Source organism: Equus caballus, chromosome 24, assembly GCF_041296265.1.
Source record: "Equus caballus isolate H_3958 breed thoroughbred chromosome 24, TB-T2T, whole genome shotgun sequence".
Taxonomy (NCBI): Eukaryota; Metazoa; Chordata; class Mammalia; order Perissodactyla; family Equidae; genus Equus; species Equus caballus.
Window position 1 is genome coordinate 58,769,376 of NC_091707.1, and position 69,829 is coordinate 58,839,204.

General features: G+C 57.0%; 2 protein-coding genes across 7 annotated transcripts; one reads left to right on the top strand and one right to left on the bottom strand.

Annotated features, from left to right (window-relative positions):
- Positions 1–17,078: 17,078 nt before the first annotated feature.
- On the top strand, positions 17,079–28,773 carry C24H14orf180 (chromosome 24 C14orf180 homolog). Of its 6 annotated transcripts, none has more exons than XM_005605493.4 (5): positions 17,079–17,392; positions 23,584–23,710; positions 25,183–25,318; positions 27,032–27,067; positions 27,482–28,773. In XM_005605493.4, the coding sequence occupies exons 2-5, from the start codon at positions 23,600–23,602 to the stop codon at positions 27,685–27,687; spliced, it is 489 nt and encodes a 162-aa protein (XP_005605550.1). In that variant the 5' UTR covers positions 17,079–17,392; positions 23,584–23,599; the 3' UTR covers positions 27,688–28,773. The 6 variants fall into 6 exon arrangements, with proteins under 6 accessions (XP_005605550.1, XP_005605552.1, XP_005605551.1 ...); XM_005605495.4 differs by having other exon boundaries at positions 17,196–17,392; positions 23,584–23,701; XM_005605494.4 differs by lacking the exon at positions 17,079–17,392 and adding an exon at positions 17,945–19,117.
- Positions 28,774–29,584: 811 nt separating this feature from the next.
- TMEM179 (transmembrane protein 179) lies at positions 29,585–43,152 on the bottom strand. Its single transcript, XM_005605497.4, has 4 exons — positions 42,663–43,152; positions 35,368–35,505; positions 33,792–33,870; positions 29,585–32,335 (listed from the first exon to the last, which is right to left on the bottom strand). Exons 1-4 carry the CDS (start codon positions 42,965–42,967, stop codon positions 32,156–32,158), a joined length of 702 nt encoding a protein of 233 aa, XP_005605554.1. The 5' UTR covers positions 42,968–43,152; the 3' UTR covers positions 29,585–32,155.
- Positions 43,153–69,829: the final 26,677 nt, after the last annotated feature.

The following is a 69,829-nucleotide window of genomic DNA, read 5'->3' on the forward strand; positions in this document are numbered from 1 at the left end:
TAAGGCTGAGTCAGAAGTGCCTGGCAGGGGCTCAGGGAGGTGGCCTGACTTGCTCATGGTCACACAGCTGGTGGCAGAAATGCTGGTGGAGCCTCGTCTATGTGACTTATATCCTGTTGCTCTTCCCTTAGCTGGTGGGCAGTGGACCCTGTCCAGCTGCCCGGCTACCTGAGCACAGGTCCTCCCATCCCTTTCAGCTCTTCCTAAGACTTTGCAGACCACAAGAAAGGCAGAAGCCAGCACTCCCCTTATAGCCCATGTCCAGCCGTGGGTCTTGATGAGCTCCCTGGATGCTGGCCAATCAAAGGGATGGCCAGAGTTCACTGGGCCCTGGACAGCACTCCGTGTGTGACCACATGGAGGGATTCTGGTAGACAGTGAGGCTGCGGCCCCTGCCAGAGGGAGACCCTCACTCCTCCAGGAAGGGCTGCTCCCCACGGCCCAGAGGGAGAAGGTCTCCTGCCTGGGCCAGGCTGCCCCAGGAGTAGGGGAGCAGGAGGGGGAGATCCAGGGGCTTCCTGCCCCCAGCCTCGCATGAGTCTATTCCCAGAGCAGCCCAGGAGCCCTCATTCACCTTCCTGTTCTTGCAGGAGCCCCCATGCCAGCAGGGAAACAGTCGGAGGGGTGTCCGAGGTTCCCGGCCGCTGCCACAGTCCTCAGCAGGGCCAGGCTCTAGCTTGGGCTCCAGGCAGCTCCATGGGCATCCCGGGATGCTAACGACCTCACGCAGGTCTCAACATGGCCCGTGACCCCGTGACCCAGCACCCTCCGTGAGGGGCGCGCCCAGGCCCATTCCTATCCTGGGACACAGCCTGGCCCCTGGCACAGAGAAGAAAGGTGGGTGTGGCTTGACCCCCGAAGCCCGTCCTCAGGGGACAAATGCTGTGTGTGGTCCTCCCTGGGGGCCAATGGCCAGGCCTCTGCAGACTAAGAGACCCCTCCCCTTGCCTGTGGGGCCTTCTGTGGGGCCCCTGCCTGTACCCCATTCCCTCCAGGCCCAACCCAGTGAGGCAGGAGGGCCTTGGCCCCCACAGAGCAGGGCCAGCCGAGGAGTGGTCCTGAGGAGGGCGTGCCCCCCAAACAGGGGGGAATCTCCCAGGCGTCCCGAGGTCCCAGACATACTGTGGGGGCCTGTGCATGTGGGGTGGCCTCCCCTGTCGGATCCTGCACACTTGGCGGGTCCTGCCTTTGGGAAGACACTGCTCTCATTGGCTCCCTGCGGATATGGGGCCCCGTCATGCCAATGCCCCGCATCCCTCCCCACTCCCCTGGCCCAGCTAAGATGTGCCTGGCCTCCTGGCCTGTCCTCCACCGCCACCTGGTGGTCTGTCACCCCCACACCACAGCCGACTGCCAACCTGGGCCGCCCCTCACCTCTGGCTTCTCCTTGGCTGAGACTGGACGACCATCCTGGGCCTTACCTGCCGGAGTCCCTGGGGAGAGCCCAGTGTCCAGGGGTCCCCGGCCCCTGGTCCTGGCCAGGGAGGGGCCCCGGTCTGGACAGATGCTGGAGTGGCTTCCTCGGTCTTGAAAAGGAGTTTTGATCATCAGAAGGAGCTCTGTCCCCGGAGGGTGAAGGCAATAAAAAAGAACATAAATGCAGGAAATTAGAGCGGGCCGGGCGGAGAGGGGCCCTTCCTGATTGCTAATCAAACCCCAGATCCTGGAGATCTTTAAAACCCTTCCCGTGCCATGTTATTGTCTCCAAGGGGCTGTTATCATTCATATAAAAAACCTTATAAAAAATTCTAATCAACATGGGTCTTAAACCACGTCTTCTCGCACCCACGGAAGCACCCGGGGAGGGACGTTTACGAGCCGTTTCACGCCCCGCACTGTCCCCTCAGCCTCGTGTGGTCTTTGTTGCCCATCAAAGTGATAAAGACGGTGTTTTGTGACTCAAAAATTATTTACTAACACCCAGCATCTTCCACACGTGTCTCTCAGGCAGTGAGGGCAGGCCACCCTGCCAGATTGGGGGGCCCAGTCATCAGCGTGTGCCGCGGTTCCCAGCCCATCCAGGCCGGAGCAGCCCTTGCGTCGTTGTCACTTTCCACTTCACCTGGCTAACTTGAACACGTGACGGCCCCTACCTGGCCGGCACAGTGGCAAACCGAGGCAGACCCGTCAGCTGGACAGGGCGGCTGAGGCCCCGAGCAGCTGGTTGCCAGGTCCTCCTGCGGGCCCTGCCTGGAGAGCTCACGTGGCCGTCCTCCAGCCAGGGCCACATCTGAGCAGGCACAGAGCTCAAGACCTGGACCTGGCTGGCAGGCGCACTGCAGGTCCAGGGAGCAGTGTCCTCCCTGGACGGAAAGCCCCTCCCCGTGACGCCCCACCCTCTGCGGGACTGTCCTCCACAAGTGTCTGCTTCCCAGCACAGGTCCGCCCTGGCCACGCAGGCTCACAGGGCCACAGAGCCGGGCGGATGGAGCTGTGGGCTGTCCTCGTCCCCTCGCCGAGTGGGGAGAGTGGCCCTGGGGGTCGCAGACTGGTCCTCCCTCCACACAGAGGCAAGTGTGAGGCCCTGGAGGGAGAGACGGGGATGCACTTACCACGGGATGTTTCTTGGGGCAATCCCTGTGCTCCTCAAAGTGCAGTTGGATTAAGGTGATTACGTGCCAGAGTGAAGCTCTTTCCAGGCAGGGCCCAGTGTGTACTGGAAGGAAGGCCTGGTGGGGGTCTCTGCAGGGTCTGGCTGTTCATCATCTCGGCCTCTGCAGGGCCAGGAGCCCATTTCTGACCATGGACCCCACCTCCCTCCCCGGGCCCTGCCAGGGACATTCCCAAAGCCGTGAATGTCCCCCAGGAGGGGCTGTGTGTGCTAGCGGGTGTGCGAGGCTGCACAGTCAAGGGACAGGCCCCGCAGGTGAGCACTGCCGGGAGGCCCAGGGGCTGCAGAGGACACCCGCATCTCTCCTCCTGAGTCCCCTGTGAGTAAACAGTGGGAACACCCAGACCACGCAGAAAGGAGCTCTGTTCAAACCGGCTGCCTCCGGGCCTTGCCCGTCGACCTGGGGCTCCGAGAGGCTGGTTGCTATTCAAGGTCCCCCCAAAAGGGGCTGGGGGACCAGAGGTCCAGGCCGATTTGCAAGTCAGAGGGGCAGAGGATGACCCGGGGTGACCCCAAGCCCACCTTCCTTGTTGAGGGGCCTGCTGTAACTTCTCCTGTGCCTGTTGGAGAGTTGCGTCCAGGACGGGTGGGAGCCACTGAGAAGCTGGGCCAGGACTGTGGGAGTCCGGTGACTGTCCACAGGGAGAAACAATGAATTCATCGTTCCGCGCGGCCCCCTCCGCATTGTCTCTTCTGCTCCGCTGCAGGCAGATGGGCTCCCACACAAAGGCGTTCGTTCACGCAACCTTCAGCCGCCCGCAGACACCCAGACCCTCCTTGGAGCCAGGACTGCTGAGCCGGGGGTACAGACAGGCAGAGGGGCCTCGCCACATGGAATCCCCCAAACAAGACTCACCAGGAAGGAAGCTGGGAAGAGGAGCCTGCAAGAACAGGCGGGACATGGCCCAAGGGCTCCCCCGCGGCACCTGTGCACAGGTGCTGGGGGGCTGAGCCGGAGGAGGCGGTGGGCTGGAAGTGGGAGTCAGCGGAGGGCAGCAGGGGCCACCCAGGCCTGGGGACGAGGGGCCGGCACCCTGAAGTCCAGGGGAGCAGCACAGCTCTCCCTCCCTCCACCGCCCAGGGTTCCGTTTCCAGCTTTCTCCCTGAGTTGCCTGGAATCCAAATATTCCGGCTTTTAAAAGCCCCCTTGCGATGGCGGGGTGGCGGGGTGGCGGGGTGGCGGGGTTCAGGAGCCCGAGCAGCACCCGCTTTGATGAGGCAAGCGGCTTGCAGATAAGACCCGAGAAATCCATCACGCTGGTTCCTGTGCCCTCACGCCCCCCGGACGCTGCCAAGATGAAAATACACGGTCCTTTGATACAGGGCCGGCAAAGCGGGCTCTCCCTGGGCTGCAGGCATGGAACCATAACTCAGCCGGCCGAGTGAGACACCCCCCAGATAAACGGCAAGAAGCACCGAGCACTCACGGCCCTCGGGGGGCCTCCCAGCTCCTGGCCCTGGGGCAGCAGGGGACGAGGGTTCTGGAGGCCCCCACAGCCCCTAAATTGGACCCCTACCCCTAACACGCCCTTGGTCCGGTGTGGGTGGGAGGCCCCTGACCAGCACTGCTCGAGCCTGGGGGTCACAGGACAGTGGCCAGATGCGCCACGGTGTCCCAGGGGCCTTTGCCAAACTGGCCATGCTCTCCTCGTCTATAGAAGGATGGGGTCAGCCAAGGTCAGGGCTCACTCATCTGCACCACACCCAGGTATGGACAGGACCTGATGACCCAGCACCCTGGGGTCATGGCCAGGGCCGCCTGTGGTCAGCAGGTCTTCAGGAGAGGGCGCTGAGGTCGCCCGGGCCTTGCCGGCAGCCCTAGAGGTCATCACCTCTGCCAACTGACCTCCACCAGGGAGCTCCCACCTGCTCCATGGTCCAGCAGCACCTGTAGCGCCACAAATGTTCTAGAAATGCAGACGCTGGGCCGGCCCAGGCCTGCAGAATCAGAGTCCTGTTTCCTGAGACCCCGGCCACGTGGCCCAGGCTGCAGGGGCCGTGGCACGTCCTCTGCCTTCAGGTTGGCCTCCCGCTGGGGAAATGGGCCCCAGCGTTTCCTGGGAGCCACAAGGCAGGCTCTAGTGGACGCAGGCATGGCGGCCATCGTCCACGCAGGAGGTCCCGGCCCGTACTCTGCAGTGGGAGCTGAGGGGTCTGTCCCGCAGCCTCCCTCGCTTTCTCCCTTCCACCCCCAGGTTTCTCCGCTCCAGCCCTTCCCAGCTGTTCCTGCCCTCGGCTCCTCCACCACAGGCCTTTGCACAGCTGCCCCCTGTCCCGAGGGCTTGTCCAACCTTATACCCTATGATAGCACCGGCCACCCCCACTCCTGTCCTCAGGAGCCTCCTGGGACCCCCTGATCAGGCCACTGCCCCTGCTCTGTCCTCCCACTATCCCCTGGGCTCCAGTTGCCGTCTGTCCCTGGCCTGCAGAGTGCCGGCCACGGGGTCAGCACCCGACGTGCCCCGAGGTCCCCTGGGTACAAATGTGCTAAGTGGACACACGATAGGCCCGTGCTGCAAAGGGGAGCCCACGTATCCCACCAACACCCCCCGTGGACCCTCCAGCCCCCAGCCTCCAGCAGGAAGGTGCCTGCTTCCTCCCACCACCCACGCCAGCCCATCCTGCCCCGTGGGGCCAGAGGGACAGGAGCCCTGACGCCCGGGGACACTGACACCGCAGCTTCCTCAACAGTCACACCCGCCAGGCTCCTAACAGCTCCAAACGAGCCCTAAAGAGGAAAATAGGACTGTTCCACCAAAGAATCAGTTCACCTCTGACTTGAACACACTGAGAGGGGTTTTATCTTAGCGACTCCATTATCTCATCGTAGGCCAGCAATAACTCCGCCCCTGCCTCTGCCGGCCCTGTGGGGCCAGAGCGCTTGGCCTCGCTCAGTGCTGATCTGTAGAATATTCCAGCGCTCCATTCAGTATAAAGTCATGCACTTAATTAGCCCCCGTCAGCGCCGGGCTGCCACGTGCACCTGCAGACAGCCTACGCGACGAGCCGAGGGAAAGCCGAGCTCAGGACTCAGGAGGCCCCTGCCTGCCGCCTGCCACGTCCTTCCCGCCAGGGGACCGAGTGCCTCCCTCGCAGAGGCCTTTTCTCCATCGGCACCTGAGCACTTGCCTGTGTGCCTGTGTGTGTGCGCATGTGCGTGTGCGAGCGTGATCTGCGAGGGCGAGCCAGCAGCCAAGAAAATGACCACCAGGTGGGAGCCAAGGAGAAGCGGGGTCAGCCCAGCCAACCAGGGAGATTTCAGCCCCCGTTTTCAAGACCGCGAGGTGTGAGAAGAGGCACGAGATGAGGCACGAGAGTACAAGGGGCCACTGTGAGCCTCTCAAGGTGCAGGGCAGGGGAGGCAGACGTACCAACTGTAGGGCCCAGCACAGAGGGGGGGCGGTGCCGCTGGGGCACAGAGAGGATGCCCCGGGGCCGCAGAGGCGAGTCTTAAAGGGAGAGGCCCAGAGGCCACCACACGCATCCGTCCCCCGTAGACACACGGCGCAGGTCTGTGGCCCTGGCTCCAGATCCCTCCCTGAGGAAGCTGCAGCAGCGCCCCCGGGCCCGTGCTGGGTCCCCTCAGACCACGCGTGGATGGAGGGAAGCCGAGGGCAGGGATGCGGGAGCAGCAGACAGGCAGCCATGTGAGGGCCAGTGGGCCACAAGAGGGAGAGGGGAAGAGAGTGCAGGGTGGGGTGAGGCTGAAGGGATGTGGGTGAGCCAGGCTGACCACGATCCCTCTGTGAGCGCCCACAGGTGTGCTTTGACCTCCCGAATCCCTCTTGCATCCTCTGTACCCAGGGGGATGGGCAGGCCCAACACTGGCCCCCACAGCGCCTCTTCCACCTCCTCCAATAAATCTAGGTTGGTTCCTTATTGTACACACAACCTGAGCAACTGCACATGGCCGCCATCCAGGGTCCCAGAAACAAAGTTCTCTGTAAATTGCAGACCAGAGCCCATCTGCCCTCTGTGGGCCTAGGCGAGGCCGCTGCAGCTCAGACACACCCCTTGTGCTCCACCTGGCTGTACACATACACCTGCACCCGCCCCGGTTCACCATCCCACCGTACACCAGCATGCACTCACACACACCCCTCCTTCCCCGGCGAGGTGACCTTGCCCTTTAAGGTAGGGCTGGGGCTGGGCAGGAGTCGGCTGAAGGAGCAACGCTGGGAGGAGGGCAGGACAGGGAGACTCAGGGGACACCCTAAGTGCTGTGGGCGTGAACATTAGTGTGCCGGGAGCGCACACATGTGTGCAGGAGACGAGCACAGCCATGGAGGGAGCATGCAGGGCTCACCTCTGAGGCTGAAACTTCCCAGCACCCTCGGCTGCGTGGTCAGCACTGCACCTGAGCAGCTGGCGGCAGCCGCGGGCAGTTCTGGCCCAAACAGGCCTTTGTGGCCACCCATGGGCTGTTCCTGCTGACACAGAGGCTGGCACGTTGTGCTGCAGTGTGAGCACTCACCGTCGGCCCGGCTGGTTTGTGTGCTGGGCCTTCCGGACGCGATGCCCATGTGGCTGTGGGTGTGCTGTCACTCGGGGAGGGCATGGGGTGGCCCTCAGAAGCCCAGAGGTTGTGACCCCGAACCTCTTCATCTCAAGTCTACTTGCCCAACACGCAGGAAGCCAAACACTGAGGCATCGGTGCGTTGAGATGGAGAGAGATGTGTGTGAATCGGCCGAAACGAGTAGGCAGGAGCCTGGGTTCGCTCACGTCCACCTCCCCAGGAACAGAAAGCCGGAGGTTTATGGGGCTGAGGGGCTCGGCAGGAGGAGCTTCGGGGAAACAAGGGGTCAGTCCTGACGGGCCCCTGGGCAGTGACTTCTGGGCTTCAAGGCTGCTGAGCCCCGGCTGTGGATCTGGTGATCACCGCCTCCCTGCAGGCATTCTCTTCCTTCTGCTGAACAAGCTCACAGCCCTGAGAGCCGAGCACCCTCAAGAGAGACAGGAAAACAGCGAATTGGTGGAGCATCTGCGGTACCTCAGGGATGGGCTTCTGATACAGGGCTGGGGCGCCGCGTCCAGCATCCGACGCCCAGAGGTGGGACCAGGGTGGTCCTCGCTGCAGAGTGAGGAAGCTCTGCGGCCGTGGGGGGCCTGGGAGATGGGAGATCCAGCCAGTGGGCCACGGCGTGGGTGTCCGACCCCGTCTGATGTGGATTAAGGCTGCCCCAGCTAGACAAGCCCAAGGTGACCTGGCCTACATGCCAAACTATATGACCCGGTGGATTTTTATGGTATGAATTAGGGCTGCCCCAGGGAGAGAAGCCCAAGGGATCCTCACCTACATGCCGATCTATATGACCAGATTCGTATCTAAAGTTATATGACTGCACAATAACCAGACCCCACCTGCACTGAAATCATTTAATGACTTTTTACATCATCTTTTCTTTTTCCAGTAAAAATAAGTCACGTACCCATGCCTTATAAAATTAGCCCTAACCCTCAACTCAGGGCAGCAGCAGGAGCTCTGACTCCCCATGTGTCCTGTCCCCATGCTATTCCACACTATTCTCTAAATAAAAAGAGCGCTACTGCCAGATCTTGAGAGTCCAAGAAATCTTTCTTTCGACTCCTCAGCTCACCGACCCCGCGTCACCGTCCACCAAGGAAGCCTGGATGCCCGCTGTCCACATGAGGCCATGTCCCCGTCCCAGCCCTCTGAGGAATCTACTGCCATCAGTGGCCGCTGGCACAGCGGGGTTTTTGGAGGGTCTCCTGGCTGCAGGCTTCCTGGGGACCCATCAGGGGTGAGACTTCCGTTCAGGGCATGTCTGCAGCACAGAATCACCTTCCTGCTGAGACTGTCCGGATGCCACCACATCCCCTGGTGCTAATCTCACAGAGATGTCACTCTCCACCCAGGCCTTCCAGCTGGACCGGAGTTGGTGCCCGTGTCCTGGGGTTAAGTCCTCCATCTGCTCCTGGATCTGCCTGAGTGTCCCCCAGCCACCTGTTCCTCTAACATCCACCGTGAATCCCCCAGTACTCGCTTGGGGAAGGTATGTGGCCCTGCTCCAGACCCCTTCCCTCAGAAGCTGCAGCAGCACCCCCAGCCAGCAGCAGAAAGGCCTGACCAGTTGTGTTGGTGCCTGCCGTCCACAGCCCTCACCCCCGACCATGTGCAAGCCCCCACGCCACTCCCATGGGCCCGTCCCTAATGTCCCCCTAGCGCCCACGGGGCCCACCCAGCTCCTGACGGTGATTTTTCACAGACTACTTTTTTAATTACTTTTTTGTTGAAACTTTGCAGGCTGGTGTCATCATGTAAATGCAGAAAATCCTGAGAAGCCCCAGGAAGTTGTCATTGAAATGCAAATGATGGAGCCTCTGGCACATTCAATCAATTTTGTTGTTAATAAGAAATGGAAATAAGACTCTGCAGAAAAGCAGGATTGGCAGAAGGGGCTGCTCTACCCCAGCTCTGGAAGGCGTCAGCATCTGTGCCCTGGGCCTCTCTCCTCCAAGCCTGTGATCCCAGGCCACAGTCAACAGATCCCTGGCCCTGTCCTGGCAGGGGAGCCACCTCAGGGACCCTGCCCCGAGTGCTCAGCCTGTGCCTGCCCACCCAATTGGCCCCTGCAAGCTCTGAGTGATGGCTGGGCCCGGCACTGGGGCGGGTTCAGGACCCAAGAAGCAGGGGTGTGGGGCAGCTCCCCTGAGCCCCTGAGCCCAGTGCCCCCATGGCCCAGAGCCAAGAGGTTCCCCCAGCCCCGCCATTCAGTGCCGTCAGGGGTGAGCCCCGGGCAGGGAGGTGGCGGGGCACCCGGCACAACCAGGAAGGAGACCTCCTGTCTCCTTTCTTCCGTGACCCACATCAGCCCCCCAGGGAGCCCCAGTCTCCTTGATGCTCTCCTGTAGGAGGGTGCCCGTCCCCTGGATCCATCCCCCACCTTCTCCCAACCTGTACCCTCAGACTCCCCACCTGCCCCTCCTAGGCCCTGATCGACCATCCAGGCCATTTCTACTCTCCAGGAGCCCCCAGCTCCTCTCTCCACACAGAGGGTTCACCAGGGCAGTGCTCACAGTTCTGCCCACTGCAAGTGCCCCATCCCTGTCCTTTGGGGCCACCCCTGAGGGGCCACACCTGAGTGGCACGTCCGCCGTTAGTTTCCCCGAGCACTGACTCTGCAGTCATCTCTAGGGCACCAGGGTTGCAGCTTTCCTCCATCATCAGCTAATCTCAGAGAACCCCCAACCACAGGCCCTACGTGTGCATCAAGGGCGTGGTGTCGGGGTGACAGAGGCTCACGAGTCTGGGCCACCTGTTCCTGTGACCCGCTGATGCCCTCTGGCCTGTGAGGTGCATCAGACAGCTCCTAGCCCACCATGGGCAGACCCAAGTCTGCTGGGTGGTGTCTCCTGGTGCAGGCGAGCACCAGACAGTGAGACCTGTCGGCCGGGAAGGCACGGCACGCCCAGGTCCTCTAGGGCCCGTGCCCGAGTCTCCGCAGGGCCTGCCAGAGACCCCACTCAGAGCTGCAGCTGCCTCGGGGACCTCTGGCACCACCGGCTCAGCCAAGCCATGTGGCTTAAGCACAGGACAGCTGGCACCACAGCTGTCCTTTCACAGAACCCACGGGAGACGTCACGGGAGACGTCACGGGAGACCTCAAAGTCGCCGATCACCAGGCCCGAGCAGCAGTCCCATATGTGTTCTGTTTCCAAAACACAGAGGCTATCCGGGCACCGCTTCCTGACCCAGGGGGAGGAGGGCAGAGGACATCGACGTGCTCCTTATCTTCAAGGAGATCGCCCAGCGGCCGCAGCCCACGGTGGGTTAGGCCCATAAAGCTTGGTTGAATCCACCTTTCCACCCCCTGGAATCCAGGGCACTTGATACTCCTTGCCCTCAAGGTCTGATCAGCACAATGCATTGAAGACAGTGGGTGGGCATAATTTTCTGCGGACCAGGAATGTCCAGTGGACCAAAGGGTTCGGCCTAGCCCACAAGCAAGACTGGGCATGTCCTGCTGTCCTTCTCAGGTAAGGGCCAGCTGGTCTGGCCCCTCTTCATGGATGGGGATGAAGGACAAGTCACCTCACCCAGCAGCACATCCTGCCAGAGGAGGCGGTGACCCACTCCAGTCTGGGGACCAGCTCCAGAGCAGTTTCCATGTGGGCTGACGCTTGGTCGGGTTCGGGGTAAGCCACCATTTTCCACGATGCTCTATTTGGGTTTTGCAGGGGCCACCAGGTGAACCAAGTGGGGACACGGTCCAGACCACAAACCCTGCATCCTTTGAGTCTTCGGGGATGGGTCTAATTTCTGTAAATGACTCCGGACGTGTGGAATTCCTCTCCTGGCAGGGGGCGCGGTTTCAGAAGCTTCCACCTTTTTCTTTGGTTCCCTGGTTGGGTTTGGTTTTTTTTTTTTTATCATAATGGCTCTTACCCCACAGGTCAGGGAATCCATGAGGACTCTGCCAGCTGCTGAGGACATGCAGCCCAAGTGTGACCAGGGTTGGGTCACTCACATCAGGTTGGTCTGCAGATCACCCGACCCACTGCGAGGTGGGCGTCAGCCTGGACGCCAATTGTCCCCAGGATCCGTAAGCCTGTGGCCGTGTCTGGGTGCCCTGATGTCAGCGCCAGCTCAGGCCCATTATCCAATAGCTCCCTGAAGATCTGGGTATTTCTCCCCAGCACATGTTTTCTCTAGTGTCCTTGACACTGATCCTTCCTGCCTCTCCAGGCCAGCTGCCTCGAAGGCTCCTCCCTCTGTGGTAAGAGGGTTGGGGGGACCCTTCCTCCCCACCATGGCCTGAGAGTCCAGGGGCACCCAGGGAGGGCTGCACCCAGTGACAGGCACACCCGGGCCAAGTGAACCTGGGGGCATCTGCATCCTGGGCTGCTCAGCCACTGCCGAGTCAGCACTGATGTGGACCGGCACCCCACATGCCTCCCCACCAGCCCCACCTGTTTTCAGACTGTGACACCCACATCCCTCTGGACCTGCAACAGCCCCACAAGGGGGTATTCCCACAGGCGAGGGGCCAGCGGCTCTCTGATGGGGAATGACTGCCCCCAGGGTCCTGCAGTCAGGAAACGGGAGCTGGGGAACCCCGGCCATCGGCCTCCAGCGCCAAGCTCTTTCTGACATCTGTGCTGTCCGTCCAGGCAGCCATGTGGCGCGGGGTGCAAGGGCGGCACCAGGGACTCTAGTTCAAGCCCCAGCTCTGCCAGCTGCCCCCTCAGGGCCTCGTGCAGGCTCTTCCCTCCCAAAGCTGCTGTCGTCCGTGGCCGATGGGGACAGGGCCCCACCTCCTGGGCTCTCTGAGGGGTCTGAGAGGAGCTAAGCGTGCAGGGGTTAGCAGACGTCCTGGCCCAGCGAGCATGTTCAGCGAACACACAACACTTGTGAACGGAGCATGGGCCCACACGTGTGTGCCTTGCGTGTGCAGATGCACAATCCTGGTGTGAGAACACAGGGGCATGTGTGGTGGATACAGATCCTCAGCCCTAGGGCCGGCCAGAGCTAGGTCCCTGTAGTGGGTCCCCAGGGCCCTGAGACCAAGGACGTGAGGAGCCTGCATGAAACGGGGGCCTAGTGGACCAGGATGGCTCTGAGCCGGAGCCCGTGCCCCTGGGTCATATGATCGCCCCTCAACAGCCCAGACAGACCACCTCAGCAGGTCGGGTGGGCAGGCGGAGCCCCCGACCCTGGCCTCCTCCACTCCAGCCAGCCCGAGACCTCACTGGAAAACCAGCTGTGACAGGCAGCTTTACTCGGCCGCGGTCTCAGTTATGGTTTATGTACGGCCCCCCAGGCAGCAGGCTCGCGGGAGGACCGGCTTTATAAATAAAATTTATCATTGTAATTATGGCTCCTGGAGAGAGCTGAGGACTTTTACGGCCTCTTGGAGGTCATGAATAATTTAGGAGAAGGGAAAAGGCGCCGCTTCCGTCAGTGCACAATGGGGCCCAGAGGTTCCCATTATCACCGCTGTAGGGGACGACGGGCCCCATGACCTGTGGTTCTGACGCAGCTGCGCTGTGATCCAGGGCCCCACCTGGCTCTGGGATGGGAGGACACTGGCAGGCACCCCATCTTCTGAATAAGGGCTCTGGCTGGGTGGAGTGGTCAGACATGGCCCTAACTGCCGGAGGTCCCACGCTTCCTTCTGAGAAGGACAAGATGTGGCTCCATAGTCACAGGCCTTGACCCTGCAGGTCCAGACCGCGACCTTGAGCAGGACCTTCACCCTGCATCCACAAACCAGAGAGAAGCTCTGCTCCCTGCAGTCACCCGTCAAGAGCACCTTGGCGGGCACAGCGGCCAGGCACCAACACGCTCAACATTGCGAGCACTCCCACCATCTGCACTCCCTCTGCCCCTCACATTGTCCCAGAGTTGAATGGAGCCCAGAGAGTCCCGGAAGGCAGGCATCATCCTTTGCTTGCCTCCAGTGATGGAGGAGTCACCACGTCTCTGTCAGCTGTTCCTCCCTTGGACGGCTCCGCCCGGTAGAAACTCCCCAGCACCCCACTCACTCCCATGATCAGCAGCCTGTGCCTGGGTCCCCAGCTCGGGCTCCCGTCTGGGTCCTACCAGATCGTGCATCAGCCCCTCCAACCCAGAGCCTGTATCCTCCCTCCCCTTCCCTTTCCGCCTTCTCTCCTGAACCTCCCACCCTGTGTTTTCACTCTAACCAACCCACTGCAGGGCCCTGGCCAAGCCCACCGGTGGCCTCCACCTGGCCAAACCCAGTGGTGACTCTCCACTCCTCGCCCTCTTGGCAGTGGCACTGGGAGCCCTCTCCCTTCTCCACGCCCACCTACCCCGGGCCCCAGGACCCCACAGGCCCCAGGACCCCACAGGCCCCAGGACCCCACAGGCCCCTCTCCCTTCTCCACACCCGCCCACCCTGGGCCCCAGGACTCCACAGGCCCCAGGACCCCACAGGCCCCTCTCCCTTCTCCACGCCCACCTACCCCAGGCCCCAGGACCCACAGGCCCCTCTCCCTTCTCCACACCCAGGGCCCCAGGACTCCACAGGCCCCGGCTCCTCCCTGCCAGCCCTACCTCCTCACACCAGAAGGTCCAGGGCTGTCCTCGGAGCCCAGTCTGTGCCTCCGTCCCCGGGCCCCTGGGTGGCTCCTCCAGCCCCACAGCTTCGATGTCATCTCCAAGGTCGCTCCATTTGTTGGAGCTGCCGTAACGAGTGCCACAAACCGGATCACTTAAGCAACAGAAAACGACAGACATTTCTCCTCTCGCTGTTCTGAAGAGTCTGAAACCAAGGCATCAGCAGGATTTTGCTCCCACCAGGGGCTCCAGGCGAGGCTCCAGAAGCTAGAAAAGCCAAGAAAACCTTCTCCCCTGGAGCCTCGGGAGGGAGCCAGCCAGACCCACACCCCGACCTTGGCCCACGAGACGGCTCTCACGTCTGCCCTCCAGCACCATCAGAGTGCACATCTGTGTTGTGCGAGGTCATTGAGTTTGTAAGGATTTGTGACGGCAGCCGAAAGGGACTCCTGCACCGTCTTCACCAGCCCAGCGACCTGCTCAGCACCGTGGCCTCACTCGCCCACACCCAACCCCTTAGTACTCCTGTCACTCTGCCCCGCAGGAACCCAGCCTCCACGTCCCCGCCCTGCCCACCCCCTGCATTGCCACGGTGGCCCCTGACTCATTCCTCCGCCCCCACCTCTCCCACCCCTCAGTCCTTCCACGTGACGGCCAAGGGCCGTACTAAACCCCCTCGGGTCACGTCCCTCGTCTGCTCAAAGCACTCGTCTGCCTCATCTCGCTGACGCCGATGTCCTTGCAGCGGCCTACGGGGCCCTGCAGGAGCCTCCTCACCCCCCTTCCCACCTGTCTGGGGCCCGAGACCAAGCCCTGCTAGAAGGCATGAAGCCGCTGGTGGCTTATCACAGACAGGATCACGTGGACTTGACGCTCCCGCTGCGGCCAGAGTGGTCTGGGGGTTTCGGCCTGCCCGGCTGGCTGGCAGCAGATGCAGCCCTGAGGCGAGGACGGGTCTGGGCCACACACACAGGCGGGCAGGGAGTGCTTCTTTGGACCAGTTTCTGCCACCAGCCCTGTCCCACCAGCCTGCACACACTGGGGTCCCTCCCTGAAGTTGGGGGGAGGGACCACATCCAGGCCGCGGGCCCCACTCACCACCCAGCCAAACCGCCAAGACTCACTCCTGGGGATTTTCGGCTCCCGCCAGGCTGTGGCCGCCCCCAGGGCAGCATGGGGAGGCATCAGTTCCAGGCCCCTTTCCCTGGCCTGGTCTCCCTTCACCAGCCCTCCCTCCAGCACGCACGCCCTGTGGGCCACACTGAGGCCCCGGCTCTTTCCACCTGTCCCCTGCAGGGCTTTCATCATTCACGCAAGACCCCAGCCAAGGAGGACCTGGTAGTCGGGGGGCCAGCACTGCAGATGGGTCGGGGGAGCCCTGGAAATGCATCGACAACGTGGAGGTCCCAAGGGAGCTGTGTGTTGGGGTAGCCACATCGCTGAGCCCCCACGGGCCCCCCGACTCCAGATGGAAATCCGCCTACAGTGGTTCATCTGTGTGTCAGCTCGACTGGGACGTCATCTGCCTCCCGTGGAAGGACAGTGGAGAGGGGCACGGCTGCCCCCCAGGGCCGAGCACAGGGCGGGTGTGGGGTAAGGATCTTTGGAAGGAAGGAGGGTGGGCTGGGGGCCCTCCTCCTTTCCGACCCACAGGAGAGTCGAGGGTCGTTGCCCCGGGCACAGGGATGAGGACCCTCTGAGGACTCCCCTGCAGAGGGTGGGGATCGAGACTCAGTGGATGGGGACTGGGGACGTGCGCAGAGGGCACAATGGCTTTGATGGGACATCTCCCAGAGCCGGGCTGGAGCTCCTGAGCTGACCTAGGGCTGCGGGCCTCAGGGCGAGCTAATAAACCTCCCAGGAAACTGCTGCCCGCGCAGCCACAGCACCGCACGGAGGGCCGTCCCCCGCCCTGGTCACAAGAGGGGACGAAAGCAGCTGTGCAGGAGCCCCGGCCTGGAGTGCAGCCCAGTGTCCTGCAGGTGTGAACAGGCCGCAGCCCTGCAGGACAGGAGCCAGGTGGAGGTTGTCACCCGGCCAGCGCACAGCCAGGATGGGGTCTCACCTGGCTCCAGGACCCCACAAAGCCAAGCTGCTGGCAGGACCCCCCTGTCCCACCATCCTCCGTGGTGTCCCCAGAACCGGGCTCAGCAAACTGCATCCCTCGTCCAACCTGCCGGCCCCGAGGTTTTGTAAGTAAAGGCGAGCAGAGCTTTGCTGAAACACAGCCGAGCCCCTTCCTGGCTGCGGAGCCGAGCCGGAGCATCTGCCACCTGAAGGCATTTACAAGGAGCGTTTACACCTACCGAGCATGAGAGGCGAGGCAGCCCCAGAGCTCCCACACGGATGTGTCCCAGTGGTGGGTTCGAGGCCACAGCGGCCACGTGTGGCCCTCAGGGACCCTGGGGCCCTGCGAGGCAGCTTCCCCTGCGCTCACACTGCGCCTCCCAGCCCCGGCACACCCTGGGCGCCCTGGGAGTCCTGCAGCTGTACCCGAGTGGGGTGCCCCCTCTCCACCCCTAACAGAGAGACATGGGGCGGGGGTCTTCCTTGCTCCTCGGGCAGCCCCCTCACCTGGCTGGAACCACACAGGCCCATCAGAGATCTGCCCACACTTGACCCCCATGCCCTCAGCCACCTGCATCCACCTCTCAGACCCGGTTCCTTCAGGGCTGCCACATGCGCCAGCAGATCAGATCAGGCGCCAGTCAGGGGCTGGCTGGGGTGGAGCACGAACACTGGGCCAGGTCCACCACCTCCTGGCTGTGTGACTTTGGGCAAGTTGCCTCCCCTCTCTGAGCTGCACGTTCCTCGTCTACAAATGCAAGGTAGCTCCGCACCTGCTGGGCAGGGCGGCTGCCGCTCAGACACAACAGGGAGCTGAACGTTCCCCACCCCCAGCCAGGGACAGACGCTGAGAAACGCTGGACCCTCCACCCCTGCTGCCCCCTTGACCCAGATGCTACCCCCACTTGCTGGGGCAATATGGGGGCTCAGCCACTGTGCCCCAAATCAGCAGCACAAGGTCTGAGCTTTGCCTTCTCCTCCTGGGAACCCAGGGTGCAGGGGTGGGAAGCGGGAGGGGTCCCTTCGCAGTCCGGGCTCCCTCTGGGGTAGGGTCAACCAGGGGCTGGACTCTGTGGTTGCCCCCCCGACAGCCTCCGCCCTGTCCAGGTCCAGCCCCCCCATCGCCCACCCTCCTGCTCCCCCGACACACTTTGCCTCTGACTGCAATCTGGGGGTTTTCTGAGGGCTGCGCAGCTCTGGAGCTGGCCTGGAGTATGCACGTCGGCCAGGGGACAGGGAGGGGGCACCAACCCTCGTCTCACCCGCAGGCCTGGAGTACGCTGGGGCCTGGGAAGCGGCCACATCCTCTCCCACGCCGAGGCCAGTGGCCTGTCCACGGGGTTGCTGCTATTTCTGCCAAAGGGGAGAGGTAATTATAGCTCTGTCCTCACCAGCTGGCCGAGCTCTGCAACCTGGCAGAGGGGCCTGGGGCGGGGACGTGGGCCGGCCACAGATTGGCCTGCAGGCAGGTGGGCAGCACCTCCAGACCAGAGCACTGGGAGGTTGGGCGGACTCGGCCCCGTCCTCCTGTGTGTCCCAGGGCCGGCCTCTCCAGGGGACAGGAGGGGCGCTGCTGGCTGAGACCAGGCCAGGATCGTGCTGGACTGTGCCCAGTGGGGGACGCCACAGAGCCCAGCTGTCACTGTCCCTCACGGACCCTGGAGTGAGCCAGGTGAGATCCCAGCTCAGGGGAACAGGTGGACACTCAGGTCCCATTTGGGGATGAATCTGTCAGAGGGGGGAGATTCCCAATGTTGGAGAACCTGCCACGGGCGGACAGGCAGGTGGGCCAGCAGTGGACTAAGGCCGGGCAGAGCACACTGTGGCCCTGGACAGGGGCTGGAGAGCCACCCATTCCGTTACCTGGGATGTGGTCTTTCAGTGCAAAAATGGGCAGGGTCCCAGGAAAACCAGGGCCGATGGTGACCCCAGAAGACCTAGCTCCCCAAACCTCATGCCTCGTCTGAACAGTGGGATGGCGGGTGAACTCAGTGATGTCTGGGCCCCTGGCACTCTGAGCCTTTGCCCAGCAGCCAGGCCTGACCCAACGGGCCAGCCCTTCCACCCCACTCCTGCCTCATGCCTGGCTGGCTGCGGGCAAAGTGGGAAACCTGGCCAATTTAGCCAGAAGCTGGAGCGCCGGTCTCTCCAAGCTTGGCCCAGAGATGAGCCAAGCGCAGTCCCATCGGAAGTCCCCAGAGCCAGGGTTCTCGGTGTTTTGCAGAGGCCGCGGCCTGGGCAGCAGTGTCAGCGTGGACTCCAGCAAGCCCTGCCCAAAGCCCCTGTCGCAGCCGAGCCCAGCAGGGGATGGCCTTGGGACTGGGGACCCTGGAGACCAGGCCACAATGTTGGGGAATCCCCAGGGAACGAGCCTTGTGCTGAGCTGACTTAATCAGAAGGACTCCCCACCCTGGCCCGCTGTGCGCGTGGGGCGCCCCTCTGGCTCAGGACGCACCGTGTGTTCATGTGGTGCCTGCTGCGTGCAGCTGCCTCCAGGAGGGTTAGCACATCGTCTCCACCTGCACAGCCCTCGGGATGGTCGCAAAGGACCCCTGTTCTACGCAGGGGACTGGAACAAGGGCTGAGTGACCCGCCCGGGTCTCACTGTGGCCAGGGTCTGGGAGGGGTCCACCTGCCCCCATCTGCCGGGGGCTCTGGAGGCTGAGGTCTGCTGTCGCCCATTCTAGGGTGTCCCTCTGCACCCAGCAGACACGCAGGTGTCACTTGGCCCCGCAATTGCCCCCGTCCTAAATGCACCCAAAGACGTGTGGGCTGCGAATCCCAGCACGGGAAGGGGTCTCGGGGGCCACCAGGCCAGCTCCTGCTCCTGCACCCCCTCCCGGCCCGGCAGCAGCCCACTGAGCCAGCGGTCAGCCCGGCAGGGCCTCCCCAGGAGTTCTCCTCTTGCTTAATCAGAAATACGTGTTATCTGGGGAGCTGCCAGCCCGTTCCCGGCTGGGAGTGCTGGGCTGGGAGCGGCCAGCCCTTCTCTGGAGCCCGCCGGCCTCACTCTGCTCCCCGCCCTCCCAAGGGGAGGCCAGTGTGGGGGTGTCCACAGCCTCCCGTCTCCTTTTCTGGAGAAGGCGCAGCCTGCAGGTCTTCTCCCCATTAATCCAGCCAAGCTGCTCCAGGGAGGGGGAGGTCAAACACCCCCCGGGGCCACCAAGCCCCGCGGTGACAGCCTCCTCTGAGGCCGGACTGTCCAGAGGGCAACAGGGCAGCGGGCCCTCAGGGCTGCTGAGGCCACTGCCCCGTAGCTGTAATGGAAACTTCTCAGCTGGCCTGTGAGCCTTGACAGCTCCAGTTCCCACTCTGCTCCAGGCTCTGATGGCCAGCGGATTGCTGGCCGGCGGTGGTGAGCTCACCCGAGCGAGGCGCGTCACCTGCAGGAGCCCAGGTGGGCCGGGGCAGCGCAAGTGTGTGTGAGTGAGTGTGTGTGTGTGAGTGCACATATGTGATGATGCACACGTATGTGATGCATGTGTACAAGTGGGATATGTATGGTGCGTGTGTACATGTGGGGGGGTGTGTATGGGGACGAGGGGGCTTCTGAGCTCCAGCCTCTCCCCGGCGAGGTCCCAGCGTGGCCCTCCCGCCTTCCCCTGGCTGGGGACCTCTGGAGGAGGCGTCCCGGGCAGCAGGACAGCAGCAGCAGGAGCCAGCTGGGCTCTGCTCAGGCTCCGGGACCTGCCAGGCCGGGGTGAGGCTGTCTGCCTCCTGAGGGCTGTGAGATTCGGCAGCTCCTCAGTCCCCTGAGCCCTGGGGGCCCTGAAGGTGAAGGGGCACAGCACAGGGTGTGAGGAGTGGCAGGGAGCAGGCGTGGGCACTAACCCAGCTGCCAGCCCCACGGTCAGAGCTGAGGAAGGGCCCCTCCCCGGCACGGCAGGCACTGCTCTGGGGGTCTCAGAGCGACCCTGGGGAGGACGGAGGCACACCAGCTGTCAGAGCGTGTGGGCAGGCATGGGGCAGGCAGGGCACATGAGAGTGGACAGGGCACACAGGTGATGACAGCCTGGCCCAGGAGGAGGTGGGGAGCCCAGTGAGTGGCGTCACCGAGAGATGGGGCTGGGGTAGGTGGCAGAACAGGTGGCCGGACCCCAGGGCTTGCATTATCCGAGGCATTGACCTGGCGAGAGCCGACCCAGGCTGCCTCACACGGCCCTGGAGGCCAGTGGGAGCCGCCGGCCGGGCAGAGAGCTGGGCTGGAGCACCCAGCCTTGGTGGGGCCGCTGGGCTTCTCGGTGCCGTCACCATGGCCCAAAGGCTTCAAGCCAAGATGCAGGCGGAGGGAGGGAGAGAGGGAGGATGAGGGAGAGGGCGTTCCGCCAAACCCCACAGATGGGGGTGAGGGGGGGCGGTCTTGTGGATGCAGGCCCTAAACCAGACCTCTGCTCCTGGAAAGGGGGCAGGAGCCCGAGGCCCCCCACCCAGTGTCCCTTGGGGCCGGCCTGGCCTGGAGCCCGAGGGAAGGCCTGTGGCAGAGCCTGGGCCTGGGGCCCTCTTGGCGCACCCCTGAGCAGCAGGCCCGTCCAGACAGGACCATACCCAGAGACGACGCTGGGCAGCCCTGGGCTCTGAGCTCAGGCTCCAGAGTCCAGCAGACCCAGTCCCTACCCAGGTGCTGAGCCCTGGCGGGCCTGGGGTCCCGTTCTGTCCCACCCCCCCAGGAAGCGCCGTGCCCCTCTCTCTAGAGAGGTTAGAGGGGTCTGAGAAGGCCTGCCCCGGAGGGCACGCCCTCCCCGGAGCGGGGACGTGCTGACACTCTGCAGGCCCCAGGCCTGGAGCTATTTTCCACCCTTTATCACCTATCGGTCACAGCCGCCTGGAGGGAAGGGCACTCTTGTTACACACTGTCCCTGCCAGAGCCCGAGGCCTCCCGCCCCTACGCGGGTCCTGTGCTCGGCCTTCGGCCGTCCAGTCCTGGGGCTGGGGGTGGGGGGTGGCCAGAGGCAGTGCCACCCAGAGTAGAATTCACCTGCTGAGTGTGCCAGAGCCACACCCTCCTCCCGTGTTTCTGGTGGGGAAACTGAGGCCCAAGGCGGTCACCCCTCTTGACTGAGGTCACTGAGCCAAAGGACAGAGCCCAAGGCTCAAGCCAGTCCTGGGATAAGCAAAGGCCCTGCTTCCATTCGGAGGAAGTGACCCTTAAGGGGAAGCTGGAGCCTGAGCAAGGCTGCTGAGGGGGCGGGGCTGGGGGGGCCACCTGGGAGCAGAGAACGGCCCAGATGAAGGACACAGCCTGAGAAGGCCCAGCAGGGGAAAGGGGACATCCCACAGGAAGTGCTCACTGTCCACACATGGGACAGACCGTCCTAGGCTCTGTGCAAAGTCACACCCTGTCCCAGAATAATAACAACGGTGGCCAAGGTCACCGAGCACAGGCACCGTCCAGGCTTGCTTCTAAGCCCTGACGTGCTGCCTCGCTCACCCTGGGGAGATCCCGCGAAGGAAGCTGCTGTGAGTATTCCCATCTTACAGCCTAGTAGACTGAGGCACAGAGAGGTCAAGAGATTGCCCAAGACCACACAGGGCCACACAAGGCACAGGATGCAGCTGGTTGTACCCAGCAGGCTGCCGGCACTGGAATCACCAAGCTACCCTGCTGGGTGACTGCCAGGGACACACACAAACACACCATACATTCACACCGTCACACACAAGGTATACACGCATGCACCCAGTCACACACATGCACACACATATGCCTACAGGCACATTCACACTCACACATGCAGACACACAGTTGCACACATGTGCATACAAGCACAAGGGCACGCACACTAGTGTGCAAATGTACACACACACACATATGCATATGCAGTCACACCCTCCCCACACATACACACTCACACAGGCTCCACATACACATGCACACTCACACACACATGCACACAATCACACACAGAAGTATACTCACTGCCACACAAATACACGCAAATGTGTGTGCACACTCCATACATACTCACATACACCTCACACATGCACATAAGCGTGCACGCACACACTGACATGCATGTGCAGTCACACATGCACACTCGCTCCCACAAACACGTGCTCACATATGTGTGCACACTCACACGCACACACATACTTGCACATCGTCCCATAGCCCCTGGGGTAGACCCAGGCCCAGGGTGCCCAGCAGGGGCTCAACAGCTGGGCGCTGCTGACAGTGACGCCGAGGTGCTGGCCTGAGGTCCCTGCTTGGTGGCTCAGCCAGTCCTCAGCCCCTCAGGCGTTTCCTCAGCTGGAAGGCAGGTCCGGGCCTGCTGCCCTCCTGAAAACCAGTCCTGCAGACGGGCCAGCCTCCCGCCTCCTGCCTAGCTCCTTCCACAACCCCATTTACAATAAAAACCCCAATGCTGCGATAGGAGGAAATTGCTCCTTCTGAAATCATTGAGCTGGTCCAGGCTCACACAGACGTGGTTAATGGGGTGCTCTGCTCATCCGCGTTATTTATGCCCCCCGAGGGATCGAGGGGTGCAGCCAGCCTCTTCCTTCCCAGGCGGAAGAGTGTGTGGCCGCCCCGGGGCCACCACCACCCTCACCCAAACCCGGCCCCTCCCTGCAGCCCTCCCCCTGCTCACCCCGTGAGGCAGTCTCGCTCCATTTGGGGTGGCCCCGAAGGAGTTGCATTGGGGACGGTGCAGGACCCTCACTCGCAGCCCCCTTCCCAGCCCTCAGGGGCACAGTGTCCTTGAAGGATGGATGGAAGGCAGGGACGTGCCTCATAATATGCAAACGTGCCCTATACAGAGCAGGGAATGTCCACCAAGGGCCCAGACCAGGGACCCCTGCACGAGCCTGGGGCTGGGGATGAGGAGGCGCCTGTACCGCCCCCTCGTTATCTGGGGGGAGGGGGGCACGGAGGACCTGGCCGTGCTCCCCAGCATTGGCCTCGCCACATGGCCATCTCTGATCTCGATTTCCCCACGTGTACAATGAGGGGGTTGGGCCTGTCACCCCCCAGGGCCCTCAGAGGACTGACGCTCCATGCCTGGATTCCCCTCACAGGTGCCCGGCGGGGTCACCCGAAGTGGGATGGAGGAGGTCTCAAAAGACAAGGACCCTTCAAAGGGTGAAAGAGAATCCACACCAGAGGGGCTGCAGTTAGTGACGGGCGGTAGGGATGCACAGCCCCTCAGCGATTACAGGCTCAGAGAAGACAGCAGGAGGTGCCCCTCACACCTAGCTAGAAAGCAATTTAAACGGGGAGAGAGAGGGAGGGAGGGAGGGAGGCAGAGAGAGGGAGAGAGACAGAGACAGAAAGAGGGAGAGAGGCAGAGAAGGAGAGGCAGAGAGACAGAGAGAGGCAGAGAGGGAGAGGCAGAGAGACAGAGTCGGGCATGCCCGAGGGACGGGCCTCACCCCTTGCAGCCCCACACAGTGGGCGTGACCCTCGCAGAAGCCTTTCCCAGCCCCCTCTGAGCCCCGACAATGCCCTGCCCTCCACTCCATCATCACTCCTGGAGCCTCCCCCATGAGAGGAGGAAGCAGAAATATTCATTGCAGCCTAATTTGTGACATCAAAACATTGCAAGTGACAGTAATAAAATGCAAGCTTCCTGAACACCGGCCTGGAGGGTGGCTGTCACTGAGGACACAGCCCCTGGAGTATTACGCAGCCGTGAGAGCTGGAAACTAGGAAGACAGTGGCAGCAGGGCAGCTGCTGGCAAGAGCAGTTCTGAGCGGGTTCAGGGTTCTTTGTGCTGGAAGCGTCAGAGGGAGAATGGTGCATGCTCCAGGGCGAGGCCGATGGAGGCCGGGAGGCCAGCTCGGCTTCCTGCGGGGAATTCCTCCTCCTTTTACTTTTTTCTGACGAGTGTTGCCTGTGCAATGAATGATGTCTGTGCTCATCTTAGGACCATGTTCCAGTAAATGAGGACTACAGCACAAACCTTGAGCCCCGACTCCCGGCCAGAGACGCCACATCAGACCAGAAAGAATGAGGAGGCCGCTCCAGGCACCGCGATGCCCAGGGTGGGGAGGGTAAGGCAGGGTCCCAAGCAGGCCCTGGTCCCCGGGTGGCAGGGCTGAGCACACCCGGCTCCAGGAGCTGGGCTTCCACTGGGGGTGGGGAGGGGGGAAGAGAAAAGGGAGGCTGGATCCCTGCCATTGCCCTGAGCTGTCCTCAGCCTTGGGAACGGAGAGGGGAAGTCGCGGAGTGGCACTGTAAAGCTTTGGTCTCATAGAGAGGGTCAGAGGCCCCCAGGGTGAGGTGCAGCATGACCAAAGGTGCATGGCATTGGGCCAGGGCTGAGGGTGAGGGTACTGCGTGCAAGCAGCAGGAGGGGCCGGACCAGGAAGTCCCAGGGGCAGGGAGAGGTGGCGGGTGGAGGCAGAAGAAGTGGGAGCCGTGCAGGGTTCTGGAGCATAGCAGCAAGTCTGGAGGCCTCTCTGGCAAGGTTGCCCTGGCAGCCGAGGGAGGAAGGTGTTGGAGCGGGGAGGGGGTGGGGAGAGGAGGACCGGGAGGTAGTCAGCATGCAGCGAGGACAGTCTAGGTGGGGGACAGGGCAGGGCACAGTAGAGGGAGGGCAAGGGAGACAACAGGGGCTCTGAAAGGAGCAGGTGGGGCCCCGACTTCAGACCCCAAGTCTTGACCTAGCCTCTGAAGCTGCTGCTGGGCCGGGGCAGGCCACAGGCACTGGTGTGGCAGCCGAGGGGAAGAGACGGCCACGGAGCTGGGCCCAAGCACAGGAGGAGCGGGACGACGGCGCCCAGAAGGCCAGCAGCAGGCTCTGTGCAGCCAGCCGCCCCCAGCCCAAGACGGCCCGGCTCACAGGCGTTCTCGCTCAGAACAGCCTGTTGTCACATTTTACAGACGGGCACACTGAGGCTCAGAGCCATCTGGTTATTCCCGGCTCCACCTTCCACCCTCGGAGTGGTGGGAGGGCGGCCACTGGGCAGACACGTGTCCAGGCTCTGCCCTCCCAGCCTGGGGTCTCGTGCTCAGATCCCTCGGTGCCTGGCACAGAGGAGGCCCCGGGCAGGGTGTTCCGGGACCCCATGAGGTTTTGTATGGCAGCTCGGTACGAGACAGCCCTCCACGGATGTTAGCCGCTACCATCCTCGTCGTCATGATTGACACGTGCAAACTATTACCGACCCTATCGGGGTCGGTGAGGGGCAGAGGCAGGACAGGAGACCCGGCCCGCCAGGTCACTGACCACGTCGGTGGCACCACTAACACCACCATCTGATTGTGACCTGCCCTGGTGGCTTTGTTCAGTCCTCCCCACCCAGGGGCAGCCCCGGGGGTCAGCCCAGCAGGCTGGGGCTGGAACGGGGGGCTGAGGGCAGGCCTGCAGGGGGTCTTCACACTCGTCTGGTCCCCCACAGCACGTCCCTCTCTGTAAACCGAGAGGCGGTGGCAGGGATCCTGGCCCAGGCAGCCTGTCTCCAGCCCCCGCGGCCGGGGGGAGGAGCTCACTCCTGCCCGCTTCCCTCTGCTCCCATCCCAGTCCCAGGAGGACGACAGGACGTGCCCTTCCTCCATCCTGAGACGAAGCCCAAGGGGGCGCCGCGGCCAGGGGACTGAGCCACAGAGGACCTCGAGGCACGTGCGGTTCCACGAGCCCCTGGAGGTGGCTGTCCACTGTAAGAGGGGCGTGGCAGGCCCACCCGGGGCCGGGGGCCGGGGACCAGGGGACACTGCATCCCAGGACCTCACGGAGGGTCTGGAAGGACCACTGTCACCTGTCCTATCCTCATAGGCATAACCCTAATAAAACCTGGGCCTGTGGGGTTGGCCTGGACAGAGTGACAGTCAACCGACAGCAGCTGGCATAACATAACCAGAGCAGCCCCAGACCTGGCTAACGCCGGCCGCTCTCCCTTCCAGCTCTCGAAGCTTCTCAGGGCCCCTCAGCCCCTCCCACCCCCTCCGCCTTCACCACCCCTTCCCAAGCTCTCCCAACCCCAGCGTCCTGATGCCCCTTCCCCCAGAGCCCCCTCACCACCACCTGCCCTCCCCTCCCCTGGGCCACCTCATTCCTGCTCCCACCCTGCCCATGGGGCACAGCCCCTGTATCAGCTAGCCATGCTGTATAACAAACCACCACAAACTTAGCTTCCAAACACCCACATTATTCTCTCAGCAATCCCAGGGGTCAGGCATCTGGGCACGGTTGTCCCTGGTCCTCTGCTCAGGGTCTCATAAGGCTGCCATCCAGGTGTGGGCCAGGGCTGGGCCTCATCTGAGGCTCAGGGCCCCGTTCCAAGCTCCTGGGGCTATTTGCAGAATTCATGTCCTTGCAGCTGTGGAACTCATGCAGCACCACCTTCGAGGCCAGTGGCCAACTGGCTCTGACCTTCAGACGCTCTTTTTCAAAGAGCCCGCCTGATTAGGTCAGGCCCACCTGAGATGATCTCCCTCTCGATGGACTCAAAGTTGACTGCTCAGCAATTTTCATTATGGCTGCAGAGTCCTTCCCCTTTGCCATATTCTGTTGGGTAGAAGCGAGTCACAGGTGCCCCCTCCCCCACTAGGGGGAGAGGACCACACAAAGGAGAGCATGGTGTGGGGCAGAACTGTGGGGGCATCTCAGATTCTCTCTGCCACGGCCCCCCAAGAGAGGCGCTTCCCAAGTCCTCCCGAGTTGTGGATGCACCTCACGGCCCTGATCCGCGGCAGCATCTCCCTGGATGGCCCGTCATGACTGTCGGGTCCAGGCGCCAGCTCCTCTCGCGGCAGCCGGTGCCTCCTGCAGCCTCCTCACCTGCTCCTCCTTCCCCAGGATTCAGCCCCCGCCCCGCCCCCAGCATGTCTCAGCACCCGCCCGCCCCCCACCAGGAGCTTCCCAACAGCCCTGGTCACAGAGGTCTGCAGATGGAGGACCAGGCACCAGTCGGGCAGGGGGAGGTCTGGGGTCCCCCAGTGAGCTGTGCAGGTGGGACGGGACTGGTGGACCCTCCCCAGCCCTCCCCGAGTGCCAGCCCCCTCGCCTCTGGACCCACGACCCCTACGGTCCCCTCCCCGCAGGCTGCCTGTGGGGTCACCATGCCCCAGGCTCCCACAGGCTCTGAGAGCAGCGTCTGGGGCTCCACATTCTGGCAGGCTGAACCCCAAGCAGCGAGGTGGGGTCAGAACGCTGGGTGGCCCCGAGCAGACTGGCCGACTGGGGGAGGTGTGGACGGCCCAGCCCGGTCAGGACCCTGTGGGAGCTGTGTGTGACACAGCCCCATCTCAGGGTCCTTTGGGTGGGCAGGTTGAGATGAGAAGCTCTGGGTGGCACCTGGCAGGCTGCGGCCGTGTGCCCCCCCAGCGGGGAGCCCCCGCTGCCCGAGTCCACTCTCAGTTCTCCTTCCCAGACATCGCCAGCAGGGAGCCCACCGTCACCACCAAGGGTAAGTTCTGAGCCCCCCACTTCCGCCAGGGACCCTCACCCGCACCGCACATGCAATGCCCAGTGTGGGCCCAGCCCCAGGCCACCCTCAGAGCCCCCATCAGCTCCAACAGGGCCCCCCACCCCAGCAGGGCAGCTCCCTCAGTCGGGGTCCCTGAGTGGGGGAGCAGCGCAGGGTCCTTGCATAGAGGCCATGTGGCACCAGCAGAGGCCCCGGGCAGTGACGCGAGCATGGGAGTCAACCCAGGGACCCCACCCCGAAGGGCAGAGCCGCGGTGCCACCATCGGGATGAGCCTGGCTCTCCCCGCAGCCTCCCCGCCGCCCTGCAGGGAGGAGGGAGCGGAGCCCCACAGGGTCCTCATTGCGGGGTCAGGCACAGGGGCAGGGACTCACCGGGGCCCCCTCCACCCCCAGCGTCCAGCCGGCCCCGGCCCCGAGGCAGCTCCCTGCTCCTGCGACTGTCCGTGTGTGTGCTGCTGCTGCTGGTGCTCGGCCTGTATTGCAGCCGGGTCAAGCCCATCGCGCTGGCCCTCGAGGACCTCCGCGCCCGGCTCCTCGTCCTCATCCTGCGCCTGCGGCACGTGGCCGTCACCTGCTACCGCTGCCTCCTGCGGCTCTGACGGCGGCCGCGGCCGCTCACCCCCACCCTGGGCCCTGGGCAGGAAGGCTGGGCTGGGAGGAGAGCCAGCGGGGGGAGCCCTCATGAACCCGGGGACTAAGAGGGGCTGCAGACGGGGCCAACGGGAGAGGGGGCCCAGGAGATCAGACACGGGCTGCAGCAGCCCACTCACTCAGGCGGCCTCTCCTGTTTCTCACGTGGGGTCCACTGCGAAGTTTTATTAGAAAAAGGATTCCACTGCTAAAAATCGAGACCCGCATGCTCTAGCCCCCAGGCCGGCCCTTGAGACCCCTCCCTCATCCTGCGGGAACCATCGGGGCCCTTGGCCTGGCCTGGATGAGGCCATGTGGAGCCCCTTGAAGACTGGGACACCCTGCCCCCTATCTGTGGGACCTCGTAGAAGGTGAAACCAGCCCATTGCTGCTCAGGGCCTACGGGGCGGGGACCTCGAAACCCCTTCGGGAGAGACGGGTCTGGTTGTTGGAGTGGGGGCACTGCCTCCTGCAGGTCCCTCCTGAGGCTGCATGCAGGGTGGCCCCGATGCCCCCACCTTGTTGGTGGTGTTGGGCGCCATCCTCTGAGCCCAGGTCTGACACCCACACTGAGCCCCAAGGCCTGAGGGTCCTCTCATGCCTGGGGGAAAGTGTGCAGCCCAGCTCCCCGTGGCCGTCCCGCCTGGGGTCTGGAGCAGAGAGCCGACAGCAAAGGGCCGACAGGCGAGGTTGCTCTGCGCGGACCCCAACACCTTCAGAACACAGGCATCCGGGCCTGGATCCGAGCCCGCACCACACACCTGTGGGGCCCGGGTGTAGACACGGCGCCCTCACGGCAGGGCCAAGGGGAGCCACGTAGTGACAACCTCCAGGCGCCCCTCCAGACCTGCCTAGAGTGGTGAGGCCTGAACAAAACAGACACCAGAAGGGACTGCCGGGGGAGACGCCACGCGCCCGGGACAACCTTCAGACTGGCATCCATGGGCGACAAACAACGTGCTGCCCTTTTGGGGGGCTGTACTCTAAGCCTCTGTCCTCACTACTTATGTGGGGAGACACGGATTTCCCATTAAAACACGCTGCCACCTCTTTCACTCTGGGACTTTTACCCAAAGGAGAGAAATGGGGACCCATTTGCTGTAGAATTCACTTCAGTAGCTAAAGCAGAGATGGGACACTGGGGGAGCCCGCTCTGTGGGCCTCAGGGGCCAGGGCAGCAGTCTCCAGCCTCCCTTTCAGCTTCAGAACTCGGGGAGCCCAGCGGAGAGGCGCCCATTTCCAGGAGCAATGGCCTAGAGGGGGCCACGGGGGGTGGTCTAGGGCCCAGCCCTCAGGGACCCTCCAGCATCAGTTACCACCACCCCTGCACCGGCCCGGCCCCCCAAGCCTGTCTCATCTGACCGACCCCTTAAAGAGGGCAGGTTATCGCCCCATATTCCAGACGGGGCTTGGAGAGGTCAGGTGCCGGAGCCCACAGGGCCAGCACAGGCCTCAGACTCAGCCCCCTCCAGCCCTGGTCCTGTCTGCGGGACACAGCCTGGAAAGGGCTGGACACCCCGGGCCTGCAGGGGGAGACGAGGCGGCCCCCCAACAGCCTGCTGCTCTCAGGCAAGGGCTGTTCAACTTCAGAGGCAGGCTGGGCTCTGGGGGTCTGCAAGACTATGACCCCCACTGCTTTGGGGAAGATATTGCTCAAGACGCCACCATAAGCCCGAGACATCCGAAACTTGAAACCCCTCCTCACCCTGGGGAAGCTGCGATGGGAATGGTGAGAGTGGAAGCCTCCGGAAAACACGCAGAAGGCCAGGTCCTGAGGCCCCAGGAACAGAGGGCAGCTCTGATATCCTAGAGCCGAGCTGGGAACGGAGGAGGGCAGGCAAAGACAAACGCACCTGAGTCGTCCTGTCCGCAGCAGAGGCACAGGTGTTTTTGGTTTTATTTTGACTTTGAGAAATAGACACATTTAGGTTTAAGGATCTTTACTTTCAGTTCAGCCAGAAGTAGAATTAAAACAGGGATGTCGGTCATCAAACAGCAGCTGGAGAAGCAGGGTGTTATAGGAGCCAGCTGGCGGGGACGCACCTCAGGAGCCCCAGGGCCGCGCCTGCCCTCCTGCCTGTCCCGCCCACCGAGGGGCCCTCCCCTGCCCAGGGCAAGGGCACACAGCTCCTGTCCCAACGCCCCCACCCTCGGCCCCGATGTCCCTTTCCTGGGAGCTCCGGGGACATGGATGTCTGTGGGTGCAGCCGGCCTGAGACATGCCTGTGTGTCAGCAACAGCCCCCTCTGCGGGTGACCCCTGTAGGCACGTGGACACAGGTCTCTGCTCATCTGATGGAGGGGCTGCCCCCACCAGCTCCGGGCAATCCACGAGTGGCAGCTGCCGAGGGCAGACCCAAACCTTTGGCAGACCCTCGGCTCCAGAAGCCACGTCCTGCCCTGCTCCTGCTCCTGGGGCCCAGCGGCTGCTGCCCGATTGGGGAACCAGGTGGAGCCACTCCACCTTCTGCTAGGAACAGGCAAGGAGCTCTGGGGGCCTGGAAGCGTCTCAGGGCCGGTGGATCAGGGCTGGTGTGTGGGGCCTCGGGTTCTGTCGAAACACCCCCCAAAGCCCCCGCTGCCCTGCCTGGAACTCTCGGCCAGGCCCAGGGCCAGAACGCCTCTGAGACTCGAGAAGCCACAGTTGGTCCCCTGCCCTGACCTCTCCCCGGGACAGGCGCTGGCTGATCATCAGTCTTATGGGGCCCTGCCAGCCTCGCTCCCCGGGCCCAGCTGTCGCCCCACCCGGCACCTCAACCCAGGCCCAGATCCATGGCTCTGGAGGCCCCCATTTGGGGGACCAAGCCAGCCGCTGACAGCAAGAGCCACGTGGGGACGTGGGGGGCCAGGGCTCTCCCTTCACAAGGCGGGGACAGGGAAGGGGCCCACAGCAGAGGGAGGAAGCTGCGGCTCCAGGCCCACCAGGGAAACTAACATGCTTGCTGAGCCTGGGGACGCTGGGGTCTGCTCTCACACCTCGGCTGCCCGGCTCCTGGAGGAACAGAGCACGTGTGCAGGTGCCAAAGCCAGGGAGCCCCTCGAGGGGTGTTCACAGACCAGCAGCCCCCACCCGGGTTCCGTGTTCCTGAGCTCCGGGGTCCCCTGGCTCCTCCACCAGCCGCGATGGGGCGGGTCATGCCCTCTGGGGCCTTGGGGAGCGGACTCCTCCCCTGGGTGGGCCCCCGTCCCAGAGGATGAGGTCGGAGGAGCTGACAACACACGGCTGTCCTCACGGCTCCAGTCTCGGTCCACGCCTCCTGGGCACGCACACGCATGCTCACACACTCACTTGCACTCACACACTTTTGTAAGTGTACACTCACACTCCTGCTTGCACACTCACACTTGCAGTCATACACTTATATTTACACACACTCACACATACCTTCCCATGCAGACTCACACGCACACTCACATGCTCGTATGCATGCACGTGCATCATACGATACGCACAATTATCACACACACATTCACACCCTCACGTGCACTCACACACACACAGACACCTGCGGTGGCACCTGGCCCTATGGCTCCCTCCCTTCGAGTCGCTGCCCCCAGGAGCCCCTGTCTCCGCTTCCAGCCAAGCACAGGCCCAGCCTACACACAGTGAGACAAACGCTGGGGCGCAGGGGCCTCTCCGAGCCAGGCCACATGGGGATACCCCCCAAGTCCTGCAGCAGGGAACAGAGGGGACCACCACTGTGGCCACTCCCAGGACGCCCACACAACCACCTGCTGACTCCAGGTCTCGCCACTGTCCCTGCCATCGGATGCTGAGACGGGCCTGGCCACATGTGGCCTAGAACAGGAGCAGGGGGGACTCAGCTCTGGGGGGCCGCCCCGGGCCAGAAGGCGGGGAGCACACGTGAGCTCCTTCCCCAACTCGACCCTCTGCGCCCAGGTCACGGGATTCCCGCCCCACACACTGCTCAGGAGCAAGTGACCAGAGTGGCATGTGGCCATCACGGGCTGATGGGGTCACTCTGGGGACACGCCCTGCTACCATGGAATCGTGCATGGGGTCACACCTGGGCAAGCTGGCCTGGAGACGGCATCCGGCCAAGGCCCAGGGGCACACCGTGGACCACCAGAGGGGTCCAAGGCCAGAGGAATCTGAGAGGTTGGACATCTTTCCACCAGGCTCACCTGGCCAGTCCCACTCCCAGGTGTGTCGCGCCTGCATGAAGCCTGGAAGAGGCCCTGAAGCCCCAGGTCTCTCTGTGCCGGCCCTGGCTGAGGGCTAGCCCTCACCCCACGCGGCTGCCATGCTCATGGTGGGAAGGGGCGCTCGGTGAGCGGTCACTCACTACACAGTGCCGAGGGGAGGCATGCAAGGCTGAGGGGCCGGGTGGGGGCCCAGGCAGAGCCCCCGGCCGCTCCCCCAGGACGGGCCATGTGCCCCGGGCAGGGGGCGCGTCTGGGGGCCCGGCTCCCCCGCCTAGATGACGGCGCTCTTCTCCTCCTGGAAGGAGGCGCGGTGGGCCGGCCTGGCCAGCAGCAGCTCCTTCTCCTGGACCAGGTTGTCCAGCAGGTCCTCCTGGCGGTAGTTGTGGTAAACCTTCAGGAAGGCCAGGATGGTGATGGCCAGCCAGGCCAGCCACGAGGCCCAGAGGCCAAACTGCAGAGGGCAGAGGGCAGAGTCAGCGGGCCGCCCACACGCAGCGTCCACAGCCCTGTGCACCCGCCCCCTCCCGGGGAAAAGGACGGGATCCGCCGGGAAGGGAACAAGGACACTTCCTTCCTCATCAGTCATCAGTTCCCGGCATCTGGCAGCCCCTCCAAACCCTGAGCTGTGCAAATGCTTTGGGGAGCTCTGCCCTCCCCCGCCCGAGGCTGGGGTCCCCTCGGGAGGGCAGGGGCTGGGGCAGCTGGGGCCGCTCAGCTCCCTGGAGAGCTCGTCAACACTGGAGCCTCCTCTGATCTCTGGAATAAGTTGACCTTTCTCTGCTGTTTGCAAACAGTTGAAGGAGAAACCGTCTAATCAGAGCCAGGCCTGAGCCGCCCCAAACAGAGGCTCCTTTGAGGGTGCTCGTCAGATGCAGCTCCCACCTTCCTGGATCTAGTTGGCGCAAATTAGGCCTGAGGCATTTTCCACTAAATTTGTGTGAAGGTGTCTGTGGCAGTGTCTGCCCATCTCAGCAGAGAACCCTCGGAGGCACCCAACGTCCAGCCCCGCCCCACTCCCCGAGGCCCCCTCACCACAGTAAGAGTCCTCAGACTGGCCGCTGGACAACATGGGCCTCGGGAGGCCAGTCTGGGGTGCAGAAGTGGGGCCTGGGTGCCAGTGAATCCCGCCTGGTGCTGGAAGGAGCCACCTCCCATGGGGCGCCCCCTCATCAGGTCATCGGTGTCACCCCCCAGGGCACAGATGCAGATTTTGAGGGACAGGCCCTCGCTGACCACCAGCATGTCCCGGCATGCCTGTGTTCCAGCAAATGGGGTCCCCAGAGTTGCACCAAGGTCTCCTGGAGGGCAGGGGACACAGCTAATACAGGGCGGGGGGGGTAGGAGGGTCTCCCCCACACAGTGATTGTAGGGGGGCTCCCCCAAATTCACAGGCCAGAGCCCCTCGCACCCTTCCTCAGACACCACCCCAGCCTCCTCCAGCTAGCGAACAACCCCGAGCCCCCCAGCATTTGTCTGAGGGCGCCTGCTTGGCGCCGGGACCAGATCCAAGCTCCTTGCCCTGGCAGACCCAGGACGATGCCCAGTTACGTGTCCAGCAGCGCCCTGCAGGGAGCCACTCCCTCACTCCCCTGGGCCTCTTCACTTCTGCAGTTTGCACATGCAGTTCCCACCTCCTAGGACACCCTGCACCCTGCCCCTCCCCACATCCACCTGTAAAAATCCTGCTCAGTCTCCAAGATCCAGCCCTCCCACCCCCTCCTCCAGGGAGCCTTCCCAACGGCTCCCGCAGCGTAGCGCTCACTCAGCTGTGTCTCCTCCGCCTGGCACCATCCTTAACTGCAGTTTCCTCCCCTGGACAGGGGAGGAGGTGAGCTGTGCTCTCATTCAGCAGTAAACAGCCCCTCCCAACCACACGCACCTCCCTCCCCGTCTGGAACCCCGCCTACCTGGGCAATCGCAAACTGATCGTAGAAGGCAGAGTTGTCCACATTCAGCTCCAAGTCGATGTCCTGGAGCTCTTCGCAGCTAAAACGGCAAGACGCAGGGGTGGAAGGTCACTGCTAGGCCACCAAGCACGGGAAGCAGCGGGTATCACCCCCAAACGGTGAAAGTGCTGTCCCCAGGTGGGGCAGACGGGAGCCCCCATGCTTGTCTGTGAGCAAGGAACCTGCAGCCCCAGCCCCAGCCTGGCCGTGGATGGGGGAGCCCCACACCGGCCTCTGCTCTCCTGCAGACTCCACCCCTGGCCCCCACCGCAGGGTCTCCGGCTCCAGAGCAGGGGGTGCCGGCCGCTGCTTCCAGCCCCTCGGCCCCCAGACTGATTTGCATGGCAGTCCTGGCATGTGCCTCGGGGGCTCCACGGGGCAGCACAGGCCAACGTTGACCAGCAAAGCCTAGATGAGGGCCGCAAACCCTGTCAGTGGGGGCTGGGCCAGGCCTGGCCTCAGAGGCCGGCAGAAGGAGGCCCAGTGGCCCAGGCACACCCTTGGGGGCTGGAGGATGGGATGGGGGGCAGGAACCAGTGTTTGTGGGGGAGAGACTGTGGGTGTCCAGTCCAGGGGCCTGCCCTCACTCTGAGGCCTCGCCAAGGCGAGGGAGAGGGGGCCTGGGGGCGGGAGAGCTCAGCTCAGCACGGGCAAGACCTCACCCACCACAGAGGGCTGCCCTGCTGTGGACCCTGAAGGAGTCACCCACCCGGGGTACTCAAACTTTGCCCTGGGGTGCGCCGAGGGAGCCCCGGGGGAAGGCACAGGATAGGCGGGCAGATGCCTCCCACTTCGGCTCTTGAATCCTTTTTACACATTGGGTTCCAGGTCTGATGTGGCTTTAAAAAAGAATCCGGAGCCTCTGGGAGAGGTGACCCCGGGGTCCCTGCCTTCCCAGGGCCCTGGCCTGAGGCTCAGGACAACACCCCTTAGGGCTGGGCAGCAGGCATTCCCATTCTGAGGGTCAGGCGGTCACCATGCTCCGCCCTGGGCCCCCCCCACGCCAGACCCTGCCCCCTGCTCTGGGCCCCGGCCTCCATCCCCAACTCCTCCTACCGAAAGCTTCTGTTCCCGTCTCACCATGACCCTCACCTCCACCATGTCACCAGCCCCCAGGACTAAAGCATCTGATTGCCACGCCCGGCCTGGGCCTCTGCCTCCACAGGGCAAGGTCTCCAGGACCTTCGGCTGTGTGGCCATATCTAGCCTTCCGGGACCTGCTGCCCACCCTGCGACATCCTGTCATCCAACCTTGTGACAATGACCAGGCGGCTGGAATCTCTGACCTCCTGGGCCTCCACTCCCACCCCGGATCCAGCCCCAGGGTGTGCGGAGGCCCTGCCCGAGTATGAAGCTGCCAGCTCCCCGAACTGGGAAGAGGGTATCGACATGGAGGGAGGGGGTCTGAGGGCAGGAGCCGGCCGTGTGAGCACAGGCAGGGGCACCTGTGGGAGGAGCAGAGCTGCGGGCTCGGGATGGGATCCAGCCACGAAGATGCCGACCAGGGAGCAGTGGGGGTGGGGGTCCCAGGGCACACCTGTGGGGCACGGTCCCCTTCTCCGTGATGGCATCGCACCACATGGTGAAGCCCACGCTCACGATGGTGCTGGCGATGAAGACGAGGAAGACCACGGAGGCGCTGACCAGGAGGTTCAGGAAGGCGTAGAGGAAGGAGCTGCGTGCAAGGACGGAGAGAGTCACTGAGCGCCACCACCCCCGCGGTCCGTGCACCCCCTGCAGAGCCAGGTGACAGCGGGCGGGGCAGCCCTCAGACCTTGGGTTTCCAGCCAGCGTCTGGGCCCCGGATGCGGGGATGGGCCCAGCGGGGCCACCAGGGGCCGCTCCTCCCTCCTGCGGCTGTCCCTCACCCCACAGACCACGTGCCGGGCCCAGGCTGCCCACGCCATCCTCCCAAAGACCCAGGAGTGGGAACCACTGTCACCACGTCTTACAGAGGAGGCGAGGCCAAGATTCAACCCAGGTCCAAAGCCTTGGAATCGGCACACGTGCCGAAAGGCAGGACGTCCTTTCAAGGCCCTTCACCACGCGGTCACCTACCAAGGCCATGTACCCACACAGTCATCAACACAGCCGGCCTGGACCCGTGTCAGGGGCTTGCCGCACGACCCTGCTCTGATTCCTCCACTGAAACCTGAAAGCCAAGCTGTGAGCCGGGCGGCGGGTGGGGAAGCAAGAGGTCGTGGGGACGGAGCAAGCTCAGGGCTGGCCGCACAGCCCATGGGGTGAGGGCCTCCCCAGTGCACACGGGCGTGGCCCCACTGGGCTTTCAGAGGGAGTCAGCATGTGCTCTGACGACAATGGGGCAGGTGCTGGGAACAGCCCACCAGACTCTCCTGCCCCTCCCGCAGCCTCCACCCTCCCACCATCTCTGAGCTTCCCCCTGGGATTCAGAGTCCTGCACATGGGCCTGGGGTTGGGGGACCCTGAGGCTGCGGGGGCTGGGGAGACAGGGACAGCAGCCCCGCCCCCTCTGACCCGCGGCAGGTCTGATGTGAACATCAGTGCCGTCAGCACGATCTGAGGGAGAAGACCCACCCGCACTGGCTTCCCGGCCAAAGTTTACTGAACAAGGTCTCAGCTGGGAGCAGCCGGAAGAACATCAGAGCGACTGCCCTCGGACGGATGACTACAGAGCAGAGGTCGATGCCCGCTCTTTCATTCATTCACTCGACAAGCACTTTCAGGCACCCGCCCCCCCCATGCTGGGCTCTGAGGACAAAGAGAGAAGAAGGCTGCAGTCCTGGCCCCAGGAGGCGCCCCTGCCGATGGGCAGACGACGAACCGAGGCCACCGTGCCCAACTCGAAGCCCGCATCACCAAGCCACTTTACAACAGCTAGAACTCTCCGCATCTCTGGGGAAAGAGCCACAGGGCTGTCGTCGACGGGCCGTTCCCCGGCCACATGGCTGCATAGACAACAGCACCAGCCCACAGGGCTGGAACCTCCCAGAGCCTCCAAGGAGAGCAAGGCAACAGAACTGGGTTTAAAACAGAGCTGCAGAGGCTGTCCTGGTGGTGGAGTGGTTAAGTTCATGCTCTCTGCTTCGGTGGCCCAGGGTTTGTGGGTTCAGATCCCAGGTGCAGACCTAGCACTGCTCATCAGGCCATGCTGTGGTGGCATCCCACTCACATACAAAATAGAGGAAGATTAGCAACAGATGTTAGCTCAGGGCCAATCTTCCTTGCCAAAAAAAAAAAAAAAAAAAACGCCAGGCTGCAAACCCAGCAACACCAAAAAGGCAGAGAGATGGGCTGGCTGGCATGCTTGCCTGTTCACATGGGAGGCTCTGCACCCAGTGTCGAGGCACCCTCCTTGACACCCTCAGCTGGGTGAGCCACTTGCTTCCGGCTGGGACCCCGACAGACAGAATTCTGAACTGCAAAGTACATCTGGCCCTGGGGGCTCTAAATACGGGGTGGGGACTATAGCTATGAACAGGGGTACGTTATAGCCCACTCCACTCCCAGGCCAAGCTAGATGCCAAACCCAGCCCGCCCCTTGGTCAGCTGTCTGACCTTCAGCAAGTCCCTCTCTGGGCCTCAATTTCTCTCTCTGTAAACTGGATAGTCAGAGCCCCACCCCCCCGCACTGGGTACCTGTGGAAACCGAGGGAGCTGATGTGGGTAAAGGACCGAGAGCGGGAGGTGCCAGGGGTGCTCATGAGCACACACTCCCTCTGCAGGATGGACTCAGCCCATCGTCCAAGCCGGGAAGAGGCTCGCTGCTCTCGAGCCCCGTGCTGGGTGTGCTTGGAGCTCCGTGCACGGGGCCCACGTCGCCACAGCAGACGGGGATGGAGAACCAGCCCCCCACAGGAAGCGGGGTTGGAGAAGCCGCTGGAACCAGATGCTGGAACCACAAGCCTGGAGACTGTGGTGTGGGGCCCAGCTGTGCACCCGTGGGGCAGCATGGGTCTGGGCAGGTTCAGGGGTCAGGGGAGGTCCCACCCACTGGAGCCCCCTTCCCGGGAGCTTGTGCTCCAGGGGAAGCAGGAGGTTACCCAGAGCCTACACTCCTGGCATCTCAACATCGGATGGCCACTCCACTCCAGGAAAGAACATGGTGGTCCTGGGGGGCCAGGGACGAGCGTCCTCAGGCTGAGCAAAGCAGCAGCCTGACCTCAGCACAAAGGCCAGCTCGCCGGGACAGCCGGTTCCCTAGGTGCCCTCCCCCTGCTGACATTCTCCTAGGTCCAGCAGGTGCCCGGGGTCTCCAGACCTGCCAGCTGCCGGCCCAGGGGACCTCCCTGGGGGAGGGATGGCCAGGGCGCAGACAGCTGGCCAGGCAGGGCTGACGACCCAGCGTCAGATCCTGCCCCACGTCTGTACCGAGTTCTAGAGAGTCACACGCGGCTCTTCATGCCCTCCTTGGCCAGAAGCATCCTCAGGGAACCCTGGCACAGCGGGCCTGAGCCACAGCCGAGCCATCGGAAGCTGCCCCTCCCGCCTCTGAGGGCGGTTTACAACACAGCCTCCCACTGTCTGGAGACCCCAGACTCTCCAGCCACATCCCTATTAAATGAGCACGATTTGGGGGTCTCCTCCCACAACCAGAACACAGAGTCCCCATCGCACAAGAAAGGGAAGGGCTCCACGCTGGGGTCACCCCCGGCCAAGCCTCCTCCGACTCCTCTCACCCATTTCTGGTCAGTTCCCTTGGAACCTGCTGGAGCCCTACAGATGTGTGAAGAATTCAGGTGTGTCCAGAGCCTCACTTGGCCCCAGCCCCCCAGAATTTACAACATTGCCCCCCCTCCCATACCCCTCCCCAAGGGCTGGCCAGGGAGCGGTCAGGGATGGGGCTGGCACACACAGGGTTAACTCCATCTTTCTCAGGCGTCTCAGGGTGCCTGGAGTAGATGTGCCGTCTCCATGGTGACAGCTATCCCGGGAAGCCCTGGGAGCGATTTGCAGGCTGAGGGACATGTGTGGGCAGGCAGATGGGTTGTTTTAACCCAGCGCTCCCCAGCCGTCAATCACAAACCACTGCCACCTGGATGCTCAAAGGGCTCCCACGCTGACAAAGCTGCCCAGGCCCTCAGGCCGAGGCTCACCGTCAGCCTGTCCATCTGCCCTGAAACGGCCAGCGCCCCAGGAAGCCACAGGTGCCCCGATTCACTTGCTCATTCCTGCAGTCCGCAACCAAGCTGACAGCCCTGCGCAAAAAAGCTGCCCCCAGGCCCCCAGCCCTTCACTCTCCTGGGCACAAGCTGTCAGGGTCCCCACTTTGCACAGAGACACCCCTGCGTGAGGAGGGAGCTGGCACCACGGTCAGGGCCTGACGACCAGCTCACTTCACACAGACCAGAGGGTAGGGCTCTGCCGCCCGTGCTGGTGGGAGGGGTGCCGGCGGAAGGTGTCTCAGCAGGGGTCCTGTGTGGTCTCTGAAGTCAGACTCTGGTCTTAAGAGAATTTGTGTGCACACTAACCCTAGGCAGGCAGGGCCCTCTGGGAACCCAAGTCGGACGGGGGCAGTGACATCCTCAGTGGGCCGGACATCTAGGGGCCAGCAGTGGCCTGAGGGCCCTCATCCGTCACACAGTCTCCCTCGAACTGCCCCTCTCAGCCTCCTGGCGGTCCTGATCCCCTTGCTGACCCAGCACCTGCTCGCCTGGTCTACGTGGCTTGACCAACAACTGAGTTGAAATTGGCTTCTCCAGGTTGACCAGCTTGCCTGTGACTGGACAAGGCAGACTCAGCCTTCCTGGGGACCCAGCACTTGCTGACACAGCGAGCCCAGAGGACTGACCAGATGGTGAATCTGCAGAGATACCAGGGCCAGGGGAGTGGCTGTGAAGCAGCAGATCCCAGAGGGCAAGCCTCTTTCTGTCATTCATTCAACAAACACTAATTCGATGACTCCTGTGCACCATGCCCTGTGCTCAGCCCCAAGCATACAGAGATGAACAGGGCACACGCCTGCCTTGTGTTCATCCAGGCCAGGGTCCCCCCAGATGGAGAGCCATGGCCTGCATATCCATGCGAGGTTTGATCCAGTCCTACAACCAGAACTAAGATGAAGGTTGACCCTCGACAGACACCATCACTGCTGCCTGGCTGCCAATTGGCTTGTGCAGTGGGCAAAGTGGGAGCAGGTGGCTGCCCAACCATCCGGCCTTGGCCAATAATGCCTGATGGCCGAGAAGGACATTATGTACCAGATGTCCCTGGAGAAGAGAAGGCTGGCCCCAGCCTTGCCCACCAGTGATCGAAGCCTGGACAGAGGTCCCTGGTGGTAGGACAGGTGAGTATCTAGAACAGACACAAAGGGGCAGAAGACCCAAAAGTGCTCCTCCAACCAGGCCACATCAACAGGAGCATGAGCTCCCTCTGTCCTCAGGGGACAAGCACAATGAAGGAGCACGGAAACTCCCCACGCCTCAGCTTTCTGTGTTTAAAATGGGGGTGGCAGTGGCAGTTTCACAGAGCTGATGGACACCTTGAATGAGATGACAAGGGACAGGGGCTGCTGTTACAGCATTCCCTAGGCGTGCTGCCCAATTTGTGTGAAATAGGTGACCCTCCACAATCTGGATTCCTCTCTTGCAGGTTCTGGGGTTCTTAGCTACCCCTGCCCTGCTCCCAGCCTCTGGTGGTTGCCCAGCCTCTGGTGGTCTCTCCCAGCCTCTGGTGGTCTCCCAGCCTCTGACGGTCTCTCCAGCCTCTGATGGTCTCTCTCTTGACTCTGAAATCTCACATCACTCAGAGCCACACAGGCTGGGCCCCACCTGGAGAGCTTCTTTCATGTCCCGCTTGGCTAGACTCTGAACACCTGGAGGCCACTTGTCCTGTAGGGACACCCAGGAAGCTGGAATGATGGACATGAGCTGATGGCTGAACCGTGGCCCCCACACAGCCTTTGCCCAGTGCCCTCGGCTTCCCAGACGGAAAGGACCTCCACCTGCTGACCATCCTGTCGTCCTTCTCAGACCCACTCTCATACTCAGAGACACTTCTCCTGCCCCTACTTGCCCTGGGGACACTGACTGGGTCAACAGCCGGCTTGGCAACGTGGGGGCTGAAGACGGGACACCAGCCATTGAGTGGGATGGGGAAGGAGGAGGGGACATGCAGGACACCACCCTGGGACAGGCCTGAGCTCACACTGGGCAGAGCCCCAGCCCCATAGCACCTGGCGGTCCCCAGGCTGATACACAGCTTGTTGCAGACCCAAATCCAGAACCTTCATCTCATGGGTTGAATCGTGTCCCCTAAAAACATATGTCCAAGTCTTAACTCCCAAACCTGTGAATGTGACCTCACTCGGAAATAGTGTCTTTGTGGGTGCCATTAAGCTAAAGCTCTCAGGATGAGGTCATCCTGGATGTAGGGATGACCTAAACCCAATGACTAGAGTCTTTATAGAAAGAGGGGAAGAGACAGAGAGGAGAAGCCATGTGGACATGGAGACAGATCGGAGTGGGAAGGCCCCAAGTCCAGGAACGTGCAGGGTTGCTGGTGGGCAGCAGAAGCTAGGAAGAGGCCCAGAAAGGATTCTCCAGCCAGAGGGAACCAACCCAAGGTGCCGACAGACACCTTGATTTTGGACTCTGGCCTCCAGAACTAAGGGGGAATAAATCGTTTTAAGCCCCCAGTGTGTGGTCCTTTGTTACAGCCAGCAGCCCCAGGAAACCCACACACGTGGTTGGTGACATGCCACCCCTCCTCCAGGTGTCTTCACCTCTGCACAGCCCCGGCTGTCCCCATCCCTTCAACCTGCAGCCACTCCTCTTCCTGTCTGTGGCCCCTCTTTCCACGCCAGTGCCAAGCTCGGGGCCCTCAGGTGTCCCTGCCAGCCCTCCTCTGCCCACTCACACCCTTACAGCTCCCAGCTTATCTCTCACCTCCCCAAAAGAAGTGAAAAGCCACCAACAACTGCCAACAAATGATGGATGGGGTGAGGGTGGGGGCAGAGTTTGGGAGAGGGCCTGGATTTCCCCGGTGCATGTCAGGGCAGGTGATGGGCGGGAGTGGCTCTCAGGACCTCTGCAGGAGCCCTGGGCTGCTGGGGTCAGAGTAGTCCATTGCCAGGAGCATGGGTGGGTCCGCAGAGAGCCCCAGAGGGTGGAGGCCCATGGAGAGCTACTGGTTGAGGACCCCATCCCAGATGAACCACATTCCTCTCGCTCCCAGGATGGTGCCAGGGCAGGAAAGGTGAACTGGAAAATGGAGGCCAGGGGAAGGGGGCTTGTAAGGACAAACCAGGGCCCTCCCACACCTGCTGCACACCCCAGCAAGGTCTGAGCGCTAGCGCTGGGCCTCGAGGGGCTTCCCTTCCGCTTTCCTCTGCAGTCACCCTTCCCAGGACGATGGGGATGAGGGCGGGATCCCCGGTACGCCTTGTCGGTCAGTGGCCGGCCTGGTCCCTTCCCTGGTCCACCCGAGCAGGCCGCAGGGCCCAGACCGGGTTGGCAGCTGTCCTCGGTGCTGACGGGTGTGGGCCCGCTGAGCCAGGGAGGGAGGCCCAGGTCTGCCCCGCGATGACGGTGCAACATTTGAACCCCAGGGGTGGGGGTGGTGAACTCGCGGAAGCGGGAGGTGATGCGCACTTGTGGAGGGAAGCACTGGCCTTGTACGGAGGACGGATGATCGCCATGGTCCCTGGGTTCTGCGTGTAGACAAAGGGCAGTTTGCGTGGAAGTGGTGAGGTCCCAGGGTTGATATTTCCGGGCCTCTGAACGCCTGGGTAGACAGAGAGACTCGTTCCTTGGCAAAGGAGAGCCTGGGGGCGCTGTGGGCACGGAAGCGGTACCGTGCTCGGGGTGGAGGCTGCGTCTGTCGGCGCAGGGCGGCCGCGAGGCCCTCACTTACCCCTCGTGTCCCTTGCAGAGGAAGAAGAGCGTGCGCCAGGCGTGCGCGGCGGCCAGCAGCAGCGAGAGGAGGCTGGCGAGCAGGCTGAAGCGGCAGGCGGCCGGCGGGCCCCACTCCTGCACGGTGAAGCGCTCGCGCTCCTGCACCGTCAGGTTGGCGCTCAGCCACATGCCCTCGGTGAAGAGCAGGCAGCGGCCGCGGAAGTCGTGGCCGTTCTCGGACAGCGGCACCACCACCACGAAGCTGAACAGGAAGGCCAGGAAGTAGCAGACGCACTGAGCGAAGAGGAAATTGTTGAGCGCCATGGCGGGGCCAGGAGGGTCGAGGAAGGGGCCGGAGGAGGCCGCGGGGCCGGGCCGGCGGCGCGGGGCGAAGGGCGCGAGCCGGGAGCGGGGGCCGCCGGAGTCTCCGGGCGCCGCGCGCAGGCCGGGCCGAGGCCGCGCGGGAGGCTGCGCAGTGGCGGCGCCGGCGGTTCCTGCGCGCCCCGCCCGGGACGCGTGCGCACGGGCCGAGCGCGGGCCGCGCCTGCGGTCAGCACCACAGACAGCTCCTGGCGGGCACGGGGCGCGGCAGGGAGCAAAGAGGGAGAGCGGGTGGGCGCGGGCCCCGCTGGAGAAAGGGTGCACCGATGGAGACGCGGAATGGAAACTGGGAGAGGTAGAACGGGAGGACTGCTGGGTCGGCTTATCGAGACCATTCTCTCTGTGCCATTAACGGCACTAGGAGCTACCTGTGTGGGCCTCACGTAGGCTGGTTGTGTCCCTAGTTCCCCATTAGCGTGAAGGAAAGGAGGATAGGAGAGAGGGGAGCACGCGTCCGGAGGGACGTGTCCAAGGTGCCTATAGTGAGGCGTGAGAGTGAGGTTTGCAGTCCAGACTGGACTTATTCATTTGAGGAGTCCTGGAGTGCAAAGTATGGGGGAAGGGGCCAGAGAGTGGAAGACGTGGGGTCACTGGGAACCGCACAGAGGTCATCCACGAGAGATGGGGAGCAGGGAGCGGGTCTGTGAGCTATTTGTGCTTCTCCAGCCCTGCACCCTCAGTGGGCACATCTGTTATGCTGCCTGACACAAGTAGGGCCCCGAGGTGATATTTGTAAGATAAATAATGGATGCCCCGAGCACCTCATTAAGACATCTTTTGCTGAGATGGAATCTGCCGATGCATTAATTAATAGAATTAATGCCTTTTCTAGTTCCCTTTAAGACCAAGTCACGTTGAGTCCGATTCCCAGAGTGAGGGAGCCATAGTATTGCCCCTTCTTAAAGAAACAGCCGAATGGTTTAAAGTTACATCAGCATTTTTGTTGCAGGCGGTAAAAAATCTTTTAGTTTTATTGCAAAACTAATATATGCTCATTTTTAAAGCCAAGCAATATAGATTGGTATAAAATAAAAAGATACATCTCCTTCTCATTTCCCCACCCCCACCCTGCCGCAATACCAGGGTGACCACATTTAACAGCCTGGCATCTACTTTCCCACACATGAACACATAAGCACATAAACACAATTTACACAAATCTTCACACTATGCACACTGTTCTGCAGGTTGATTCTTTTATTCAACAATATGTCATGAGCATTATTCCCCACTGGCACATATAGATGTATTTTATTCTTCTTAATAACTGCGTAACACTCCATAATAATGATGAGTCCACAATTTACACAACCATTCCTCTTTAGATGGATGGTTAATGTCTTCAGTTTTTGCTATTTCAAATACTGTTGAGTGAACATCCTTGTATATATGTGCTTGTGCACTTGTGCAGGTATTTCTTATAAGAGAAATTCTCAGGAGAGCAATTGCTGGGTCATGAGGTATGCACATTTTAAGTGTTGACGGAAATCACCATACTGATCTCTAAAAATGTTTTACAAATTTACCCTCATCTCCATGTCACAGACACTCTCTCCAAAACTGAGAAATACCAGTTGTGTTAAAATTTCACATCAGGGGTGTTTCCCTCTGAGGGCTTGGCCAAAACAAAAGAGACCGTAACAATTGAGAGGCAAGTGACCCAATGGGAAAACTACAGAATAAATTGGAGAGATTAAATATCTGCCATTTTAAAAGGCACAGGACTTTGGCATTTTTAGAGATGAGTTGTATTTAACCTTCAAAAGTCAGGGAATTCTCTTGTTACTGAAACAAGTCCAATCTACAGAAAATATAGAAAACTCCAAAATTCATTTTTTAAAAGTCAGCATTGCATTAATGCTAAACCCTTACTAGAATACTGAGGGAAAGAAAGTAACAAGAAATTTCATTTACAAATATTGATGCACAAAATTTCAAAGAAGATATTGGCATATTGAATACAACCCAATGTATTAAGAAAATGCAAACAAATAGAATATATTACAAACGCAAGAACAGCTTACCTTTAGGGAACATATCAGCATTTATTTATTACATCAACAAATAAAGGAGAAAAACCAAAAATTTTTTGTCAAGAGATATATAAAATGTATTTCATACAATTGACTATCTACTCACGTTTTTGTCAATGTAAAATAAGAAAACTATGTAAATATAATAAAGACTACCTTAAAACAACATCAAAAATCTACACCTATTCAAATCAAGACAGGAATTCTCACTATCACAACTATTATTATCATTTGTTTAATGATTCTACCTAATGAAATAAGTCAAGAAAATAAACACAGTATATCTATCAAAGCAAAGAGACAAAATTATGTTTATTGGAGGATAAAATTATTATAAACCTAGTATACTCAAGATACTGTAGAAAAATATTAGAATTTGTTGGGGCCGGCCCGGCGGCACAGCGGTTAAGTGCCCACGTTCCGCTTCGGTGGCCCGGAGTTCGCCGGTTCTGATCCCGGCTGTGGACATGGCACAGCTTGGCACACCATGCTGTGGCAGGCGTCCCACATATAAAGTAGAGGAAGATGGGCACGGATGTGAGCTCAGGGCCAGTCTTCCTCAGCAAAAAGAGGAGGATTGGCAGCAGATGTTAGCTCAGGGCTAAACTTCCTCAAAAAAAAAAAAATATATATATATATATATATTAGAATTTGCAAGAGAATTTTGTAAGATGACTAGATATGAGACAAATACAAAATTCAATAGTCTTTCTCTACACTCGCATCTTAGGTCAGCTTCCCTGGGAAACAGACTCTGAGTATCTGAAATTTAATGCAACCACATGTGTGATGAAGTGAGGTGGCAGGGCTGGACAGAGAGGGACATTAGATAGCAATGCAGTGTGACAGAGGCCTCGGCCAATCCCATGAGAAGCTCTGAGCCTTGGATGGTGCCCTGGAGATGTCCGAGGAGACGAAGCAAGGAAGCCAGGTCTTTAAACACTCACTTTCTGCAGTCAAGGGATGTGGCCCTGGGAGGGATGGATTATCCTGGGTAGGCAGCTTCCTCGGGCAGAGGGCAGTTTCTAGAGAGTCATGGTTGTGATCTGTCAGCACCCAACACTTCCAGCAGCCGGAAGAGTCCGTGTATCTGTCCTGCAGGGGGTGCGAGCAGCACACCCCAGGATCCGCCACAGTCCACCCCTTGGGCAGCCCAGCGCCACACGCTGCACGGAGTAGGTCCCATCTTTCCAGGAATAGGTTCTCTAAAGCTCTACTCTTTGGCAAGACTTCCTCTCATCCCTGCCTTCAGGGCCAGGATCAGAGGTGGGGCTCTGGTTTCTCCCACAAACCTCCTCCTGTGAGTTGTCCTCAGTAGAGGCCAACAGAATCCTGCGCATGCAACTCACCTGTGACTTCTTAGAGTGACTGCTCCTGATCTCAAGACGCCATTTCCACATCCTGGGGGATCGCCGCTGGGTGGACGTGACCTTGTGATCCAGCGGGTCAGATAGAATCCAGCTCGTGTGGGTCAATTCTGGCTGTGTGGTCAGCTGATGTCCCACGTTAGGCCCTCTCTCTCTGTCCACCATGGTCCAGTAGCAAGCCAGGAGGTGTTGCATAAAGAGTATTCAGTTCTCCTCTGTGGACGGCAGGGCCTTGCTCCAGAACCTTAGCACCCGCATCGTGAGGATCCTATCGGGGCTTATCATAAACTCCATACAGCGTCTTACCACCATACGTATCTCTAACACCACAGGCATAAGATCTGCCCGTTTGTATGGCTCAAGCACAAGGGCCGCTTGTACCACAGCTTAGGATTTCTGCAGGGTCTTTTCCTCCTCTGGGACCCAATCCAAGCTGGCAGCCTTCCACATCACCAGTAAATGAGAGAGTAGGACCCCCGACATGGAACGTGGGAGCTTCAGAACCCAGGAGACCTCCAAGCGTCGAGCTCTTCCTTCCGAGTGTGGCGGGTGTGGGATGTGGTCATTTGTTCTTCACGTCACAGAGGATGTCCCAGCGCGCTGTGGACCACTGAGCCCCTAAGAAGATGCTGATGTGGTGGGCTCCTGAGACCTGCAGAGAGCATGCGTCCTAACAAGGCCTCCAGCACACTCGCCGCTTCTTGTTCCTTCAAGTCACATTAACGTGATGCCACTGAGACAGCGGACTGCTGTGACAGTGTGAAACATGTCCACCCGGTTCAGTCCCTTCAGCCGCATGGGTGGGAGACAGGAGAGATAACACGGCCCCGGGGCGAGACCATAAGTGAACACCGGGGTTCCTCCCACGTGGATGTGAACTGTTCTGGTGAGGATGGAAAAGAAGGTACTCGCCAGGTCAATGGCTGAACATCACTTACCAGGGGACATGTTATTCTGCTCTGACAAAAGGGGCCTGCAGTTCCAATTTCTACTGTCCACTGTCATCCTGCAGAACCCATCCAGTTTACCGGGGCCAGACTGGTGAATTAGATGGGGAGGACGGGGGCGACCCCCCTCACATCCTTTAGGTCTTCAAGGGTGGTTCTCATCTCTGCCCTTCCTCCCAGCATTTGAGACTGGTTTCCACTTACTATCTTGGTGGGTGGGGGGTCGCCCCCAGGAAGGGAGGCCCCCAGAACCATAGAGAATAAACGTGTGCTGTTTAAGCCGCCTAGGCTGTGGTTTCAGCAGCCCGAGGATGACACTCAACCCCAAGGGAGGCACCTGCCTTTACCAGGGGAGTGGACCACTCTGAAGGCCCAGAGTGTCCAAGAGAACCTGGGAGCCACGACCTCTGCGGACGTCGGCCCAGGTTTGGCTCCCTGAGAAGCAGACTCTGGGATGGAGACAAGCACGGGGAGAGTCGTTGGGAAGGGCTTGTGACCAGCAGCCAGGAAAGAAAAGGACAAGAGCAGGATGGGGCAGAGGGGCCGAGATGTGGCCTCAGTGGAGCCCTGGGCTGGCCCCATGGGCCGAGGGCCCTCATGGCCACCTGTTGACCAGTCAGGGGAAGCTCAAGCCCTGGGAGGGATGGGGTGCGACCTCGCCAGGAGCATGGGAAGAGGGGCGCTCACGGCAGCTGGGGGATGAGTCCTTCCTTTCTGAAACAGGCTCCACTGCAGAACCGGACGCTGGCGGGGCAGACTTGCCAAGGTGGAGAACCCCGTCTCTCAAAATCAAGTCTAGGCCGAGTCCCCAGCTGTTTCCGTCCTCCAATCACAGGCTGCCCAGAGGCCCTCTGTCTTGCATGCCTGTCCTTCAACCGGGAATCGGTCATGATCAGCTTTCAAGTCTTTCTTGGGGCATCAGCTGCACTGGCACCAGCCACCTGATCCCACAGGTCTGCAATTACTATGTTCCCTCCACCCGTCAAGCTCCTGAAAGGGGCACCAACCAGTGCATTTCCTTCCCATGGTGTCACACCCCAGGCACCACGGTGGAAATGTCCCTGATGTGGCCGGGTCTGTCACCTCTCCACCAGCCACCAACAATGGGGGCCATGCCAACCGGCCCACTAGTGCTTGGTCAAGTCCTGAATCTTGTGTTAGCCTCTGCTTCCTAGGACCATCCTCGGGTCAAGCTTCCTGGGAAACAGACACCGGGTTTTGAGATTTGGGGGCAGGAGGATTTGGGGGCAGGGGGAGGGTCCTGTGGGAACCACATCTGTGAGTCACCAAGAGCAGCAGGATTGGGCCGAGGGAGAAATCGCTTGGAGGCACAGAGGCAACAGAGAACCAGCCGATCCCACAGTGATGGCCCTTCAGAATTGTCCCAAACCGGGGCCGGGGCTGGACCTCTGTACCCCCAAATTGGCCAGTCTCTGCATGTAGGCTGCCTCCCCCAGGAGGGATCAGAACATCAGAGGAGAGAGCTCTCATCATCAGTTGCCCCTGAATTCACCAAGGGGGACGCAGATGGTGGCCACCAGCACGTGGGGAGCGAGCATCTCTGGGGCTCCATGTGGCTCATCACTGCGTGCTGGGCTCCAGCCAGAAATGGAACCCCACTCACCCTGCAAAATCCATGGACTAGAAAAGACGAGATTCAACAGGAAAGACACATGATGTGGATGAAGGAAAATCAGCTTCATTGAAGGACATAAAACAAGTCTGATGCTCAGTGAGAAACAGCAAGTGTCTGGAGGAGCCATCTAAACGCCACTGAAAGGCCAGCCCCTCCCAAAGAAAGCTGAGAAGGGTTGTCTTCCCCCAAACTCCAATGTTTAATAACTGGATACAATATTTCAAAGTTTGGTTATAAAGAATTAATATGTGGACCAGGCCTGGTGGCCTAGTGGTTAAGTTCAACACACCCCGCTTTGGCAGCCCTCGTTCAGTTCCCAGGTGTGGACTTACACTACTTCTCTGTCAGTGGCTATGTTGTAGTGGTGGCTCACATAATGAAAAAAAGAGGAAGATTGGCAGCAGATGTTAGCTCAGCGTGAATCTTCCTCAGCAAAAAAAAAAAAGGAAAAGAATTAATATGCAATGATTGCTGGAACTTTTTGCTAAATGTTAAGGTTCCCCATGAACCCATGCTAACTTAGCAGACAAACAGGTAGTGTATGGGACATAAACAGTGAGGTGGACCAGAAACCAGTTCAAGCCTATATGGGAACCGGCTGTAGGAAAAAGCAGCCTTTCCATTCCAGGGGGAAAGAGGGCTCACTTCACAATGGCGCTGGCACAGCCTACCCGGTCGTCGGAAAGACAGCTGCCCCTTAACCCTGCCCCTCAAACCAACACCAAAACAAACCTATGTTTTAAAAGGCCAGAATGCAAAACAAAATTTCTAATAGAAAAAAATGTAAGAGTCTTCTTATACAATTCTAGGAGAGGACAGGGGGTCCAGGAACAGCAGAGGAAAAAACAGAAAGATCCAACCAAATAAAAATTTAAAATCCTCGATGGCAAAATAAAACATATTCCTATCAACATCAAAGACAAACCACAGATTGAGAGAAAACACCAGCAACCGTGTGAACAGGCAGAGGTTACCTCCCCAAGGATACAAACAACTTCGGCAAATTGAAAAGATAAAGGACAAGTGGATAATTCTCAGAAGCGGAAACGTCAGCACGTATGTAGAAAGATGTGCCCTCTCTCTAACTGTGAGAAGATGCAAACCAAAACAAAATCTGCGTAGACAGTGTGTGATAGGCTGTGCTGGGATGGAGGACAGGTTGATTTGACTGGGGTCTGGAAGGATCCAGGAGAGCTGGATGGGGCCGGCGGCAAGAGAGAGTCAAGAAATACGTAAAGGGTCAAGGCACACAAGAAAGCTCTTCAAAGTAGGAGAGTGATAAGTAGAAGGCTCTGGAAAGATCACCTCCATCATACTGCCCACCACCAGCACCACTTCTGGCATGGGGGATGGGCAGGGCAGTGGTGGGGCAGGGCAGGGCAGGGGGGACATGAGCACACACCTGTGGAGGGCTCCTGCAAGACCTTCAGCGGAAAGGGAGGAGGGATGCAGCTGGAGGAAGAATGAGGCCGGTGCTGATGGAAGACGTCAATGGAGACTCTGAAAACAAACCCAGAGACCAGATGTCTGTAAGTTTCACGGCATTTTCTCAGCCCTTATCGAAGACAGACATAAGAAAGGGTCACATAAAAAAGAAGACTGCTTTCCTTCTAAAAGATGGCTGAGGACACACTGTTCATCCATCGTCTCACTCACCGTATTCCACCTGAGGACTACACGACAGATTCTTCTCCAGTGTAGAGAGAGGAATGAGTGTGTCACTCCAGAAGGACTGCCAAGTGAGGGGCAGGCTGCTGAGAGGGTGGATGGATGGAGGGTGGCTGGGGCTGGGGGATAAATGGATGAATAAATGATTGATACATAAGTAGGATGGTTTGACAAATGGACCAGAAGGTGAGTGCGTGAGTCGGTGGATGATGGAAGGATAGACAAATGGTTGCATGGGTGGGTGGATGGATTGTGGTTGGATGGATGGGAAGTTGGATGGATGAGTAGTTGGATGGATGGGTGGGTGGGTGGATGAGTGGATGATTGGTTGGATGGGTGGGTGGATGGACTGATGGTTGGATGGATTGATAGTCGGATGGATGAGTGGGTGGGTGGATGAGTAGATGATGGGTTGGATGGGTGGGTGGATGGATTGATGGTTGGATGGATGGGTAGTTGGATGGATGGGTAGGTGGGTGGATGAGTGGGTTATTGGTTGGATGGGTGGGTGGATGGATTGATGGTTGGATGGATTGATAGTTGGATGGATGGGTAGTTGGATGGGGGGGTGTGTGGATGAGTAGATGATGGGTTGGATGGGTGGGTGGATGGATGGTTGGATGGATGAATGGGCAGGAGAATGGGATAGTGGCAGAGAAGATGAAGGATGAATAAACATATTGATAGAGCAGTAGGAGTGATTAGGTTGATGGAGTGTGAATGGATAGCTGGATGGGTAGGTTGCAATGAAGAAGGATTAACAAATCCTTGCAGCCACGCTTTGGCTCTGGTGAGCTCTCACACAAAGATATTCACGGTCTTGTGAGTTGGCTATTTTGGGGTGTGGCCTTCAGCACTGCAGGCTCAGAAATACACATTTATGGGTCCACCATGAGTGGACCACACTCTGACCAGATTCAGATGGCTAACAAAGTAAACCAGAATGTCCATGTACTGATTTGCCCTGAGAAGCAACTCTCAGCAGGCTAGAGCATCAGGCATCCATACCTGAGGTGCATTTACTCGGTCAGCAACCCTACCTGGGGAGGCGTCATCAGAAGGCACCTTGGAGATCGTGGAACCAGACCGGGGGTGAGATCATTGGCATGATGGTGACCTCAGGCTAAAAGGAGCCGGTGCCAGCAGATCCCAAGAGTATCCATCTGCCCAGGGGACCAGAAGCACTTGAGGCCCAACGTTGTATGCGGGGCGAGGAGGGGGCTGCTCCCCCTCCCTCGACTGTGCTGGGAAGGGCTCGGCCAAAACTAGCCTCCAGGTCTCTCCTTTTTCTGTGACTCCATGGCTGCCCTTATGATTAACATATTATTTCTCAGAGAGTATTTTGTTCTTCTTCTAGCTTCAGTTAAAAATCTTAATCTATCAATTTTCAATTTTCATCAATGAATTTAAGTCTGTACATTTTCCTCTTGGTAACACCTTGGCCACACCCTGTAGGTTTTGACATGAAATGTTCTCACACTCATTCAGTTACAAATAGTTTACAGTTTTCATTCTTATTTTCTCTTTAACATCTGCTACAATGCTCAGCAGTGTGTTTCTAGCTGCACACATTTGAAGGACTTTCTTTTTGCTGTTGGATTCTAATTTTATTGCTCTGTGATTACTGAACTTGGCCTATACAATATTAATTTTTAATTTGTTGAAATTTTATTTGTCACCTAGTACACAATCAGTTTTTTTAGTGTTCTCACTGTGTTAAAAAAAAAAATTTATTCTATTTGTCAAGTATATATTCCTACATGTCTATTAGGTCAAGGTTTAATTATGTTACTCAAATCTTATATAGACTTATTTATAGTCTATTTGATTCTTTGATTTCTGGGGGCTATCTCCCACCATGATTACAGATTTATAAATTTCTCTTTACATATTTTTCATTATATTTCAATTTATGACTCTCACGTGTTTTTTATGAGTTGTTCTTCTTGCCAATTTGAAATACCGTGCCCCCTTTGTCCCTTTTAAATATTTTACCTTGAATTTTATTTTGTATAATGTAAATATTGCTAGGACTGCTGACTTTTTGTTGACATTTTGATAGTTTTTTTCAGCCTTTTGGTTTTTAACTTGCAAGGTTACTTTACATATGCTTTTGGTAAGCAATATTTTAGTTAGAATTTATTTGTTTCTATTCAGTCTGAGAGTCTCTATCTTTTAACACATTTGTTTAGCCCATGGACATTTATTGTGATTTCTCATAAAATAAAATCTTACTTTATATTTTCTTTCTTTCTTTTCTGCTGAGGAAGATTCACCCTGAGCTAACATGTGTTGCCCATCTTCTTCTTTGTTTTTGTATGTGAGCCACCACCACAGCACAGCCACTCACAGATGTGTGGTATAGCTAGGTCCGTTCCCGGGAACTGAACCTGGGCCACCGAAGCAGAGTGCGCCAAACTTAACAACTAGGTCACCAGGGCTGGCCCTAGATTTTCTATTTTATTAGTTTGGTTTTCCCCTGTCTCATCATATTTTAGAGAAAAGGTTTGTCTTATTCCATTTTTTCCTGAACTGGCTTTGAAATATTTACATTCTTTTTCTAATCTTCTCTTGGTTGTCTACAGATTTAGAAAACACAGACTTAACACTTATATTTTTCTGACAGCGTCGAGAATCGGTCAGGGTCTAGGTTCCCTCCGAACACAAGGCTCAACGCATAATTTTCCTTTTCTCCACTCCTCGCTTCTCTCTCGGCCTACATGTCACTCCCACATGGAATTTTAATTCCAGGCTGTTAGCATGTTTTCACAGTCGACATATCCTGGAACCTCACATCTTCGTTCCTCCGTCCTCACCTGTGGAAGGTGAGCAGCAGGGCCTGACCCACGGAGATTGCCCTGAGGATGAGACCAAATGCTCCATGTCCAGCACTTGGCAGAGTACTCAAACAATAGCAGTAATAATAACCCCCACCAGCCGTCCCGGGCTCCCTTTTCTTCCTCCTAAAATACCTCTTCCGGCAGTTCTTTCAGAGAATCGGTAGACTGCGGGAGCTGACTGTCTTTATTTTCTATTCACACTTAGATAATGGGCTGTCCGAGGATTTCACCCCAGAAATGGGAAGACTTTGCTTTCTCATCGCTTCCCACATTGAGAGGATACGTGTCGCTTGACCTGTGCTCCTTTTCAACAATCGGAGTGTCCTCTCCAAGTCTGTGTCCAGCTCTGCAAGCCTGCAGGACATTCTCAGTGTCATCAATGATCCACACAGCACTTCGATGTGTCAGAAGTGAGTTTGGGGATTGTGTTTATGTTTATCCTGCTTGGCACCCGGCAGGCTCTTTCAGTCAGGGCGACGCCTGCATTTAGCTCCAGAAAAGTCCATAAAAACTACCTTTACTGTTGCCCCGTCTGCCTTTCCCTGTCGTCTCCTCCCGGAATCCTAGTAGATGGACCGGGGACTTCTAGATCTGTCCTCCACACCCTGCTTGTCCTCGTGCTTCCCCACTCTGCCTCTTTGCGCCACATGCCAGTAGAAGGCCTGGGTCCTGTCTCCCAGCTCACTGCCTCTCCCTCGGCGTGTCCATCGCCACTCAGCCCATCTCTGGAGACATTTTTGGTTTGCTCTTAATGCTTTGTTTGACATTTCCGGGCCTCTCGTTGTTTCTCTGAAACACTTAGCTGTCCTGTTTCTCGCTGGGGACACCAATTGTACTTGCTTTAGGTCCTTCCTGCGGGCTCCGTGAGCCCTGCTCGTGGAGCTGCTCATCTCCCGCACGCTGGGGGCTTCCCTCGGAAATTGGGCGACACTGACTGCAAGCTTGCCTTGGAGGTGGCGCTTCCCCATGACGGCACCTGCTGGATTTGTTTGCCACAACCCTTGGGGGTGACAAGGACGCCTCCTTGACCAAACTTTAGTCAGGCTTCTAGGAGCCCTCCTTTTGAAAAAGCTTCACCCTTGGCTTGCCAGAGTCCAGTTTTAGCAAAGAATCCTGTTAGGCCAGTCTGTCTAGAGTCCCCCACCCTTGGTGTCCAGACATGCTCCTCTTCCCCCCACCCTTGGTCCTCAGCAAGTTCCTCCCGGTGACCCTCCGTGCATCCCCGCACCCCGCCCTTCGGCCATGATTGCCCACTCGTCCCCATGAACTCAGAGTGGAGCCCAGGCTCTCCCTGCTGTTGCACTTATCTTGAATAAAGTCTTCCTTACCGTTTCCAACAGTGTCCAGTGCAAATTTTTTTCTCTTGCAAAGGGAAAGCTAAAGCTTTAGCTGAGACTTAACCCCACCCACCCAGTCTTCAGGAAGAGCAGGAGAGGACAGGCCAGGCCTGGCTGGGGGTCTTTGGTTTGGGCTGGGCATGGTGCTCCACACTCCCCCCAGGGTCACTGGATGCCAGGACACGCCCTGTCTTCTTGAACCAAGATCCGACAGTCACTGGTCCTGGTCTAGGCAGACACTTCTTCCTTGCCACCTGACCCGAGGGGGCGGGGGTGCAGGTATGGCCGGTCCCTGCCCAGGAGAGAAGGGTTGCCCTACAGAAACACACTGATCCTTAAGAGGCCCAGAAACAGTCTGCACAGGAGGGAGGGCAGCCTTCGGTGGGCGGGGGGCGGGGAGAGCGGAAGCTAGAACACGGTCAGAAGGAGCGGGTGTTCCCCAGGAGGGCGGGGCAGGGCGTACACGGGCTGAGAGGTGGGAGAGCAGCCTGTACTGTGGGGGATCTGTGCCCCTGCTGGGTCCTGAGTGTGCCAAGGATTTAGCGGGGTCCCCCCACCCCAGGCACGGCCCTCTCTCCCACCAGGTACCAGATGACTCGCTCGCTATTCTTGGATCTCTGCGGCGCAGAGGGAGCATGGGAAGTCTCCAACGGGAGAGCGTCTGGCTCTGGGGTGGAGGTAAAGGGGCCAGCAGCAGGGAATGAAAGTTGGGGAAACTTCGGCACTTCCTTTTTTAAAGAAAAATGTCATGTCTCAGGAAACCAGGAGAAGAACCAAAAATAAAAAAACCGTCCTGCCTCACCACAAGAAGGCCAGTTGCAAGGCATGCAATTTGTGCACAGAGGCAAAGAAATGGTTCTTGAAAAAAGTGCAAATTGCTACTTGGCTGCATGTAAATGAACCGATAATTGCTTTTTGCAAACAATGTTTATGCAGATGGCCCCACACTCCGCAAAGCTGCGCAGATCTCGCATCCACATTATATTTGTCACCACCACCCCCCATTTATCTCTAGGAGCTGAAGAACCACAGGGCTAATGGGAGCCCCCATTCATACTTTCTTCCCTCTGTTTCCTGCAGGCCCCTCACTGCCTTCCTCTCCCCTCCCCCCATCACCTCTGCCCCTCGGCCCCCCAGTGTCCCTGAGTCCTGCGTCCACACATGAAGGTTCTGTTCTCCAGTCTCCTCTGGCCCCAGATGAACATCGAGGCCTGACCACCGGCCCTGCAGGCAAAGCCAGCAAAGTCGGCTCCGTCCGCAAAGTCCGCAGACAGTCTAGGAAGCTGGGGAAACTTCCCGAGGGGCACAGCCCAACGTGTCTGACATGTAAAGACTTTCTGAAGATCAACAGGCGAACAGCCCACAGTCAGTAGAGGAAAATTTTCAAGCAAGATGAACAATTACAGAAAATAAAATCAACTGATTCTTAAACATGTGAAAAGGGGCTTGAAATCACTCACAACACATAAATGTACATTAATACTGAGCTAAGAGGATTTCTGAGCAAGCAAAGAGAATGGATGCTGCCTGGGTCTGCATCGCCCCCTCCAGCCGCCGGAATCAGGAAGAGCAGCAAGAAGAACCAGTAAAACCGGCCTCTCCGCACGACCAGGCCAGGAATGCCCCAACTGCAAAACAGCTGTGAGTGGAAACAGAAAAGAAAAAATGGAAAACCCCTGCAGGCGATTTCTCACACTCTGCAGTGAGTCAGGGCGGGAAAGCGAGGCGGGAGCCATGGTGCAAGGCGTCAGAAACAGACCGGCCACCCTACCAACCGGCCACCAGAAGGGCCAACGCACTGGGCGAGCGCCCCCGGCGGGTCAGAGTGCTCCCTGCTAACCATAACCAGAGCCTTCACCTGACAGCAGGTGCGACTCCTGGGAGAATCCTTGAAAGGCAAAGCTTTGGGAGAAACAAAAGCAAAAAAGGAGGGAGGCACACCCCTTAGAAACTAGGTGGCAAAGGCGGAAAGGAGTAAAACGGGGACATTTCAGGTCCTGTTAGAAAAAAGGAACCAAAAATTTGGGGGCATGCACCTCTCCTGTGCCTGCCGCCAAAAAATAAGTCCAATAAAGACACTAGACTCTGCCTCATGGATAGAAGAGAACCACCCACATCCCCAAAATGAACAGGAAAAAACTGTCTATTCAAAGTTCCTGCAAGATCAGAACGAGAAAATCAACACACCTCGCTGATAAAAAGCCCCTTCCTGAAAAAAACAAAAAAGGAGCATTAAAAAACTGAGACGATGCTCCAAACTGAATTCCATACGCTCACAAAAGCACTTGAGGACACGAAGACCCATCTTGAATCAGAACATGAAATCTAAGAACACAAACGGACAAAAGCAGAAGACATGAAAAGAACTTGTGGAAATGAGAAGAGAAAGGGAAGGAACAGACAAAATCGTCTCAAGAGTGAAGAATGAGGTCAAGATGCCCCCAGCGAGCAGACTGGAGTCAAGAAGGCAGGAAGGCCGCCCGGAGAAGGAGGGCGAGTCACGCAGGAGGTGAAAGGGCTGGAGGACCTGGGAATCAGGTGTGCGTCGTGGAGCCCTGGAGATGCAGGCAGAACAAGAGAGAGAACGGCATTCGAAACCACAGGCCAAGGGGCCGGCCCATGGCATAGCGGTTGAGTTCTCACGCTCTACCTCGGTGGCTCCGGGTTCTCAGGTTTGGATCCCAGCTGGCTCATCAAGCCATGCTGTAGTGGCATCCCACATATGTAACAGAGGAAGACTGGCACAGAGGTTAGCCCGGGGCCAAACTTCCTCAGCAAAAAGTTTTTAAAAAACAACCAAAAATAAACCCACAATCCAAGAACATGCTCCAGAAATCAAAGACTGAATCTACATGTTGAGAGCCCATCCCCGTGGATAACTCTGGGTTGAAGGACGCCCGGAAGGCGGACGAGCTGGAAGGTTAAGGTGGTGAATCACGGACGAGAGAGGATGCCAGGTTAATCTCCCTTCACTCTGTTTTAGATTTCAAAATGGGATAAAAGCCAACGCTATTCCATTACATCCCAGAGGGCTGTAAACCAGGGTCCTCCCTTCTCTTTTCAGAGAGGATGTGTTTACAAGACAACGATGAGGTTTGCTCCCCTCGCCCACAGCACGGTGGGTGCAGAGCAGTTCCTGTGTAAGCTCCAGGATTCAGGATTTTGAGTCCCTCTCCTGTGTGCAAAGCTCCCTTCCTCACAGGCAGGATCCATCTTGCTCTCTCCACGTTGCCCGAGTGGAGAACAGGTCACAGGGAACCAATGCTGGAATTGTCTGTGGAGGAGTAACGGCTAATCCCAAAAGCTTGTGCTCACTCTGAGAATGAAAGAAAAACAGCACAGATACAAAAATGCATCGATGTTCAGCCCAGGTGTCCTTCGAGTGTCAAGGCCACAGAGAGCAGTTTCAAACATCCAAGAACTTGGGAAATTCTGAACCACGAGCCCTTCCAGAGGAAGGTTCTAGCAGATTGATTTCATCCAATGCAAAAGATGACTGAGACAACTTCAGCAAAAGGACTAATGTCGGGAAGGAGGGCAGAACACTAACTTACTAACGTGCGTGTCGTGACACAACGGGAATGAGCCCCTCTGAGAAACGGGAGGAGAGAGAGAGGGGCAGAGGAAGCGGACAAGCTGTCAGCTGCCGCCCGGGCCGAAGTTGGGGTGTCACCATGAGAAACTGACAAACTGGCAGTGAAAGTTGAAACGAGAAAACCGGAAAGTAAGAGCATTTAAAGAGGACGAGTGCAGAGGGAGCCAGGAGAATAAAAACACAGACCCTCACAAAGGCCACAGGAAGAAAAGGGCAAAGACCAAAGTCACACAGCAGCTCTCACGACACGCACGTAATCACAAAACCCCAGAGCAGCCGACGCCAGACAGGGACGTCAGGTCGACCCATGTCAACAGGCCTGACTCGTCTATGAAAAGAAAAAATTTCAGTTTGGCTCATGAGCAACATCCACGTAAATGTCGTATACAAGAGACACGGTGAAAATAAACTGATCCAAAATCAAACGGATTGATTAAGTTAAAGGTTCACTAGCCACATAGAAGCCACAAAGGTGGAGATCCTGACATCAGACAAGTAGAGTTAAAGACAAAATGCAGGGGCCCCGCCCCAGGGCCGAGTGGTTAAGTTCACGGGCTCTGCTTCTGCAGCCCAGGGTTCAGATCCCAGGCGCAGACCTAGCACCGCTCGTCAAGCCGTGCTGTGGCAGCGTCCCACATAGAAGAAGTGGCATGATTTACAACCAGGATACACAACTATGTACTGGGGCTCCAGGGAGAAAAAAAAAAAAAAGAGGAAGATTGGCAACAGATGTTAGCTCAGGGCCAATCTTCCTCAAAAAAAAAAGAACCAAAGAAACAGAACAAAACAAAACAAAAACAGGCTTCAACTTAAAAAAAAAAAGACAAAATGCACTAACATGACAAAGAAGGAGTTTTTAAGGCAAAAGGACACAATTCACAACAAAAATAAAACAGCTAAGCAACAAAGAACACAGCAGCTAGCTTGATGAAGCCGTAACTCAGGAAGGACAAGGAGTCAGGGGAGAGTCTGAACAAGACAGGTCTCGTGCACAGCAGCAGCAGGAGGTGGGTCGGCTCCGGCCCTGCAGGAATCGTCCAGGACACAGAGTCAGAAGGCTTGTTAGGGGGGCACCTAACAAGTGTTAAAGACAAAGGTGGGGACACAGGATGGGACAAGAAGAGCCTCAGACTGGGAGAGGCACACGGACGCGTCTCCACCAAGCTGTGGGGAGTGTCAAAGCGGAACCGCACATCAGACAGGCCCTCTGGAGCAAAACCCGCCAGGCCCTAGTGCCCCACCTGGCACTGCCTTTGTGGGGACGTCCAGGGGGAACGTGGTCTGGGCTCAAACACGGCAGGGTCCGGGGGGCCGCAGCGCGAGGCCTTCAGCCAAGCGCTCTCCTCTCAGCCAGGCCGCAGGTGCCTCCTGGAAGCGAGGTCTGGGTGACACACCTCCACGCTGCCACGTGAGGACAGGGAAGACCTGCACACGCGACCCACAGGCAGACCTTGTGGATATAGCTGATGCTTACACACACACATGCACACATGCACGCACACACACACACATGCACGCGCACACACACACGCACATGCACATGCACACACACAACTCCAAGCCTGGAGAATGCACCTTCTCAAGCACTCAGAACATTCGCAAACGTTGATCACAGATCAGCTCACAAGAAAATCAGTGCATTCCATAAAGGAGAAACACTGCCATCAACAGCCTCTGATCAGAATACAATAAAACTACAAATTATTGACAAAATAAAAAACAAAAAGGCCCTTCCACCTGGAAATATTTTTTAATCTATAAAACAACTCTTGATTGAAATGGAAATAAAACGGAAATTACTTGCTTTCTTTTAAAAATAATGATAGTGGGGCTGGCCCCGTGGCCGAGTGGTTACGTTCCCGTGCTCCGCTGCAGGCGGCCCAGTATTTCGTCGGTTCAAATCCTGGGCGCAGACATGGCACTGCTCGTCAGACCACGCTGAGGCAGCGTCCCACATGCCACAACTAGAGGAACCCACAACGAAGAATACACAACTATGTACCGGGGGGCTTTGGGGAGAAAAAGGAAAAAATAAAAAAAATCTAAAAAAAAAAAAATAATAATAATAATAATAATGATAGTGAAAATACTACATATCAGGATGCATGGGATAGATTTAAAGCCGTAATCAAACAGAAATTCATAACTCTGAACACTTTTTTCAGTACAAAGAAAGGAATATAATTCCTAGCTCAAGTAACTAGAAAAAGAAGCACAGAATAAACCAGAAGAAAGATCAAGGAATGAAATAATAAAGATGAAAGTAGAAACTAATGAGGGAGAGAAGAGAAAAACACTTGATCTGATTAATAAATGAAAATCCTGATTTCTTTAATTAACAAAATAGGCAAACCACTAACTAACCTGATCGTAAAGAAAGGAGAAAGTTCAAACACACAAAATAAGAAATAACACAAAGAAAATAACCATTGGAGCAGAAGAAAGGTTTAGAATCATGGGACTAGCTTGCAGACATCTATGCAAATAAATTTGAACCACTTGATATGACCTGTTTAACTGTGTCCTCCGTCAAAAACGAAAAACATGAAGTCCTAACCCCTAGTGCCTGGGAACGTGACCTTATTCGGAAATAGTGTTGTTGCTGATGTAACTAGTTAAGGTGAGGTCACCTTGATGCATCTTAAGTCATTGGAGTAGGGTGGGCGCCTAAGCCAATACGACTGATGTCCCTACAAGAAGAGGGAAATCAGGACACAGACGCACATCTGGAAGGGAGACCACCTCATGATGGAGGGAGAGATAGGAGTGGTGCCTGTATAAGCCAAGGAGCGCCAAGGATTGCCAGAAAACCACCAGAAGGTAGGAGGAGGCAAGGAAAGACGCTCTACAAGTGTCAGAGGGAGTGTGGTCCTGCTGACACCTTTATTCAGACTTCCAGCCTCCAGACATGTGACAACAAGTTTCTGCTGTTTTAGGGCCACTCAGTTTGTGGTCCTTTGTTACAGAAGCCGTAGGAAACCAATCCGCTTGATAAAAGAGAGAAATTCCTAGAGAAATGCCTACTACCAAAATTGACCTAACTGGCAATGGAAAACAGAAACAGAATAATTTCCAGGAAAGAAATTGAGAAAGTCATCAAGAACTTCCCCACAAGAAAAGCAACAGCCCCAGACGGTTTCACAGCAAAGTTCTACCAAATTTTCAAAGACCAAATAGTTCCAACATCTCATAAACGGTTCCAGACCACTGAAAAAGGAGGAAATATGGACACTCTTTTAATGAAAGAAATACAACATTGAAACCTCAATCTTATAAAGACAGTATAAAAAAAGAAAACCACAGAGCAGTATCACTTATCAATATTGATGCAAAAGTCTAAGAAAGTGCTAGCAAACAGAATTCAGTACCACGTCAGGAAAGTAACAGTCCACAACCGATGGAGTCCAGGAATGCAAGGTCGGTTCAAGAGTAAGAAATACACGTCTCACAACACGAGCACAGAGGGAAGACACCACATGAGGACACGTGTATATGCACTTGTCCCAAAGCCTGTATCTCACTAAGTGGGGAAACAGTGAGGCATTTCCTCTCAGGTCAGGATGTACGGGATGCAAGACAAGGATGTACAGGATCTCTGCTCCTCTTCAGTATTGCACTGGAGGCATCAGCCAGTGCAATTGGACAAGAAAAGTCAGACGGAAGCATAAGAGTTAGAAAAGAAATAAAACTCTCTCTATTTGCAAATGATGTGCTAGTATTTCCAGAACACTCCTAAGGAACCAGCGATAAAACTAACGCAGAAAATAAAATAATTCCATAAGGTAGCAGGATATAAAATTAACATGGAGAAACCAATGGCCTTCATAGACACAAAACTCTAACCAGTTAGAGGATATAATGAGACGGAAAACCCCAATTACAGCAGCAACAAAGAAGACTAAATACTTAGGGGTAAACTCGACAAACAGTGTGCAAAACCGAGTGAAGAAAACTTTAAAATGCTCCTGAAAGGGAAGCTAATGGAAAGACATCAACCGATCTCAGGTAAAATAACTCATCATAAAGATGTCAGTTTCCTCTCAGTGAATTTATAAATTTAATGGAATCCCAATAAAATGCCAACAAGGGTTTTTATGGAACAAGACAAGCTAATACTGAACTTCATATGGGAAAAATATACACAAACAGAGCCAGGAAAACGAGGAAAGAAAAGGAAACTATGAGGCAGGAGTCTCTCTACCAAACGTTGAAACATACTCTAAATCCTCTCTAATTAAAAGAGCGGGAACTGGAGCATGAGCAGGTGAACAGACTTGTGGAGTGAAAGAGAAAGTCCAGAAATAAACATATGCACACTTGTAACTTCCGTATCTGATAAATACAGCAGCTCAAATCCCAGGGGCAGAGACGGACTCTGTGTGTGTGTTTCTGTATCTGGTTTTTTAACATTCTATTTTGAAATAATTATCGATTCACGAGAATTTGCAAAGGAACGTACAGGGAAGTTCCAGGCAGCCTTCGCCCACCTCTCCCAATGCTGGCATCTGACATAACTATGTACTACGACGTCAGCCCGCGACATAGGCATTCAGGCTGGCCCACTTAATGAGGCATGGTTGGTGCACGTGTTTGTGTGACAGTTCTATAACTACCTAACATGTTGCGTGCACCTGCCCGCCCCCCACCACAATCAAATTGCAGAGGGCATCCATGGGTCTTCCTGATGCCACCCTTGCACAGCCCCCCAACTTCCCCTGCCCCGAGCCCTAACCTCTGACAACCACCAGTCTGGTCTCAATCTCCAACTGCATTATTCCAACAACGTTTCATCAGCGGGCTCGTACAGTAGGCGACCTTCGAGACTGGCTTCTTTGACTCTGCAAATTCCCGATTATCATGTGCATCACAGTTTGCTCCACAATGCAGATGAACCACGCTGGTTTCAAGGACGTTTGGGCTGCTCCCAATCTAGAGATGCTACCTGTGCTGCTAGGCGCATTCGTGTGCAGGTTTTCGTGTGACCTTAAGTTTTCATTTCTCTGAGATAAATGCCAGACTGCAACTGCTGGGTCACAGATGGAGTGCAATCTTAGTTTTAAAAGAAACTGCCTTCAAAATTAATAAATTGGACCTCATCAAAAGTTAAACATTTTCTCTATAAAAGATCCTGTTAAGAGGATAAGACAAATTACAGATTGGAAGAAAAAACATTGGCAAACCACATATTTGACTAAGCACTTGTATCTAGAATATATAAAGAACTCTCAAAACTAAACAGTAAAAAAATGATAATAATAGTCCGATTATAAAATGGACAAAAGACATAAATAGACATTTCACCAAAAAAGATATACAGGTGGCAAATAAGCACATGAAAAGATGTCCAATATAATTAGTAATTAGGAAAATGTAAATTAAAAACTCGATAGCTTATCACTGCACACCTACCAAAATGGCTAAAATTAAAAATTTGACGACACCAAATGCTGACAATGATGCAGAGAAACTGGACCACTCGTACGCACATGGCTGGTGGCAAGGTGAACTCGTACAGCCACCCTGGGAGTTGGGCAATTTCTTTTAAAAGGTAAACTCTTTGACAAATGGTGCTGAGACAAACAAGTGGCCATTTGGAGAAGAATACCAGATCCACGCCTCACGCCACAGACGAGGTCACAGTCCAAACGGCTCTGAGACCTAAACGTAAAGGTCATATGGTACCAGCGCCAGAGGAAATAAGGGGGATTCCTTCTGACCCTGACACAGGGAAAGGATTTCTAACTACGACTCGAGATCCAGAGGCAATGAGAGAAAAGATTGATAAATTTGACTAAATAAAAATTAAAATTTTGCATGGCAAGAAAACTCTGCAAACAAAGTCAAAAAGATGACTGACAAACTGGAAATAAAACATGTACAACACACATCACGGACAAAGGGTCAACATTCGCAATATATAAAAAGCTCTTAAATATTGAAGGAGGAAGAACAGGAACCCATTAGAAAAATGGAGAAAAGACGAGAACAGACAGTTCCCAAAAAGATGTCAAAATGGCCTTTAAACGTACGAAACGAGGTTCAACCTCACACATAACTAAAGAATGCAAATTAAAAGGACACTGAGATATTCAGCCTCAGAAAGGAAGGAAGTCCTGACACGTGCTACCGCATGGACGAACCTGGAGGACATCCCGCTCAGTGACACAGGCCAGGCACAAAAGGACAAATCCTGCATGGTCCACTCACGGGAGGGACCCGGGGGAGTCAGCTTCATAGAGATAGGAAGCAGAATGGGGGGCACCAGGGGCTGGGGGGAGGGGGTGCTAGTGTTTAATGGGGACAGAGATTCACTTTGGGAAGATGGAAAAGTTCTGGAGATGGACGGTGGTGATGGTTACACAGCAAAGTGAATATACCTAATGCCACTGAATTGGACACTTCAAAATGGCTAGGATCGGGGCCAGCCCCATGGCATAGTGGTTAAGTTTGGTGTGCTCCACTTTGGTGGCCCAGATTCGTGGGTTTGGATCCCAGGTGCAGACCTACACAACTCACTCGTCAGCCATGCTGTGATGGTAACCAACATACAAAATAGAGGAAGATTGGCACAGATGTTAGCTTAGGGCTCATCTTCCTCAGCAAAAAAAAAAAGAAAGAAAGAAAGGACTAGGATGGTAAATTTAAGTTACATATATTTTACCACAATGGAAAAAAACTACACTGAGTTACCATTTCACACTGATGAGATTAAAAATCATGACAACTCAGGGGCTAGCCCCGTGGCGGAGTGGTTAAGTTCATGTGCTCCACTTTGGCGGCCCAGGGTTCACCAGTTCAGATCCTGGGTGTGGACCTACACACCGCATGTCAAGCCATGCTGTGGTGGCATCCCACATAGAGGAACTAGAATGACCTACAACTAGGATATACAACTATGTCCTGGGGCTTTGGGGAGAGAAAGAAAGAAAAATGAAGATTGGCAACAGATGTTAGCTCAGAGCCAATCTTCCTCACCAAAAAAAGAAAAGAAGAAGGTTCATCCTGGACCTGGCTTCTTTAAAAAATAGAAAGCAAGCAACTCGCTCTTGTCGGTGAGGCTGTGGGGAAAGAGGCCTGTTTGCACATTGCTGGTGGGAATGCAAATTGGAACAAACCCTTTGAAGAGGAATTTGGCAGGATTTCACAGAACTGTACACGCACTTACCTTTTGACTCAGCCATCCCACTTCTAGGGACCCACCCTGAAATACCTTCACTGCAGCATTGTTCATAATTGCAAAACATCGGAGCCAACCTAAACACGTACACACAGGCTGTAGGAGAGCGGCTGAACGAGCCATGACTCACACAGTGCCACTCGGAACAGCTTTAGAAAGAACGACAGGTGCCGGCCTGGTTGCGTAGTGCTCAGGTTCACTCACTCTGCTTTGGCAGCCCAGGGTTCGAGGGTTCAGATCCCAGATGTGGACCTACACACTGCTCATCAAGCCATGCTGCGGCAGCATCCTACATACAAAATAGAGGAAGATCGGCACAGATGTTAACTGAGCAACAATCTTCCTCAAGCAAAAACAGGAAGATTGGCAATGGATGTCAGCTCAGGGCCAGTCTTCCTCACCAAAAAAAAAAAAAAAACAGAAAAGAAAAGAATGACAGAGACCCCTGTGAACGCAGGGCTGTGGCGTGATTTTCAGGAGAATCCTTGTGAGTTGTAAAAGCGAAGAGTACAAGAGTGCCTACAGAATGCCACCTTTTGCATCAAAGGAAATGGAAATAAGAAGTTATACATGGGTGTGCTCACATGCACAGGAAGAATAAGCAGGGACTTGTGGGGCGATGCACCCACGGGGCGTGGTGGGAACGGGGTGCAGTGGGGGTGGGGACGGCGCACGGGTGAGGCAGTCCCTGAGTGAGCATCTGCATACGCAGCCCCGACTTTCAGCACGATGTTAACGTGTCACACACTCAATTATACATAAATAAACTGAAATCAATAAAAGGAACTGGGGCTTCTGGGAGAAATGGCTGAGCGGGGAAAGAAGAAAGCAATCCTGCAATACAGAAGTGGTCAAAAAAACAACAGAGGCACATCGAAAGGACACGAGAATAACCCAAAAGAGGCACCAATGGCATAAGCTGGAAAGTTTGAGAAAAAAATAAATGATGATAGTATTGGGTTAAAATGGATAAAATAAGAATTCATGAGTTGATACTGATATAAATACGTGATATTTATCGTTGTTCGTGCCGTCGAGTCGATTCTGGCTCCCAGCGCCCTGTGCACAGCAGAGGGAGCCCGCCCCGTCCTTCTGCGCCACCCTCCCCGCTCCGGGCGCCGTATCAGACGTGCGCCGCTGCTATCCACAGCGTTTTCACCGCCCGTTTGATATTTATACTGTTATAAATATATTCTTATAAACTATGACTCTACTGATATAAATAAATAATTGGGTGGATAAATAAATGTATAAATTATAAAAATATTACCAAGAAAACTATAGTCATTACAATTTTTTAAATCAATGGACAGATTCACTGGAAGTTGAGACACCGCTGAAGAGAAAATTATTCTCTGCTGCAGAGCTGAAGAAGTTTCTAGGTAATACAGAGAAATGAAAAGATGGAAAACACGCACGAGAGTCAAGAGGGCAAGCATGAGAAGGTCTGACACACTCCAGCTTGGCTCCAGGAGGCGAGAGTGGAGCAGAGGCAACGTCTCTGGGCCTGCGCCGGGGTCGCAAGGCCACCCCCAGCTGCAGGGACCTGCTGGGACTCGTGGTTATGACACCCCACGGTGAGGGACACAAAGCAAGGTCAGCAAAGGGAAAAGGGGCATGGGGCACGTCTGAGGAAAGCGGACCCATGCCCCAGAGAGGCCTCTCCCAGTGGGGTCTCAGGATGCGCTCAATCCCCCGGCAACCACCTGCGACAGCACCTGTGAAACGCTGCCGAGCAGGAAGCTCACGAGAGCCCAGGGTCCCGCCGGCAGCCGCTGTCCAGCAACTACCAAACGCCAGGCCCCCAGGAGGAGGGCAGAGTTCAGTATAAACCACACGATCTGCACGGTTTAGACACAGTGAGCTGCTCCCAGCAGTTCCAGAAGTGATGGGAACCCCCCCGAACCCAAGTCCCCATCGGTCAGTTTGGCCACCGGTCAGCCGCGCAGACAGGCCTTTTGAGGACGGCGGTCTCTGGCCCACAGACTCCTCTCTGCACAGAGATGACGCTGGGGAGTTTCCAATGTAAGAGACGGAATCTCAGATTCACGGCTCATAATAAGTTCTAGGCAGAATTAAAAAATCAGTTACAGCACAATGTAACTGCAGAGCATCATCACAAAGAAAACAAATTCGGGGAAAACAGAGGGAAAAGCAGCTGTCTCAGTCGCTTGGGCAGCCGTAACAAAACACCGCAGCCGGGGCCTCAAACAACAGGAACTTATTTCTCCCCGTTCTGGAGGCTGGAAGCCCAAGATCAAGGGGCCGGCAGGGCTGGCTTCCCCTGAGGCCTCTCCCCTCGGCTTGCAGCTGCCTCCTCGCTGTGTCCTCAGGGCCTGCCTCTGCGTGCTCGCACATCCCTGGTGCCGCCTCCTCCTCTTCTTACAAGGACATCAGTCCTATGGGGTTAGCCCCACCTTAATGGGCTCGTTTCAGCCTAGCCACCTCTTTAGAAGCTATGTAGTTGGAGATCCTGGCGACTGGGGCTGCAGGGTGAGTTTTGAGGGCACATGACCTGCAATGTTGTCACACGCAGGAGGGCTTCTCAACAGCAACCACAGGAGCAGAAGAGACGGGGCCACGTCTTCACAGGGCTGGGAGAAGATTCTTAAAATTCTATACCCAGCTAAACCACCAGGCGGGAAGGGGAACAAGACAGAAAAACCTTTCAACAAACAAAAACTGAAAATTTAACTTTCACATTCCCTCGCTGAAAGAGCTGCTAAAGGATATTCTTCAGAGAGAAAAAAATGGAAATCAGAGGAAGAGTGAGATTCAAGAAATAATAGTGGGGAAAAAATAAAATACATAAGTAAATCCAAATAAAGTTAATTATTATTAAATAATAATAAGATGAATTTTGTGATATAAAAATAAGATGAAACCAAAGTAGTTCAGAATAACATGTAAAACAGAATAAAGTGATAGGAGTTAAAACATTCTGAGGTCCTTTTAAGGTTCTAGAGGATCATAGAGATTTTGATTGAATTTAGACCTTGTTAAACTAAGTATAGATGTTTTAAAAATCTTAAGAGTAATTACCAAAAGAATAGAATCTAAAACATCCACATCATGTCAGGGAATAAAAAACAATAAAGAAAACTTAGCCCAATAGAAAGCAGAAAAAGAGGGGGAAGGAAGCAAAGACTAAACATAGGGATAGAAATCACGAAATAAAATTGTAGAAATAAATCCAAATATGTCAACAAATATAAATGAACTGAATTTGCAAGTTAAAATGGATATTTGACTAAATCAAATCCAGCCATACACTCTCACTAGAGATGCTCATAAAATACAAGAACACAGGATGTTTCCATTTGAAGAAGGAAGAAAAAAATAAATTTAGCAAACACCCCTTTATTTTCTTAAAGTTTATAAAACTATAGTAATATCAGACAAAATAGATTTCAAGGAAAAAAGCAATAGTAGGGATTTTAAAAATTACTATAGAATGGTGAACATAGCCTCAAATATATATGTCGAAAATGTACAATACAATGAAAATTTGACAACAGACTAGGAGACGTTAATATAACTCAGTAACTGAAAATCATAAAAACTAATAAGATTAGGGAAGAAACGAAAAGCACGGCTGAGCAGCATAATCTACTGAGGTCCAGCTAAAGCAACACTTAAAGGAGAATGCATGAACTTCCACTGCAAATCTTAAAATAGAATAAGTAATTCAAATTCATGAGTTAAGAATCCAACTCGAGAAGCAGAAAAAAAATAATAAAATAAACCGAAGAAATCTCAAGAAAGGAAACCACAACGGCGTGAGAGAACACAACAGAACAGAGAACAAAGAACGGAAGACAAGCAACAAACCAAAAGCCGGATTTTTGCAGACACGTGAAACGGGCGGTGTCTGGGTAGGCGCTGTCTTCTCCGCGCCCACGCGCGTCAGTGCGAGTTATCGCTCAGGCCTCGGCAGCTTCTCGGCAGGGAATGTGGCCAGCAGCTCCCACTTTTTGGTGTTTTTGAGCCGTGGCCAATTTTTATAAAAGTCCCACAGGCATGTGGGTGAACGCAGTCACCCACATGATCAAACTGCTTAATTGTGTTTTTACATCTTTCCTCTCCTTATTCATTTCTATAATGGTTTATCTGTTACAGGTGACTATGGAGCATCTGAAACATGACCAGTCCAACTGGTCTGAGAAACTGAATGTTAAATTTTATTGTCTTAATTAATTTAAATT

Coding starts and splice junctions, on each gene's coding strand:
- C24H14orf180 (XM_005605493.4), top strand. CDS start 23,600: ATGAGGACTACAGCACAAACCTTGAGCCCCGACTCCCGGCCAGAGACG. Junction 25,319..27,031: donor CCTGGAGGTGGCTGTCCACT/GTAAGAGGGGCG, acceptor TCTCCTTCCCAG/ACATCGCCAGCAGGGAGCCC. Junction 27,068..27,481: donor GCCCACCGTCACCACCAAGG/GTAAGTTCTGAG, acceptor CTCCACCCCCAG/CGTCCAGCCGGCCCCGGCCC.
- TMEM179 (XM_005605497.4), bottom strand. CDS start 42,967: ATGGCGCTCAACAATTTCCTCTTCGCTCAGTGCGTCTGCTACTTCCTG. Junction 35,506..42,662: donor CTCTGCAAGGGACACGAGGG/GTAAGTGAGGGC, acceptor CCTTGCACGCAG/CTCCTTCCTCTACGCCTTCC. Junction 33,871..35,367: donor AAGGGGACCGTGCCCCACAG/GTGTGCCCTGGG, acceptor TTGCCGTTTTAG/CTGCGAAGAGCTCCAGGACA.